The sequence below is a fragment of the Oryctolagus cuniculus genome, chromosome 6 (assembly GCF_051225735.1).
Source record: "Oryctolagus cuniculus isolate XC-2025 breed Fujian yellow rabbit chromosome 6, ASM5122573v1, whole genome shotgun sequence".
Classification (NCBI taxonomy): Eukaryota; Metazoa; Chordata; class Mammalia; order Lagomorpha; family Leporidae; genus Oryctolagus; species Oryctolagus cuniculus.
In genome coordinates, this window is record NC_142872.1 from 111,506,642 (window position 1) to 111,578,730 (window position 72,089).

At 40.0% G+C, this 72,089-nt stretch overlaps 1 protein-coding gene across 1 annotated transcript; it reads left to right on the forward strand.

Moving 5' to 3' along the window:
• The first annotated feature begins 4,500 nt into the window (after nucleotides 1-4,500).
• On the forward strand, nucleotides 4,501-21,279 carry CA2 (carbonic anhydrase 2). Its single transcript, NM_001195708.1, is given in 7 exon segments — nucleotides 4,501-4,614; nucleotides 5,696-5,893; nucleotides 14,143-14,261; nucleotides 14,734-14,826; nucleotides 16,428-16,490; nucleotides 17,702-17,857; nucleotides 20,865-21,279. Coding segments are annotated over 7 exon segments (783 nt in total). The 5' UTR covers nucleotides 4,501-4,580; the 3' UTR covers nucleotides 20,985-21,279.
• Nucleotides 21,280-72,089: the final 50,810 nt, after the last annotated feature.

A 72,089-nucleotide genomic window follows, 5' to 3' on the forward strand; every position in this document is an offset into this window, starting at 1 on the left:
CAGGGAGCAGAAATGAAAAAGGAACATCTGGGACTCAAACTGGTGACCATAAAGGATGCTGGCATTGCAGGTGGTAGCTTAACCTGCTACACCACAATGCAAGCCCCAGATGTTTTTCTAAGTGGCCTTAGTAGATGTATAAAAGCAAGGAAGTAGGGCACAGTATGACACTTGAACCAGTTTCCTCATCTATAAAATAGATCAGAAAACCTCTACACTTCTGTTAATTCTGAGGTACTGTATTGTTGCAATTCGTATTATTTCCTTTACAACCTCCCACTGGCATCCTGGTACAATTATAAAATCCTTCCCTGCCTGCCTCTGACTTCGCAACTTGTCATCTCTTCCTCTCTCACAATGCTCCAGCCACAAGAGTTGCTGATTTAGAAAGTTCCTTGCTCAGATTTTTACATTTGCTGTTTCCTCTGCCCTTCTGGTTCCTCAAATGGCATTCCTTCAGTGGACTTATGGAGTCCACCCTGGCATTTAAAGCAGCATTTCTTCCTTCATTAGAATCTACTTCCTTCCTGTTTTATTTTCTCCAAACTAATGTCAGAAATTCATTTTTGGTTGTTGCTCGGTTGTTCGTTTATTATGTACCACCCCATCCATTTCCATGTAAGCTCCATGAAGACGAGGCTCTTGCTGATCTGATGTATGACTGATGCCCTTGATAAGATATTCTACATGAGTGAATGGATGATTCATCGTGAGGAGTCCATATTGTGCATAAAAAATAGTAAGCACATGATAGGAGCTCTCAAAAAACATGAAGCAGTAATGATGCTAACAAATATTCATTACACTCCAATTACCGGCCTTATGCCAGATCCTTTACATACATTATATCATTTAGCCTTCATCATCACTCTCTGAAGTAGGTGGTATTATTATTATTATTATTATTGTCCTGGTTTTTCAGAGGAGGAAATTGAATCTTTAGCAAGATCAATCAATTTGTCTGTGGTGCTACTGAGTTCACCTGGATTCAAAGCCCATCTAATTTCATCCCAATGTCATTTATTAAATGGCTGGCTTCTGTATAGTGAAATTGCTGTTACCTCCGTTTGGATTGTTAAGACTTCATAATCCCAAAGAGTAGCTACTACATGTGTCCTGGGGCTCAGGCTAGGTAAAGGGTGCTAGGTGCCTAGGAGACAGAGGTAAACAACGCGCTACAGCTCCCAACCTCAGGTGACTCAATTTAATAAGGAAAATGAAATATGCAAATGTGGTAGAATGGACGTTTCCAAGGCACAAATACTTCGCCTTCTTCTGGTGCCCTGGCTCAAACATATAAACACATGTCATGTTGCTGGAGGCGCATGCCTCTGAAATTCTCCCCTTGCACCTCACCTCACCCAGGTGTTTAATTTTGCAATCATTTCATTGTCGTCTGTTTAGCACTGTGTAGGAGGAACTGAACAGCCATCCCTTATTGAGGGCCCAGAGGTGGCAGGTGATTTATATGTATCACTAGGTCAATTCTTACAACAACCCTGAGGTGGGTGTCATTATTTCTACTTTACCAATGAGCAGCCAACAGCTTACTGGGGCCAGTGGATTACAATCAGATGATTACAATGCAGTGTCTGATCAGAATGCAGTATCACAAATACTAGAATAAAGGAATTCATTCAAGGAGATAAGGGAGCTTCCAAAAGCCAGTAGCTCTTAGTTTTAATTGATCTTTAATACTACCATTGTTAGAAATATGAGACAAACCGAGCTTTTATTAGGCTTTTAGTTAAATATTTAATATGTCATGCACATTTCCCTTTGTAAAAAATCTAGTATTCGCAAAATCTTCACTGTTTTGGAGAAAGCAATTACATTTACTTTCATATTTTTAATTTTCACCAGGATTAACAGGTTGGAAGCATTTCATCATAATAATTGGATCACAGATGTCAGGATTTTTTAAAGCCCTATTTTTTATTTTTCTGTAATAGTTCACCCCACCCTGCCTCCTGCCCTGGGGCGGAGAAAGTGTCTTTCTTCAGGTTCTATGTAGTTTCTGAAATGGGCCAATCTTTCCCTCTAGGAGAAATGCAGATATAGGGTAAGGATTATTTTTAAAAATCCAATAAGAGAGTAGTGTCTTGAAGCCAGTGAATACCGACAGCCTGCTAAGAATGCCTTCAGCAGAACCAAGTTAGATTGAAGCTGATTAGTATGAAGGCAAAAGTCATGTCTATTACAAAAAAAGATGTCCAGAAAAAAAAAAAAAAAAGACAACCACTGTAACACCAACAAAAATGGATAAGAGAACATTTGTATCTCCTCTGATTTACCCAAATGTAAGCCCTTTCTGACATGTGGGGAGCCAAGGATTCTCTCTCTTTCTTTCTCTTTGTCTCAGAGCTGGGGTCAGGGGCCAGCTGCCCCTGAGAGTTAACTTTCCAGAAGGGAGAGATAAGAGAACAATCCCCTGGAGTAAGAATGCATTCACTGAACACCGTTTGGTGGTGTTTGAAGTTTAGCTATTTAATAATCAGAACATGCTCCTAGTTCCTCCAGGTTGGTAAAGCCACAATTCAGGTCAGAGGAAATGAAAGACAAGGATTCCTGCTGATCTAATCGCCTGGCTACCTTCTCAGTTGCTTCACAGCCCACTCGACATTCAAAGATTTTGTACCCAACTCTTAGCATTTCTCAGTGCCATATCCACAGGGCCAACAGCAGACGTTTGCTTGGAAGATCCTGCCTTCCTAATTAAGTAATATTCTAAAATTATGCAAAGAATCACAATTATTTCACTATCAACTGAGAGACTATGCAGCTATAGAGGCATAAATAGCTACAAAGTGCACTTTATAATGTCTAGAAATTTAGAAATACATTGCTGCTCTTTTGCCTATGAATGCCCTGTGACATCTACCAAAAGCCCCAATACACAGAAATACACAGTTTTCTAGAGCCTTAGAACAAATACACCTCAATGTCAGTCATATTTGTGTTGAATTGACTGAAATAAACAGTAAATAATGATTTCCGGACCAATACTGCAGAAACTTACTCTAACATGGCATCCTTTTATTTAGCTATGGGTTGTTAAATATAAGTAATGTGATATCAAGGCTGTAAACTGATTCCCACCTTCCCAATTTTAACCCTAATAACATACCCTCAGAGATCCCGAGGACTACAGTCCAGAGGCCCCTGCTGCCCCTATGATTAATTAATTTTTTTTTTCTCTTGTAGCAAAGTCCCTTGTAGGAAATGCATTTTCTCTCCCTCTGAAAACAGGTTGACATCCCTTAAGCACAGGTAAGCAGCATGCGGTGCCTCCAGTCCATCGCGCTGTGAGGTGTCCACCAGAAGGTTTTCTTTGAAAATCAGAATAGAAAAAATAGGCTTTAGGTCAAAGAAAACGTTTCAATACACATTAAGCTATTAATCTTTTTCCTAATGCTGTCGGAAACGTGCTGTTTATGAAGAAAGAAACGACTAAAGGCAGAATGCCCAGGGCCCACAGCAGTCATAATGCTGCCTGGCCTTTCTGTGGAATTATTTGGAATGATTTCCCACTATGCCAGATGCACATTGCCTTCGCCAAACAGCCAAGGTTCTCTCCTCTTTGGAAGAAATACTCTGACCCGATTTTTCTAAGAAAAGTGATTTCTATTTTAGAAGTTTTGGTTAAGTCCATAGGTACTTAAGTAGGAAGTCTCCTGTCTCCACGTTAATTCTGCATGATAGGAAGGCAGACAGAGGAGGGAGATGAGCACTTCAGGCAAGGCCCTGCCAGCCTAAAAGGAAATGCAATTTCTCAGGTTTGCCTCGGTGCCGGCTGCAGGAGACACAGCAGGGAGTATTTCTCGCCTTCTTCCACGGCTGTCCAGCAGAGGGCGCATAGCTCCCAGCACCCAGGGCTGCTCGCTCCCCAGCGCCTCAAGGACCGTATCCCTATTTGCCCCAAGGTCATAGCTCCTAACCTAGCTTGCCAGCCCCAGGCCGGGGACACGGGAGAGCGAGGCCTCCGACTTGGAGACCTCAGCGCGAGTGTGGCCGATGGAGTGGGGCCGGATGGCTCCGAGGCCACCAATGCGATCATAAAGTGGACAGGAGATGAACGGCGCCGGGGGCCCGGGTCCCGAGCAGTCAGCGGCCGCCGCCAGCGCCCCGGAGGGGGATGGGTGCGCGTAAACGCTCCGCAGCCCGGGTCGGACGGAGGAGCCCGGGAGCCTCCGCTGCCGCCGCCGCTGCAGCCAACGCGCGCCGGAGCTGCGAACCTCGCTGCCCGCCCAGGGCCCCGGCCCCTGGGCCGAGGGGGAGCTGGGCGGCGGGAGAGGAGCTCCCAAGCCTGACCGACGCCTGCAGGGAGAGCATTTTCCCCGCCCTCGGCTCCTGGCCAGTCTGGCCCGCCCCAGCGCAGGGAGATCACCTCCGCCCGTCACCTCCCCCGTCGCTCAGGTCCACCCGGGGTTCCCTCCCCTGGGCCGCCCCCGAGCACGAAGTTGGCGGGAGCCTATAAAAGCCGATGACGGTGCGACCCGCGGACACAGAGCGCAAGAGGAACCCGAACGGCCGCTGCTAGACCGGCCCAACTCCGCCCTGCCCCGACCGCCGGCTCGATCATGTCCCATCACTGGGGGTACGGGAAGCACAATGGTGAGTGAGGCCGGCGTCCGGCGTCCTGGGCCCAGACCCTTGCCCACTCCGGTGGCCGGCCCGGGTCCCGCAGCGCCTGCACCTGCTGTTGGCAGCGGCCGCGGGCCGCGCGGGAGGTGCAGGTGCGCCGGCGATGCCCCCTTCGCCCGGCTCCAAGCCACTGTCGAGGAATCCGCGCGTGTGCAGGCGGAGCGCAGGGCCCTAGGGACGGGGCGCAGCTCGTTCCTCTCTGGGTTTCTGGAGCCAGGGCCCTCCTAAAGCCGGCTGCCAGAGAGCGGGCAGGGTTGTAACGGTGCAGTTTAGTTGTTGACCGCTGAAAAATTAAGGGACCCCCCCTCCTAACCCCAGACATCCCCGTCCGCTTCAGCAGCACCACCTGTGGCCAAGGCTCTCCGCACGACCTGTCCCGGGGCGTTTTGCTGAGCTGAGTTTTCCCTTCGTTTCTCAACCTAGAATGTTAGGGGTATCGGGCACCCGGACCCAGGCTTCATGAACCCCACGGGTCTGGGATCTCCCGGGAAGCGGAGCCAAGAACAAGATGCGCCTGGGGACCTCTTGCGCATCTTTGAAGAGTGCAGGGCTTCCCGGGTAGTTGGGACCTGACCACTAATGGAGCGAGTTCCCCGAGCCTGGGCGGCAGCTCTGTCCTTCCGTCCCGAGCGACGACACGAGGAAGGAGGAATCGGACCTGCTAGAATGGCTTAGTGAGCTTGCACATCCCAAATTCCAACCAGAAGCCTTGATGATATGAGTGTCTGCCCAACTTTAATTGCTTAATTTCAGTAAAAGGACCCTGCAAATAACTAGTATTTATATGACACTAAATATTGGTCTAAGAGCTTTACATGCGTGGATTCTAATTCTTACAACAACGTGTATGAGGTAAGGGCATAGTATTATATGACCCCATATTATAAATGAAGAAACTGAGGCACAGTGTTTTCCCAAAGATATTCTGCTTTTCGATGGTGCTGCCAAAATTGGAGCCGAGCAGATGGCTACAGAGTCATTGCCCTGTTTTAGGGGTCTGGGTGTACCGTTCTCCACACTGTGGGATTCATACTCTTGGTCTCATCCCCAGGACCTGAGCACTGGCATAAGGATTTTCCCATTGCCAATGGCGAGCGCCAGTCTCCTATTGACATCGACACTAACGCGGCCAAGCACGACCCTTCCCTGAAGCCTCTGCGTGTTTGCTATGAGCACCCCATTTCTCGGAGGATCATCAACAATGGTCACTCTTTCAACGTGGAGTTTGATGACTCTCACGACAAAACAGGTCAGTGTCTTGTAGCTTACGGCTGTTTTCCCAGCTTGATGGAGGAAATCAGGAGTGGTGGAAATCCTTTAACCACTACAGTCTGTCTCCATACTCTCAAAGGCTGCTCTGATCATCTTCATTAGGTCAAGAGGCTCCTGAGAAGTAGGCTAATTGCTCTGAAATGCCCCTGGGCTGTTTCTCCCTGGTAAAACTCCTGACTTCTATGTAGGGCGTGAAATAACTGTGACATGCTTGTGAAAAGTAGCAAAGGCAAGATTTCTCCCCCCACCAAGGTCAGCAGTGGCAATGATGAGACTCGCAAGGTATGGATTTTTAAAGATTCTTTATTTCTCTTTCAGGGTCCATACCTAAACATTAAAAATTACGTACCAATGAGTGTTATCTAGAAGGTAGCAGTGAGAAGGATGATGAAAACCTGACAATTTAAAATATTGAAATTCTCGGAAGACCTTGTATCTGTAAATAGTTCTTTATATTGGTCTAGTGTGATGAAGGTGTTGGAGTGTCTTGGGATCTATCCAGAAATTTGTCCTGGAAACTAAGATATGTTAGAGTTGGTGGACATACATGGCCTGTTACTGACAAAACCAATTACTATAACTGATTTATAATAGAGCTGTTTACAGGATACCAACTGAATGCTTCTTCTGTTTTTTTTTTTTTTTTTTCCTTATTTAGACGCCAGAGAACAATCCCATTCTAACATAGTAGCTGCCTTCCTCCCTCATTACTTGGTTTAATTGCTGGTGCCCTATTTTCCCGAGCACTTTTCTCTGAATGTCATTGAATGAAATGGTGCTACAATCAGATGATGTTTGGTTTGGTGTGGGCGTGGGGAGGTGTTGGACAAACAATGAGAAAAGATAGAGGAAACATTCAGTAAGGTTTCCCAAGTTTTGCAATAGTGACCCGCAGTATTAATATATTATACAATGTGTAATTATTACCATTAGGTCAAGTTGAGTTTTTTTCAGCAGCGATCTATATATTCAGTCCAGTTTTTGGAAAAATTCTTCTTTCCACTTTCCTTAATTCTTGGGCCACTTGCCTGTCTGAAAGAGCGTCTCTGGAAGTCAGTGAAGTGGGGCAGACAGTGGAGATCCCTGGAGAAGTGTTTTCTAGATCCCTGTGCCTGTGTGCCCCCCTCCCGAGGATGATACAAACACGTTGTGGTGCAGGCCCCTAGCGTGTCGGGGTCCAGTGGAATATGTGCACTCAAGCAGGCCTTCAGAGACGCTGCCATTTATTCTTCATGGGGACTCCTCCCACCCTAAGAAGCAATGTTAAAGTCATTAAACAGAAGGAAAATGATTTGATTTTTTTTGCTTGCGAGAAATACCATTTATTTATAATATGGCAAGGCTGAAGGTCTCTTGGTATTGCACATGCAGAATGGATGCTATAAAATTTCACATTTAGTCATTCAAAAGCCAACAGAAGTAAGATGCTTTAGTCTGTAGCTGTTAATTTTTTTTAAAGAGTCACAGGAAAATCATTATTTTCAAAGGATGAACTATCCACAAAATTATATACCTCACTGGATGCTACATAGAAACTTGGAAACATGAGGAAACAAATGTCTAACAAATGCAACCAGATGAAGTAATTCCCTTACAAAACTGATGAAAGAAATTATTCTAGTCCCATATTACTGGGAAGTAGAATTCAGCAGATAGGCTGGTGCCTGGGAGGTTTAACTGATGCCAGACAGACCTGGATTCAGGGATGATGGTAACTGAACCTTTTTAAGAGTTTGTGATTTTTGTTTTGTTTTGTTTTGTTGCTGTAAACAAAATTGGGGTGAGAGTGATACCTGCCACAGGGGAAGAATGAAAGCACCCAGCCCAGTGCCTGGCCATCCCTCGGTAGATGATCTCTGTGGTTGTCACTTAAAAATTTTATTTTGATATAGTCCAAGACATCCTGCTGATGCTATTAAATACGTACTGATTCTATAAATGAAGTTATTATACGTGCATAATAAAAACTCATGTGTTTTACCATGAGTATACTATGCTGTTAGACTTAAGTTTCTTTAATACACAAAAGTATAGCAGGTTTTTAAAATATTTTGTGTTATGTTCAAGCCACATATTATCTATCTATGGTTATCATTCAGAGAATTTTATTCTAATTCTATAAGAGCAGTAACCAATTAGAGCTAATCGCCGGGGCGCGGGATTCTGTCCCGGTTGCCCCTCTTCCAGGCCAGCTCTCTGCTATGGCCGGGAGTGCAGTGGAGGATGGCCCAAGTGCTTGGGCCCTGCACCCACATGGGAGACCAGGAAAAGCACCTGGCTCCTGGCTTCGGATCAGCGCGATGCGCCGGCTGCGGTGGCCATTGGAGGGTGAACCAACAGCAAAAAAAGGAAGACCTTTCTCTCTGTCTCTCTCTCTCACTGTCCACTCTGCCTGTAAAAAAAAAAAAAAAAAAACTAATCGCATTCTTTCAATTATTTGTTAAGAAGTTGGCAATGTTTGGATTGTGAGACAGAATAAAATCAGCTGGTTTGGAAAGGACTGCCAACCCAAGTCTGTAAAGACACATGTATTTGTTACCTATCTAGTTCCAATACAAAAATATCATTACTCACATCGGTTAGATGTGTGATAATCTAAGCATCATGAGGGCAAGGAGGCCTGGTCCCTCTCCTGCATTCCCAGAGCCCATACTGGGGGATACCCAAGTAAAAAGATACAGAAATAATAAGACACTGACAGTCACTTAGATAAGGACAAGGAGGAAGTACTCTAAGAACTATGGAAACATAAAGGAGGCTTAGGAATTGAGCTGTGTAAGACAGGAAAGACTTTCTAGGGTGAATAAGGCTTCTGTGGATGCATGAATATTGATCCCTTTGCTAAGACTGCAAACAAAGGAAAGTAGGAAACAGGAGTTCACCAGATGTGCTCTAGAAAGAAAGAAGATATGAAGGGTCTTCAGAAAGTTCACAGAAAATGCATATTATGAAAAAATGTGAGATAGAATTAAACATGTTAGTCTGTTAATTCTGTTTTTCCATGAACTTTCTGAAGCCCTGTCCTTTAGTAAAAAACAGGGTCAAGAATGGATATGAGAAAAACTTGTGAATGAAAGATTTCTTTGTAGCTTTGCCCATATCTCTTCCACATTTTCAGTAACTTTGGTCAAAGATGTGGACATATTTTTGTCTTAAAATGTGAATTCTAAGGGCAAATGCATCTGCAAAATAAATTTTCATAAATCATACCATGTGGAAAAAATAGCCTTTGGAACATTTTTTTTTCTTTAAGAATCGTAGACTCTCAAAGCTGGAACAAATGATAGAGATACTGTAGGCAAGCCCACTTAAAATAAACATGAGGAAACAGAAAGCTAAAGAGTTTAAATAACTTGCTAAGTTGCTTCCCTCCTAGTTTGCTAGAGAGTCTAAATGGCAATCACTTAAAAATAGAATTAGAATAAAATTCTTTGGCTGATAACCACAGTCAACATTCAGCTTGAACATAGCAAGTATTAAAAAACTGACACTTTTCTGTACAGTTACATCTAAAAATGACTTATTCATTTTGGTCACTTAATTTTTTTTATATTAGCAATTTAGCACCCTTTATTTGGATCTCTTTTGATGATATACTTAATGTGTTTAGAAACCCTCTACCTCTAACTTTTCTGCATTTAAAGGCATTGGTTCTGACTTTTTGTGCCTCTCAATGATATTGTAATCTTTTAGGACTTCTCTGGATTCAGATTTTCCAGTTATGTCCTAACTGTTGTCTTATATCCAAATTTAGGAATTTAGGTATCAGGAACTGAGCTGATCAAGTTTATTGCTATGTTAAGCTTGTGCAAATTCTTTTAAAATATGGAGTTAAGAGGCTTGGGTTAAAGCTGTTACCAATCTTCTAAATTCCTTTACATATAAGCCACCTTAAACTAATGAAGAATTGCTAATCCTGTTAGTTTATTTTTAATTATTAAAAAGTAACTTTCCCTGCTTTTTGTATATGTGAGAGAAAAGAATAGTAGTCAAATTATTAATTCCTGCTAGCTTATTAACTTCAAGAACTCAGTTTAAAATGCTCCTGTTTTATTGAAAATTTAGGGAAAAATATTAAAAGCTAACATCTGAACTATTGGGCCAACTCATATGCAATTCTCAAGTCATTTCTGTGTTTTAGAAATTGAAATACTCATATCAGTAAATGTTAGTTTAAGAAGAAAAAAAAAAGGAAGCTGAATGAGTTGTGCTCGTTTCAAGCATCATTGTCAGTGTGACACAATGGATCTTCACACAAGGGCCCTGCTTGATGTTTAGGGACTTGCTTTTTGGACTCTAGAATTTTCCCTCCACAAGCAGTCATAACAACAAATGAAAGGATTTGTCATGCACATGATAAATGGTCTCAGAAGACCTCTAAATGTCTAGAAAATGGACACAATCATTCTAGACACTGTAGTTACTGATGTTCGCATCACAAGAGCTTCTTTTTTTACTCCTGTATAATTGTTTTCCAGTTTAAACTGAAACTTCTGTTCTCTTGAATTTTGACTCTATTTGCTCTAATGAGAATGACAGCTAAACATCATGCTGTTATAATGGAAGTGGAATATGGATGTCTTTCTCAGATTTGTCTATATTGGCAAATCTAGGTTATTTGTTATGGCCAGCAAGCAAAACAGTAATACATGATTTAAAATTTTTCAGGTTATTCCAGATTGGTCAGCTTCTGAAAAATGCCATGTTTCCTGTAGGATTATACATTTGAATGAATGAGATTTTAATGAGAATGATTTTAATTAATTGCAATCATTCATTAATGGGAAAAAATTCAGGTTTTAGTTTAAAGATTAATGGGAATAGTTTATTTGTATTTTGGATTTAAGGTAGATATAGACATTTACTAGTGTCTTTAGTTTGTTATTTGAATGCATCTTAATTAAGAAGTAATAATAACATTAGAAAATATTTAAAAATGTTAAATTTTCAATGTGTATGAATAGTCTGATTTATTTCAATGTTACTAATTGTTATTTATTTTGCAAAATGCTATTTGATAATTTTCCCAAACAATGTACTTAGGAAGAAGTATTTTTCTATAATATTATACTTAATTGATGTTTACATATGTGTGTTTCTCTCTCTCTTTCTCTCTCTCTCTCTGTGTATAACTGATGACAGATGAAAACTAAAACTGGGGGATGCTCTTGATGTTGAGATTTATATTGAAATTAAATTTTGGGAGTCTTAAGAAAACATTAGCATAGAAAACCCCACTTACAGATCTCTGTCCCTCAGACAGCATGTCACTGTGGACAATGAGTCATTGTCTCACTGACCCACTAAGATGGTTGGTTTTTGCAGAGGAAACAAGTAAGCAATAAGCAGTTTCCGCTGTTTTAAAGAGAGATTATTTTTTCAGTACAAGAACAAGTTTCATTTTCACTTTAGAAATGGCATGTAATAATCACAATAAATACATATATAAGAAGTTCTGGAAAATAGCATTAAGCGTCTTATCTTTAACTGAAGTATTGTCTTCTCTGTTTTTCAAATAAGAAGACATGTGCTACTTTTAGTAGAGTTTATTACAGTTTATTATTATAACAAAGTTTCTGAGGGACTTCACAGCTTAAATTCCTTGTTAAGAATTGATAGAGAAATAACCAACTAGTTAAAGACTAGAATTATTGTTTTCTATTGCTATTAGACTTTAAAGATTCAGTAACCTTTCCTAATTACAGTGAGTTTCTAATCTTTACAGAAATAAGTTTTATCTAAGGTATGTGGTGATAATAGATTAGTATGGAATGTGTTTAATCATTGAACCCAAAACACTTTTTTTTTTTTCACGTTTTTTTAATAAAAGCTCATATATAATTTTGACTAATTCTAAATGCTCTCTAAAGCCAGTAAGCTGGGACATAGTTTTCAGGTCTGCAAGAGAGAGAATAAGAATAAGAAATAGCAGTAAGCCTTATTATCCTTAAAATTTAAGATCCCGGGCCAGAGTAGTGACATAGTAGGTTAAAGTTGCTGATGTTGAAGCCAGCATCCTTTATCCGAAGGCTCCTGCAAGTCCTGGTTGCTTCCAGCTCCCTACTAATGCACTTGGGAAGGGAGCGGATAATGGCCCAAGTACATAGACCTCTGCCACTCATGTAGGAGACCTGGATGGTGTTTCTAGCTCCTGCCTTCAGCCTGAGCCAGCCAGGTTGTTGCAGCCATTTGGGGAGTGAACTACTGGATGGAAGATCTCTTTCTCTATCTCTCTATCAGTATGCCTTTCAAATAAATAAATCTTTAAAAAAATAAAATTTAAGGTTTTGATATGATTCCTTGTAGAATACATTTAGAAAACCAGTTCTCTAAGATGCTTAGTTTTATATAATTAGACTTGCTACTGGATAGAATTAATAATGTTACAAGTGGCATTTGCTTTTTTTGATCAACCAATTGGTTATTGACTTTAAAGATTTAAGGGAATTTTTTTATATTTTATATCATAAACATATTCACTTTTAAGGGTGTATTACGAAAGCTAAAAATTACTTCATTTTTGCAAAAACCTAGTATTGGAGAAAACATCAATTCTTTTCTTACAGAATTATCAGATAAACATAGTCTTTATTTTTAATTGTTTTAATATTTATTTATTTATTTGAAAGTCGGAGTTACATAGAGAGAGAAGGAGAGGCAGAGAGAGAGGGAGAGAGGTCTTCCATCTGCTGGTTCACTTCCCAGTTGGCTGCAATGGCTGGAGCTTTACTGAACCGAAGCCAGGAGCCAGGAGTTTCCTACAGGTCTCCCACACGGGGACAGGGATCCAAGGACTTGGGCCATTGTCTACAGCTTTCCCAGGCCGTAGCAGAGAGCTGGATTGGAAGAGGAGCAGCCGAGACTAGAACCGATGCCCATATGGGATACCATGCATTCTTTTTTTTTTTTTTTTTCTTTCTCCTAGCAAGGCTGAGCTGACAGTCTTGGTATAGAGAAGCTCCACTGCTTAAAAATCCTCCAGCCAGTTTTATCTTTTAATTTGAATACATGAGTGAGTAGTACTACCATCCAACTTACTTAGGTGAAGTTAAGCAAACAAACTTTGTTATACAGACCCTGTCTTTTTGTTTTGTAAAAACAAAGTTTGAGACCATTATTTTATGAATTATAAAAATGAACTAATAATATAGTGATGGATGATTTAAATCCAATACTAGGAAAAAAATTAAAGTAGTAGAATTTAGCTACTTCTAAAAGCTTTGAAATATATCAACTTATTCTCATTAATTACATATAAGTTAGGTTAAAAGTTTTGGAAGCATGATGGGGGAAACAGTGATTTCCCAATGTTTTAATCCTCTATCAAGACCCAAACTGTAAATTATTTACGGATAGTTTGCAGTCTGAGAATGTGTTTTATAGTATTGATTTTGCTGAATAAAGTTGCATTGATATCAGAATCATAGAAGCATGGGAAAGTTATTACCATTCGAATTTAAAGTTTTTGGAGATAATGAGTACATTATTATACTGTATACAGAAGACAATAAATAAATAATGAATTAATAATTGAATATCCATTTTATAGGGGAGAAAATTAAGGTTAAAGAGGTATAATTAAAATATTTAAGAGGACAAAAAGCTAGTTAGCAGTAGTATAAAGACAATTAAATTTCATGTGTTAAGATCCACGGGAATGCTTATTATTTCACAATTTCTGATATGTCAGAACTGTGCCAGAGGTTAAAAAAGAGGCAGTAGGGCAGTCACTGGGCCTCGGCAGAAGAGAGGTTCCCACGCGTATGTGTGCAGCAGACCAGCACTTTGGCAAGCATCTGCACGGGCACTTCCTAAATGAGCCACAGAGAAATTCTTAGTGCAGCTTACAGTTTCCTCTCTCTGGACCTGAGCCTATGACTCCTGAGCAAACTCAGAAGAGCGGTGTCACTGTGATCAGAAAACAAGGATGAACCACGCATGGCCTCTTCATCCAACATAGGAGGATAAAAACCAGTTGAAGTGATTGTGTCAGTAGTGTAGACCCAACCTCAGTCTGGATTTAATTTTCACAGGGTGAAAATGTGGCTACCAGCAGACATTTAGTACTATAGAACAAGATTAGGATGCTAATACTTATAAGGTGTGGGTATTTAATGTGTGTATCTATGTGTGAGTGTGTGTGTGTGTGTGTGTTTACATACAAATACATGTGTATGCATACACATATGTACCCGGATATGTAACATATTGCTTTTTCAATTTTAGTGCTGAAAGAAGGGCCTCTTGAAGGCACTTACAGGTTGATTCAGTTTCACTTTCACTGGGGCTCATCCGATGGACAAGGCTCTGAACACACTGTGAATAAGAAGAAGTATGCTGCAGAGGTAAGGGGTGCTTTGTTTTTTCTTCCAGGGGAAAATATCTGTAAATTGCTATCTAGCTTTAATTTTGAAAGCTTAATATTATAAACTCAATTCACACTAAGTGAACCCCTTCTTTTGAAAAGGATCTTCACATTTGCATCTTCTCTTGAATTATATCACAATTAAGGCTACAAAACATTATCTAGCATTTGCAAAGTGTAAGTAAATTCAGAGGGGAGGCTCCTGTTTTAACACGAATCTGGAAATGAAATGGTGCCTCTCCTCATATACATTTCTTTGTTTTAGAGTCATTGATGAGGTCACTTACTTTCATGTCAAATCACGGATAATGAGAATTAAAATAAAAGTTTTTTATTTAAAATGATCTACATTTTCATTTTCTCTAGTAACCATTAGTAAAGAGCATTGAATAAAATCTGTAGGCTTTTATTGTGTCAGTCATTCACTGTGGTTTTTTCTCTTTTGGCCTTAGCTTCATTTGGTTCACTGGAACACCAAGTACGGGGATTTTGGAAAAGCTGTACAACATCCTGATGGATTGGCTGTTTTGGGTATCTTTTTGAAGGTTAGTTGATGGCCCAGGTCTTTTTTTTTCCTTGTTTTCAAGAAAGGTTGACCAGACAGAACATTTTTTTTTTAACTTTTATTTAATGAATATGAATTTCCAAAGTACGATTTATGGATTACAATGGCTTCCCCCCCATACCGTCCCTCCCACCCACAACCCTCCCCTTTCCCACTCCCTCTCCCCTTCCATTCACATCAAGATTCATTTTCGATTATCTTAATATACAGAAGATCAGCTTAGTATACATTAAGTAAGGATTTCAACAGTTTGCTCCCACACAGAAACATAAAGTGAAAAATAATAGATGATTTTTTTTAAATGATGATGAAATCAGATCAGACCTATTGTCATGTTTAATCCCAGTGAGAGTCAAGTTGGGAGTTGTTAATTTCTTTTTTTTTTTTTAACAGAGGATCAGTTTAGTATACATTAAGTAAAGATTTCAACAGTTTGCACCCCCATAGAAACACAAAGTGAAATATATTGTTTGAGTACTCGTTATAGCATTAAATCTCAATGCACAGCACATTAAGGACAGAGATCCTACATGAGGAGTAAGTGCACAGTGACTCCTGTTGTTGACTTTACCAATTGACACTCCTCAGACAGAACATTCATAACAAACAGGACAGTCTACAAAAGAGCCTAGGAAATGCTTTGACTCTGAAATATTTTCAGATTTACTTGCCCCTCCACAACTGTTGATTGTAGTGGAGATGGAGGACAAAGACCCAATTTGAGAGGTATCATTAGATACTATCTAAATACCAATGTGGAGGACATAAAGTGGTAAACTTTAAAGGACTAGTAGGTGTTTTGTGGGTTTTTTGTTTTTTTCCAGTTAACCTTATACTAGATAGAGCTATTTGGTGACAGGCAATGCTAAATTAAGATTAAGCTGTGGAGGGATGAAGGGCAGTGACTCAGTATTGGAGAGTCGCAGGTAACAGTGGGACATAACAGGTAGAGCTGCCTTTTAGACAGTTGGAATGTGGAATGGAGAAAGGTTGGGGCTGGAGCTTTAGGAGCCCTGACCTCATATATTGAGGTGGAAATGACATATTTTTATGAAATCATCCGAGGATAGCATGGACAGGGAGATGAGAAAGTTGCTTAAAATGAAACCCTGATAACCTGCAAATGCAATATCTTTAAGATAGTGAGAATGATGCCAATTAAATGACAATATTGGAATAAAAGAGTCCAGGGAAATACAGGAGGATGGTGAGCACAGAGAAAGTCAAAGGAGAAGAGAATTTTTAAAAAGAAGAGAAGACAATATTGTAAAAATCATGCAAGGAAGTTAAGTAAGGTAAACAATTGAAGAGTATTTCTTGGCATTGGGAGTTACTGGAGACATCTGCGAGGGTAGTTTTAGGGAGAAAACATGGAAAGAAGCCAGAGACAGACTGAGAATTTGGTGAAAGTGGGGATATCTATAATGTGACTGTCATCAAGTTATGGATGATGGGCAGGAATGCACAGAATGGTGGATTTTGTTTCATTATTTGGAGAAATGTTATGATAGAGCCACCTAAATCAAAAGCAGCCTGTTAGTAACCGGGTTACAAAAGCTTATCATTTTTGTTTTTCTATAGATTGGCAGTGCTACACCAGGCCTTCAGAAAGTTGTTGATACACTGAGTTCTATCAAAACAAAGGTAAGATGAATTTTTGCTGTGTAATTACAGAAAGTACTTACTTTCTGTGCTTCAGTGGTTACAGAAATTTCTTTGGATCAAACCGAATAGTCTTATTGACATGTAGTTTTTGGATCAATGGTTGATACAGATAAAATATTGCTTTTATATTGAATCAACTTGTTCCAAAAGTTGATTTTAATTCTAGAATAATTGTGGGGCTTGTATTTAGTTTTGCTTCCTATCGTTTGAACATCCATACATGAGTCAGAGAATTTCATGATTTCAAGGAGGCTGAAAGGGCATCTGATCACATTAGTCAATCATTCATGCAGCAGATATTTGTTGAGTGCTTACTACTTTACTAATCCACAGCTACAATAGTGAACTAGATGAACAAAGCCCTGCTTCATGGAGATTTACATTCTGTGACCTCTTTGAATCCAGCCATTCAGTGCTTACGTCTTTTCTACAACCTTGCTGTAGAGGTCATTGAGCAACTGCTTAAACACTACAGTTACTTAAAATGAGGGGACTTTTGGGGTCATAGTGACAGCTCTGGCTTTATGAAGCTCATCCTCAAATTGAAGCAGCATAAATCTCCTGAAATGCTCACCCTTTACACCTCATTTAATTGCTTTGAATTGTATGGAATAAACCTAACCCCTCTTCATGCTTCTGCTTTCTCTTTTACCTACTCCTAGGCCAATTCTTTTCAGTTCCTTTTAATTGATTTCATATGACGTAGTTTCTTTCTTTGCAACCAGCTTGTCACTTTTTCAGTAGCTTATAACTTTTAGCATCTGTTGCTTTAAATGCATTGTGTCCAGAATTGAATGCACTCCTTTAGTTCTGATCTAGCTATCAAATAAGATAGCAAGGTCATCACCTCTTCATTAGGACACTGCATTTCTGTTACTGCAAGCACTTGAAGTACTAGATTTGATTAGTTAATGATTTAAAAGTTCAAAGTAAGGAATTGTTTCAGAGACACGATGAGAAATGGACTAAGAAATATAGCTGCCAGTTCCTTTGCTAACACTTGCAAGTCTGTATTTCCAAGTTAAACATCATCTGTTAATTTATTTTCATTTTGTTCACTAGGGAATTTGTCACTTCTCTTTATAAAACGTTCTGGCTATCAGAGGGGTATAAGCCAATTCAGGTTCTATGCAGCCCCTTCCTCTTTCTGGGAGCCTGTGACGCTTTTAACTTGCCTCCCCCCATTTCAGGGTAAGAGCGTTGACTTCACTGACTTTGATCCTCGTGGCCTCCTTCCTGAAAGCCTGGACTACTGGACCTACCCAGGCTCACTGACCACCCCTCCTCTTCTGGAATGTGTGACATGGATTGTGCTCAAGGAACCCATCACTGTCAGCAGTGAGCAGGTCTGTTTTCTAATGAGAAGTTGATTTCGAGAGATGAAGTAGTTAGTCTGGCCAGAAAAGCTATGGGGTCAGACAAACCTGGGATTTGATCCTCCTCCTGCTTGTTCTAGCCATGGAACAGCATTCAGTAAACTGTTTTCAGTAACCATAATCCTAGACAGTTTATTTAGTGTGTAAAATAGATAGTGATGTGAGAATTAAATGAAAAAGGTGGCTGTCAACTTCTTTTTTTTTTTTTTTTTTTGGTCAATAATGAAGAAACAGAAATGCAGAAAAATGAGAGTTCATCTTCAAGTTTACTTAGTTATCAGTGATAATTCCCTGCCCACTCTTCACTGAACTGCAGGTTTGTTTATATGAGAATGCATCTCTGAATGCTGACGGAAGGGAGAGTCATCCCTTGGAGAACAAGTATCAGAACTCTTGTGATGTTCAAGTGACTAATGTGGCATCTAAGTCACTGATGAGTGTTCACAAAAGTGGATGCAAATGAATTTTTCCAAGATTGTCTCCTAACAAACAGTTGCAGTGGAGAATATGGATATTTCTTAGTGGGTTCCACACGAGCTTGGATCCTGGGTAATTTAAAGACCGAGTAAGCTGCCAACAGTGTTAAAAATGGTGGTATTTTGAGTAGTTGTAATGTGCTTATCAGAGAAATGTAGAGCTTCAATGAGAAACAGATCACATTGTCCAACTTTCTCATTTCCCTGGCTATTCTTGTGTTGCTAAACTGTGAGGTACAGGAAAATTAACGTGCTTTCCACTCAGCAACCTCAGCAGAATCAGGTCTGGGAGCAAGGATTCTGCTGCTGCATTTTCCTTTAGTGTATTAACTTACAAGTACTGTGTGTGTGTGTGTGTGTGTTTTAACATCTTTTAAAGTAAATCCATATCTAACTGGAAATTGACTTGTAGTACATCCAAGTGGGTCAAAAATAGTATGCTAGACTGGTATGTGACTTGAAAATTGCCTCATAATCATAACATTTGTGCAAGCTTCCTGAAGTAGTAACATAAGGAAAGATTATAACACCATTTCTTGCTTGTGTACGTAATAATTGAGTCATAATTTAAACCTTAATTTCTTCCCTTACTGGGAGCTATCCAGATTGAGATCCAAAGTCTTCCATTGAGAGCTGTTATAACAAATGGATATATTGTGTACACTCACACCCATACACACAAATACACCTGTAGGTAAGGGCAATTGAACCTACTCTGTTAGTCTTTGTGCTGTGTATTTGCCTTTAAGGTACAAAGTGTTACTAAACTAGAACTACTAATTGAATATATTGGCAAAATGCCAATGTTAGGGATATTTTTCATATAACATGGAATCTTGAGGTAGGGACATGCTTAGCTCTGAAAGTCAGAGCTCTGGTCCCTCTGCTTTGGGATTCCCTTGACTTTGCCTTGCCCTTTAAGGATTTTATCCTCAAGGTGGTTGCAAAAGCAGTTTGGGCACCGTGTGCAGCTACAACCTCTGCTTGAGGAAGAAAGGAATAGAATTTCCATTGCTTCCCTATGAGCAGAGAAGTCTTTCCCTGAAGACCCCTAGGAAACCTTTCCCATCTTCACTGATCAGAGATCACTTGATTGCTTCTAACCCAGTTTTCAGCAGGGGAAAATGATCACCTACAGATTTATCCTTTTGAGTTTCAAGAAGGGGAGTGCTAGTGCAAGAGAAAATATAGGAGAGATGAATGTTAGGTAAGCAACATAAATGGGTCTGTCATATTCTGCTACCTTTATCTTCTCTAGTCAGGCTTTGACTCTGATACTACAATAATGAGTCAGGTTGACCAATTTGAGAATAATTTAATTGGTGGAGTGTGGTGTAGAAGTCACTTACATTGTTTGACCAAAACATTTGATCTGATTGCACTTTATAAACAGATTCTAATTCTTTCAGGTTCCTGAGATTCTGTTGTAATTAATCACCCCTAGGTATTTTTAGAGTCCCCTTGGATGGACTGCAGCAATAGTCATGCGCATTACAGTAGTAAACCTAAATCAAAGCTGGCGTGTGAGTGATTGGAAGACTATTACTTGTCAAAAGATATCAGCTAGGGGTTATTGGCTCTTGGCCTTCTTCTTCTTCTTTTTTTTTTTTTTTTTTATTGCCCCAAACCACCCTTCTTCATTTAGATCAAGTCTTGTTTAGGAAAAGAGAAGTACTGCTTTTTGAGCATAACCTCAAAGAAACAGGAAATTGTTTGAGGGCTGCCTGTGTCTGACTATTGAACTGGGAAACTGAAACAAGTTTAAAAGAAAATAAAAATCAACCAATGTCAAGAGTTTGAGATCTCAGATGGGCACATGGGTTCCTGTGTTTCTGTGTGCTTAGGCAGACTCAGCTCACAGAGCTTGCAGATCCTGGACTACTTTATCTAATAGAACAGATGCTATAGTTTGTCTTCCCTGGGAGTAGAAAACAAAATTTAATTTAGATCTAGAATTGTTATTGTTGTTTTAAATTTCAGAGGTATGAGTTTGTGGATTTTGATGTTTCATTTAAATTTAAAAGAAAAAAATCTCACTGAAAATCTCCTTCAAAATAATTCCAATGTTTTGTATATTTTATATAAATTGTTATGTGAAAGAACATAACAATCTACACAAGGGTACTTCAAAAAGTTCATGGCAAATGGAGGTAAAGCAAGTTTATTTTGATCCAAAAAATTCTAGAATTTATATATACAAAGAACCTTTAAAAGTTTCATGGAAAATATGTATTCTGAAAAAACTATGTGTGGGTATAAAAAATTTTGCAACAAAATAAACTTTTCTTTTAATTTTATCTCCCATAATTTCATCTCCCATGAGCTTTTTTGAAGTTCTCCCATATGTGATTATATATATGTATCAGGAATTAAATTGAATTTTGGCCACTGATGCATGGTACTGTGAATATTGGGGAATACATGTCAAAATACGTAACATAAGCGCATGAGCAAATACTACTGTGAAAGTTTAGGTTTCAAATTTTTATTGTGTCTTTTAGATGTTGAAATTCCGTAACCTTAACTTCAACAAGGAGGCGGAACCTGAGGAGCCAATGGTGGACAACTGGCGCCCTACTCAGCCACTGAAGGGCAGACAAGTCAAAGCTTCCTTTGTTTAAGTGGTCCCAGAGCCAGTGTCCAAATGATGAACTTCTGATGTTTCCCTTTAGCTAAGCACAAATCTACCTTGGTGATTTGGGCCCTGGTTGCTTTGTGTCTGGTTATTTAGATCCTCATCTCTTACTTGATGTGCTTTCCAATAAAATGTGAAGAGCTACACTAAATGTCTCACTTGACAGAATAGCTGTGACTGGTTGGTGCTTTGCTTATGGTATAGGCTGTCTGTAGCAGAGACTATAATACGAGGAACAGGCATAAAGTACCTTGACTTTGTTCACAGCACATGGAGTGCTGAGCACTCCTAATTGTTCACTGAAAGCTATTTTTAAAACATAGGAAAGTAGAATGGATGAATGCAAATCCAAATCATGAGATAAATCAAACAAGTTAAGGCAAATGAGGTAAAAAAGTCATGATTATATGTGATGTCAATCAGAGAAGATACACATTCATAATTCCAAGATGTTATGTTAAAGAAAATCTTTAAAAATTCTTATATATTTGTAGCAAAGTTATCTTAAATATGAATTATGTTATAATTTAGTGACTTTTGAATTAGAGATGTAAATGAAGTATTATCTGTAAAAATTGTTATAGTTGTGATACAGAGTATATTTCCATTCAAATAATATATCAACAATAAATATTGTATTTTAGATATATTCTCTAATAAAATTCAGAATTCTATTATGGCTTTTTTTTTTTTTTTGCATGCTGGGCAGTGGGTAATAATGGAGGAAAAATGTCTACTTTTACAATCCCTATTTATTCATTATTAATATCAAGTCATAAATGGCTTACTCATCATTGAAGGAGTTGCCATGAAAGGAAAAACCCTGGAAATCATTTACTTTTTGGCCAAGCACTACATTAAGTGCTTTATGAGCACTTACTCATGCAGTCCTCATGACAATCCTGTGAGGATTAATTTTGCAAGGGAAAGGGAACTTCTTGAAGTAGCAAAGCAGAGGCTAGGGAGGGAAGGTGGTATGCACTGAATCAATACAAATGCATTGGAAATGAAAGTTCATTTTATTCTGAAAGAGAACTCAGGTGTCCTCAGAAGGCAAAGGTTAATTTGAATCTTAGAAAGGTGAATGATAGGAATTACAGACAGATGTAAGAAAAGCGAATAAGTGAAATAAAATGTCCTACTATTATGCTTGTCCTGGATATAGCTCTATGCCATGAACTGGGAATGTTTGGCTGATGAATGATGCTGGATAGTTAACACATAGCTTAAGGTTATGCAGTTCAGGAAATAAAAACTCTTTGTTACTCTAGGAGAAAAATTTCAAACTTACAGTTTTACTTGCTTTTGAAAACAATCATACTGAGTTTTACATGGGATGTGATGATATGTTTTGAATCCTAACTCTTCCCAACCTCTTTAGTCCTGGGTACAAAAAAATGACTAGTGGTAGCTCTTGGTTTCCTACAGCTCAGCTCATCCTCCTTAGGGTTCCCACCCTCATCTCTGGGCCTGCACTTAGTGGTGGCATGGAACTCATGATGTGGTCTGGGTGACTGGTGAGAGGGCCTGGATCTGCAAGGAGTCCCCAGATCCTTGTTGGCCTCTGTGATAGAGCAGCTGGCCCAGAGTGGCCCAGGCCCTGATCTGCACTGGCTGATATAGGGTCTTGTCTTTACAGACACCTACAGTGGAAAGCTTCTCCCTGCCCTTGTCTCTAGTAGCAAAGTTCTGAACTCCCTGATTATGGCCTCTGGGAAGGGATAGGTGAATGCTGTTTCCAGAAAGACACAGTAAAAACCTTGGTCACACGAGAAGGATCATACAGGGATGGTCACCTTTGTATGACCTAGAAGTTGATGTTCTTGCATTTCCTCCACACCTAGATTTGATGAAAGAATGGGGAGGGGCTGCAGAGGGATGAGAACATTGGTACCCAACATCTTTGTTTAATTTCCTCCCAGTCTTCTTCTTACATGGTGTCAGAAGAGAGTGACTGTCCATTCTTGAGTGACAGCAGTTTCCCTTATAACTGTTTCCTTCTGAAAGCAATATTGAGCAGGACCTTCTCCCAGGGCCATAATAGCAGCTGAAATGTGAAAGTTGGTTTTGCAAGAAGGAAACCTCCGTCAGAAAGTACACCAAAGTCAGTATCCACTTTAAACCTAGCAATGTGCCGCCACCAAAGACTTTAGGAGATTTATTTACCTTATTTGGTATAACTTACAGAAATCTAACTCATTTCTCCTCTTTTCATCCCTTGGCTGTCCCTTACCCCTGTCTTCATTATAAGTGACGTATGGTAGCTTTGGGATCCGCAAGGAGGGAAGGCCTACACTTCCGGGAATGGAGAGTCCCTACCTGTACTTCCGGGGAAGAAAAGTCCTTGTCAAGATCCTCGTGGGTGCCTAAAAGTCAACCAATGAGGATTAGACCTGCCTCAACCTTTAACCCCCATGGCCTGTATCTATAAAAGGAGCCCTCCCAGCCTCTGACACGTGACTTCCCAGGCCCCCACTCTGTTGGGACCGGAGAACCTTCCCTGGGAGCGGAATCCCAATAAAAGCTTGTGAATTAATTGATTTGTCTGCCTGGGAAGATTTGTTATGCGCCGGACACCTTGCAACATACTCATATAGCTCTTCAATGTGTTTAACAAAAGGTATTATCATAGGTGGCAAGTCAATTAATAGTTGCTTTACACAGTGATCTGCCATCAATGAGACCCAACAGGTGAGTCCACTGCATTGGTTTTCCATATGGAAATTCAGGGCTTCAGCAGAAGTCAGCTTATGAAAAGCCCTGACAGCTCTGCCAGCCAAGAGTTGGGTCACTGGAAACGAATCTGCCCTGGAGTCAAAGGGCTCCAAGTCAGAGCCACAGGCCTTGCTCACTCTGAGCTGAAAAGCCAAGCCGTTCACTAGCCCCAGCTTCCAAAGTAACCACATGACCAAGTAGGGTCAACAACATTGCAGACAGAACTGTATATTAACTAATAAATGCTTTCCTTTTAGAAATGCCACCTATCTTCTCTTCAAGCCAGTTCTCCTCCCAGGCCAGCTAGGTAATGGAAGTCAACAGAATGCCTCCCTTATCATGTACCACATGTAAAGAGATGTAGATAGGTCTGAGCCTCCTAACTGACAAGGCCTTAAGCCCACCTGATTATTTTCAAGCCCTTTCTGTCAGTTTGTATTTGCCTCTCCATGAAAAAACTTGCTCATGGTTTAGACACTTTTCTTAGGGTCTCTAATAATGACTCTGCCCTCAGTTCTAGATCTTGTGATTTTAGATCCTGTGAGTTTAAACTGCTTGCTAGATTTTGTTTTCTCTGTACTTAGAAAAAATTCTAGGTGGTCATGTACATGAAACCTCTGAAGGAAGTAGTTTCTGCAAGCTGGCACTGTGTCCCCCTGGAGAAGCCACCTCCTGCTGGGAAGCCACCTCCTGCTGCAACCCTGTCTCCACAGTCCTTCCCAACAATTCCCCTTTTCAGCAGGAAGCAGCCAGAGCCTTCATTGCCCAATTCCCCCTAACGGATGTTAGGGCTTCCATCTCCGGAAGGAGGGGATGTGAGGAGTCAGTATGAGTTAATAGATAATCAGGGGATCCCAATGGAATTTAGGGTGTAAAATATTTGCTTCCTGCCCCAAAACTTTATCTTTGGCTGGAACAAACAGGCTGCCCTCCTTCCTTGGAATCTCCAAATTTACCATGAGAATAGCAAGGAAGCTCCTCCAGGGCTCACAGCTTATTGTGAAAACAAGTTATCTACCCCCTCCCTTAGCAGGCCAGACAGGATGGAGAATTGCAAATGGAGTCTTTTGATGTCCCATCCCCGCCCCCCAACTGAATGTCAATCAAATTGTCAAGTTTTTTTTTTTTTTTTCCCTTTGAAATTGTACTTAAAGCCCAGTGCCACCAGTCCCCTTTGGGTTCTCCTCTCTTGGAAGCCCCCCTCCACACCACTCTAGCTAGAGGTCCTTGATTCTAATAAATACTTTTAAATCTCAAACAAACAAACAAATGGTAGTATCATGACCTGTTCTTTTAGTATTTTTATTTGTTTATTTATTTGAAAGAGTTAGAGAGGCGAAGAGAGACACACAGAGATTTTCCATGTGCTTGTTCACTCCTCAGATGGCCTGAATGAAACCAGGAACAAGGAACTTCTTCCAGGTTTGTCACATGAGCTGCAATTTCACAGGGGCCCGAGCTGTTAGGAAACTGGGTCAGTTGTAGCCAGGTGGCCCCATGGCCCAGCTACCTGAGCCAGGCTCCACCCCCATCCTAATGGGATTCGCTGCTCCTGCTTCCCTGCCCGCCCTCGGGCGAAGTTTTAAAAGGGCCTGTTCCTGAACACGTGCTCTCTTGGCCCTTCTCCCTTGGTTCTGCTCTCCTGTTCTCTTGGCCTCTTCCTCTGGTCTCTTAGCTCTCCTCTCCTCCTCTCTTCTCTGCTCTATCTTCCCTCCTTACCAGCTCCTCTCCTCTGGCTCTCTCTCTTATACTTTCTCTCCCTTTCCCTTTGCCGCCCCTTCACTCCGGTCTGTTGGGTGTTCCCCAATAAACCCTTCCCCTTACTCTGGTGTTCGGTGTGTTTTGCGACGGCTAACATTAATATATAACACGAGCACTTGGGCCATCTTCTGCTGCCTTTCCCAGGCCATTGGCAGGGTGCTGGATTGGAAGTGGAACAGCAGGGACATGGAACCCCTGCCCATACGGGATACTGGAGTTGCAGGAGGCAGCTTTAGCCACTACCACACAATGCTGGCTCTCTTCTAATATTTTTAGCAATTGGTTGTGGAATGAAGCAAAAGAGAACTCTGAAGGTTCTGATACTGAATAGTTCATATTCCACAAATAGACAGTTACACAATTTTCTTTATACTAGGGATCTTCAAAAAGTTTATGGAAAATGGGTATCATGAAAAAAAACACATAGATTTCAAAATTTTTGCACCAAAATAATCCTATGTTTCAATTCCATTTTCCACAACTTTTTTGATATATTTGTGCATGTGTGTACAGAACCCTGTGGACAGAGATGGTCCTTCAATAGGTATTGGGGGTAGAATCCCACCATTTTGTCTGGAGGCTTCATCCAGCACTTGTAGAATTACATTCTGTAGAGCAGACTGGTATTTCCACCACCAAGCACTTGTCTTACAGGCGCAGATACCTAGAAAGAGGTTTAGGAACAGCAAGGGCTCTCAGTCAACAGGGACCAGCATTTGAACGAGCCAAACGAGTTTTCCCATTTGCTTCAGTCTAGAAAGTCCCTTTGCAATCAGAGAGGAAAAATCAGTTGCTTCCCTATAGCATTTTCTTCTGAAAAATATATTCAGGGACATGTACATAAGTGTGTTATGTGCATATAATACATATGTGTCATTATATATAATTATTACACATCTGCATATTATATGCATATTATATATGTATATACAAAGTTTATAAATTATTTGATAGAGACAGAGAGCTCCCATCTGTTGTTCCACTCAAGTATTTACAATGGCCAGGGCTGAACTGAGACTGAAGTGGTAGCTGGAACTCAATTCAGGTTGCTCTTGCAGAACTCAATTCTTGCGCCATGATCACGCCTCCTGGGGTCTGCATTTCTGGAAAGTTGGAATCAGGAGGCAGATCCAAGAAACTAACCCAAGCCCTCCAAAGTGGGATGCAGGTGCCTTAACCACTAGACTAAAACCTGCTCCCCAAAATATCTATCTATCTACATATCTATATCTATCTATATCATTATATTAATATAAAATATTTATTTATTTACTTGAAATGCTGAGTTGCAGAGAGAGAGGGATGGAAAGAGAGAGATAAATTTTCCAGCTGCTGGTTCACTTCCCAAATGACCTCAATGGCTGGGCTGGGCCAGGTGGAAGCCAGGAGCCTGGAACTCCATTTGGGTCTCCCACATGGGTGGTAGGGATCCAAGCACTTGTTCCATCTTTCACTTCTTTCCTAGGCACACTAACAGGAAGCAGGATTGGAAATGGAGCTACAAGACTCAAACCAGCCTCAGAATATATTTTTAAAATATTTTTTATTGGTTAAGCAAACCATACTTGAGTGACTCCCAATGGAACCTGTCAAATTATTCCACTGACCCCGGGCCAGGTGGTATTGGCTATAAACTCCTCATTCCCAAGATTCGCCACCCCCCCCACCTTATTTCCCCTTTTTTATTTTTTACAAGGGAGATGATTAAGTTATTTCAGATCAGCATTTTTACTTGTTTAACTCACTGCCTGTTCTGATGAAATTGACTGAGAGCACTTTTATATTTAGCATATTTTAGTCTAATGTGAAGTGGAAACAAAAATATCAGTTTTGAGGAAAAGATCTTTTATATGTAGTATTATTAATCAGTGATTACCAGGTAAGATATTAGAATTTTTTGAGTGAAAAAAGGAAGTTAGAGCAGGAAGTACAGCGTTTGTGGTATAACTGAGAGGCCTGTATTCCAACTGCATGATCATAAATATGTAAAATGGGGATAGTAATGCATTTTGAAAAGTTGAAAGAAAAAGTAAATGGGGTTATATAAAAGAGCACCAGGGTAGTCTGGCTTATAGTAAGTTCTCAATAAATGGTTGCTTTTACAAACATACTCAAAATAGCTTCTATTTTAGAAACAAATAAACCTGAGGCCAATATCTGACTTGAGGGTCCCATTAGCTGCTCTCTGGCATGTCAGTAGTAGTGACAGAGAGCAGAGTGATAAGGCTTTATTGGGGATGGGGCATCCATCAGAACGGAAGGGACAGAGAGAGAGCGCAGCGCCCAGTTGCTCGGACTAGGGGGAACTAGGTTACATGGTTGAGTGGAGAGAATACACCTGGGCAGGCCAGGCTGGTGGCTCAGCAGAGAGCTGAGCACATCATCCTTTGGAGTCCCTAGGTTTTCAAGGGAGTTTGTTTACCCACCTCTCCCTCTCCTCCAGGACAAAGGAAGTCCTGGTGGAAGGGTTTGTTGGGTGAAAATTAGCAAATTCCTCCCCAGATTTGCTGGTGTCCAGGCAGAGTAGGGGGCTTCCCTTAGGGCCTCTGAGACAGTTTTATTGACTCATGTTATCAGGTAACCCCTTTGGTCCTGAGGAGAGAATTCTCCTGGAAGCTTTCCTTGGGGGAAGGGCTGGGACCATCTGGGAGATTATCAGGGTCTGGGCAGGACTTTGAAGGGCAAGATGCTGGGCTTTTGGAGCTTCCTCAGTAGGTGCTGGTCTCCAGGCCTTTCTCATACAATCATAGGCTCAATTTCTGACTTGCTACCTAACAGTATAAGATGGTGGACAAAACAAGGTTGGTCAGGTAGCTGATGTGTGAACACTGGCTCTGCTATTGCTCATCATGTGGTGACAGAGAAAGTATTCATTTTCCCAGGACTTCAGTTTCTTCATTTATTCATTGGAGCTAATAGAGGTATCTAATTGTTGCGTTTGTTTTGAGGATTTCAACAGACAATCTAGATAAAAAATATTTTTAAAGATTTATTTATTTATTTGAGAGGCAGAGTTACAGTCAGAGAGAGGGAGAGACAGGGAGAGGTCTTTCATCCACTGGTTTACTCCTTGAATGGCTGCAATGGTCACCACCTGGCCAAACTGAAGTCAGGAGCCAGGAGCTTCTTCTGGGTCTCCCACATGGGTGCAGGTGCCCAAGCATTTGGGCCAACTTCCATTGCTTTCCCAGGCCTTAGCAGAGAGCTGGACAGGAAGAAGAGCCCCTGGGACACAAACCAGTGCCCATAAAGGATGCTGGCACTGCAGGCAGAGGGTTAACCTACTTTGCTACAGCACTGGCCCTGGTAAAATTCTTAACATCATATGTAGCTCATAGCAAGTGCTCAATGAATGTTATCTAAGGTTATAAAAAATTCATTGATCAGCCATATACGTCTATTTAATGATGCAGTAATTTAATTTTTTCTAGTCCTATGGAACTGTGTAACCAAATAAGTGAATATGTAGCTGTTCTGAGGCCTTTTATTCCATAACAAACTTCAGTCATGTGGCAAACCTTGTGGAATGCCTGATTCCTCAGGGTGTAACTCAAGGAACACCCACAGTGACCTCTCCAAAAATGGATGCCATCCAGCAGATAAATGGTCCATTAAGTGTGGAGTGACAGGCCCTGAAATGAGTTTCTGAAGATATAAGTACCTGATGCCTTCCCTTGTCTACAGATAGAGCTGTCCATTATATTTTTCCAGCTGATTTTGTAGAGTTCAAGAGGTGCTTTTCTTGGGACACTCCCAAGCATTTTCTTAGCCTTGTTCATTGTACGAATAAGCCAGCACTTGCATGTATTCACTTAGTTTTCCTTTTCCTTCCTTTCAGGTAAGCTTACTGAGTACCTGCAAAACAGCTGCTATAGCCATAGATTTACAGTATGTATATTTTAAAAATCACTGTCCATTAAATAATTAATTTTATATTTACATAGAAGACAAAAATTGCCATTATATGTACACTAACACTCGTCTATCAAAATTTGTACACAAATTAGAAAATGTTTACATTGAGGTTTCCATTTTTGATGCACCAATTTTACTTATGGAGTCACAGAAAATTTGTTCTGCAAAATATTCTTTCTCTCCAAATATTTCTTCATATCTGAGAGGTGCATATATTTACTCAAAAAACATTCCATGGGCATAATTCACTATTGCCTGCTGATAAAAAAGGAAACCAAAGACATTCCATCACTCCATAGGTGATGGACTGCTGAAAGATCCTGCTACCAGCGATGGAATGGGTGATGTGCCTTGCAGTCAGCACCAGGGTCACAGTCACATCTGGCAGCACGTTCAATCTCCTAAGGCTTCCCAAATGAGCCTTGAACATCTTGTAGCCTATAATTCATGTCTCCTTTAATGCACAAAGGTTGGATGCTCTTGTAAAATAGAGAGTGATCTCACTTCCTCTCTGTATGTTTTATACTGACTTGAAACTCTATGCACTGAAAACACACACACATCATTGTCTTGCAGTTCCAGAGGCTGGAGGTCTAAGAGCAAGGTGTCTGTGGAACTTCTGGAGGTGTTATGAAAGAATGTGCTCCAGAAATGGCTCCTAGCTCTGGTAGCATCTTGATTGATGGCATCAGAATACCTTCCTGGGTGTTCTCCTTAGGTTTCTGTGTCCAGTGTTTCTCTTTCATCAGGAGTACTGTCATTTGTCATACTGAATTTGGAATCCAACCTAATCCAGAATGAATTTATGTTAACAAATTACATCTGCAATGACCTTATGTCCAGATAAGGTAACACTTGGGGGTACTGGTGTTAGGACTTTTGCAATATCTTTTTTTGAGTGAAAGTGAAACAGTTCAACCTGCAACACAATCTAAAATACCTTTTCACTTAAGATTTGTGTTATATGACAAAATGGAACTATGTTCTTCCCCAATTCTGAAACATTCCCTATTTGGGCCTATGATTTATATATTACTTCCTGCTAAAATATTGTATTACAATATTGCAAATTCTAACCACTGCAACAGAAATTCAATTTAAATTTTCAAAGGAGGGGAAAATGCCATTGAGGACCACATTAGTTTGTATGACATGCATTTATATATTTCACAATAGGCAGAAATTTTAACAGAATATTTGTATAGGTGCCAAAATGGAAATAATAACCACTTATCAAGTCAATCTTACGTCACTGATATCTTCAAATGTATTTACTCATAAATATTCATTTATCAGGAAGCAGTGTGTCTCTTGCCCATATGCTGTGTCTCACTAGTGTGTATTTTATACCAGAGTTATAACCACAGTCTTTTAATGAGGTCAAAGCTATTTCTTTACACACCAGAATGTGGCTTATTCTTACCAGGATATCATATTTCTAAGATATTTAAATAAATAAAGATCAAACCATTTTGTTAGTTGATAAAAATTCTTTTCGTATGAAATAAGAATAAATTTGGGGTTTTTTAAACATAAGAGGAGAAACGATTCACTCTCAAACTACTTTCTTTACTGCCTAACATTCTGGTAATTTGTACTTCAAATGTCAGGTCCCTTTACAAAACAATTCTGTTAATAACAAGTACTTTACCTTTGTTCTTCAAGGACAAGAATGAGATCATTAGACTTGTATTGAAAAGCCTCTGAGCAGAGAAACAGCCAATCTCCATGCTGTTGATACAAAGTAAATCAGATCATAGGTTAGAGAACATGGGAAATACTGCATTGGCACCATTACCCTGGCAGGCTTCCTTCTGGATGAAGCTGCCTCTTCACAGCTCCCTAATGTAGGGAACTGACCCTCTGTGGTCCTCACAACACCACTGACTACTTATTGGACTATTGAGACAACCTAAGTCAAATTTGCACCATAAAATGTTTTGGAATAATGATTTCTGCCCAAAAGGGATGACAGGGAATAGGTGGTCCTGTTAAGCAGGCTTCCTTACCAGTAAGAGCAGAGACCACAAAGAAGATTGCCTAATAGAGTAAGGAGAAGGAACCAGCACCCATGATCTATTACTCAGAGACAGGAAGGCCACAGGAGAAGAGGGAGAAGCTGGTCGCAGAACTGCTTGGGACTCTCTGACAGCTCTCCACGTCTGTCTGTATGTCTCGATGTGACTTCTTAGTCTCCTGTATGTCAAGGTGGCCCGAATTATTCCTTCCTTATATACAAAGTGTCTATACATACATATTATTTTATTTTGTTTCCATGAGAAATTTATTCCTATGAATAAATTTATATCCTATGAAGTGCTGGGCTCTGTGTTGGAGATATCTAGACTTTTAAGAAGGCATAGGAGAAATAGTTTATGAAGTGAAAAAGCTGAAATCTAAAAAACAGATCACTTAAATGTGTTTATAGAGTATCCAAACTACATTCAGATTTTATTTCTGTGTTCTTGAAAGACTTTGTCAATGAATTATAACCCACGATAGCCAGGGGTTCAGGGATTTCTCCCCTCACGTGTCATGCCCCTGTGAATGTCACTTGAGGAGCAATTACAGGTACAGTGGAATAGAACACTGGTTAGTAGAAACCCAAAAATTGTTACAAGCCATTATTTTTCTTCTCCAAAATTAACTTGAAGAAGAAATAAAGCCATGTCATAGTCCAGTGATAAAGTTTTTCCTAGCATGGATGATGATACTTTATTTAACTGTTGGAGTTGGAATTTATTTAGGCTGTGCTTTGGCTCTGTAATTCACCTCTGCTATTTTAGGGAACTTCTCTGAGCCTCAATTTTACCATCTTGAAAAATGTAGATAATAAGCTTAAAAATATTATGAGAGAATCAGAAAATAGCATGTACCTTGAAAAAAGGACTTACTATGACGCTGGAATATAACTGATCAGTAATTGCTTGTTTTGTTCTTTTCTTTCCTATCTTTACTTCCTTTTGATCCTTTTTATCAATAAAATAACATATTCTTAAAGTCCAATTTTAAGTTTTACATTAAGAATCACATTTTTCATCTGAAATAACAATGTATTTTATTATTCTAAGTCATTCCTGTTTCATCTTACTTGCTTTCTGTATCACATATACTGGCTGACCTTAAACACAAACCCAAGAGAAATGATTTTCCTGGTATGTCATACAAGAACTTCCAGATGAAGTATTGGTATTGTGCAACCACTTTCAGTTCTACTTTTTCTTTTCTTTTCTTTCCTTTTTAAAGATGCATTTATTTATTTGAAAGGCAGAGTTACAGAGAGGCAGAGGCAGAGAGAGAGAAAGAAAGGGAGAGAGAGAGAGAGACAGAGAGAGAGACAGAGAGAGAGAGGTCATTCCCCAAATGGCTGCAATGGCTGGAGCCAGGAGCCAGGAGCCAGGAGCTTCTTCTGGGTTCCAATGCAGGTGCAGGGGCCCAAGGACTTGGGCCATCTTCTACTGCTTTTCCAGGCCATAGCAGAGAGCTGGGTAGGAAGTGGAACAGCCGGACTAGAACAAGCACCAATATGGGATGCCGACACTGCAGGCTGTGGCTTTAGCCACTATGCCACAGCGCCAACCCCAGGTCTACTTTTTCTATAATAAGGTATGTGGTTGGGAAATAGAAAATATTTCTCTGCTGGAGAGGGAACCTAAAAAGGTATAAAATATAAAGTTAATTCTTCCTATGACAGAGATGAATCCCTTCAATGATGGTCTGTGCTGCACTTCAGCATTCTTTGGTGTCTTCCAGCTCTGGTATTATCAAGCCTCTTAATCCGAGAGCTGGCTTACACAGCATCTCAGTGTCAAGCAACTGTCTATAAGGAATATTGGTTTCTGAAAACTAAAGAAACAATGTTAAGGAAATACTTAGAAAGATGCTTTAGATTAAAATTAAAACCTAGTGCATTTGGTTAAGAGCTTTTCAGAACGTTTGAGATTGAAGTGTGAATCTGTAGCCTTGCTGTCTGTGCTCAGCTGGGCAATTTATAGCAAACCCATGTCTTTGTTCACAGAAAAATCTCAGGAGAGTTGTCCATACTTTCTCTTTCCACATCCTCATTCCTTTTCTGCTGGGGTCACTTCTGTCAGCACTTTGTCTCCACCAGACCTTTGAAATAACACTATTTCAGATCACAGAGACCTAAACACAAAGACCACAGGATCTAAATGAAGTGAACTCTCCTTTCCTTGTCCTCATGTTACTTGACCTCGATACAGTTGATACTCATGCACTTGATACCATTGATCACTGTCCTTTTAGTCATTTATTTAACACTTCCTTCAGCTGACTTCAAAGACTATTCCACTCCCCCCCCCCCCCCAAGTTTGCTGCCTATTTCCTACTAGCCTTCTTTTGCTGGCTTCTCTTTCTTTACCAGATCTTCTATTAATGAAATTCTTCATGGATCTGTTTTGTCTGTTTCTTTCTCCTCTAAATATATTTCCCCCTAGATTATCCAAGATTTTATCTTTAAATGCTGCATTTATGTTGAAAACTCCTTAATTTTTATCTCCACTCCAGATTTTCCCTTGAACCATACCATCTCATGTCCAATTGTCTATTGAACTTCACCTCTAGGATATCTAAGAGACATTCTAAGCTTTAATATGAACAAAAAGACCACTTAGACTCATCTCCGAGAGATTCTCCATTATAAGAATTCTCTAGATCCCTAAATGGCATCACCTTTCATCTTGTGACTTCAGCCAAAATCTTAGAAATCATGTCTGATTCCTTTCTTGCAACCCTTGTCCAAACAAGCAATTATTGTGACTGCTGTGAACTTGTACCACAATGTCTCAGCATGTCTTCTTTTCCTCTATAGAGTCTTTTCTTTAAGGTATACAAACTTCCTGTATTTCATAAATACAACTTTAGGAACACAGTGATTCTTCTCACTGTACCTGCCCTCCTACCCACTCTCCCACACTTCATCCTCCTCCCTTTCCTATTCCCAATCTTATTTTTTTTTTTTGACAGGCAGAGTGGATAGTGAGAGAGAGAGAGAGACAGAGAGAAAGGTCTTCCTTTGCCATTGGGTTCACCTTCCAATGAACGCCGCGGCCGGCGGGCTGCGGCCGGTGCACTGCGCTGATCGGATGGCAGGAGCCAGGTGCTTCTGGTCTCCCATGGGGTGCAGGGCCCAAGCACTTGGCCCATCCTCCACTGCACTCCCTGGCCACAGCAGAGAGCTGCCCTGGAAGAGGGGCAACCGGGACAGAATCCGGCACCCCGACCAGAACTAGAACCCGGTGTGCCGGTGCTGCAAGGCGGAGGATTAACCGACTGAGCCATGGCGCCAGCCTCCCAATCTTATTTTTTACTAAAATCTATTTTCAATTAAGTTTATACACAGAAGATTAACTCTGTACTAAGAATTCAACAAATAGTATGAAGAAAAAAAACCTGTTCCTTGACAGTTTTTTGATTTCTTTGATGATCTACTGTTCATTCAGGAGCATGTTATTCAGTCTCCATGTGTTCACACATGTTCTAGATCTTGAGTTGTTGATATCCAGTTTCATTCCATTGTGGTCAGATAAGATGCATGGTATGATTTCGAGTGTTTTGAATTTGCAGAGATTTGCTTTATAGCCTAGCCACTGGTCTATCCAAGAGAAAGTTCCAGGCACTGGTGAGAAGAATGTGTATCTGCAACTGTAGGATGAAAAGTTCTGTAGATATCCAGTTCTGTTTGTTCTATAGTGTTGATTAACTGTTGTTTCCTTGCTGATTTTTTATCTGGTTGATCTGTCCATTGCTGAAAGTTGGGTATTGAAGTCCCCCATTACTATTGTTTTGGAATCTATGTTTCCCTTTAGATCCATTAACATTTCTTTTAAATAGCCAGGTGCCCTGTAATTAGGGGCATCTACATTTATTGTAGTCATATCTTCCTGCTGAATTGATCCCTTAATCATTGCATAGTGCCTTTCTTTGTCTCTTTTAACAGTTTTTGTGTTAAAGTCTTTTTTTTTTTCTGATTTTAGGATGACTACACTAACTCTTTTTTTGGTTTCTGTTAACATAGCATATCTTTTTCCATCCTTTCCCTTTCAGTATGCATGTATCTTGATTGGTGAAATGTGTTTCTTATAAGCAACAATTAGATGAGTTTTGTTTTTCAATACATTCAGCCAGTCTGTGGCTTTTAAGTGGACAGTTGAGGCCATTTACATTTAAGTTGACTATCAATAAATAACGACTTGGCCCTGCCATTTTCCCATAAATATTCTTATTGTTTACTTTGGATTTCCTTTTACTTTTACTGAGAGATTTTTTTGCCTTCAACTTCTTTCATAGTGATGACCATGTTCCTGTGTTTTTTGTGCAGCACATTCTTAAGCATCTTTTCTAAGGCTGGATGAGTGGTAACAAATTCTTTCAATTTCTGTTTGTTATGGAAAGTCTTTATTTCACCTTCATTCATAAATGAGAGCTTTGCAGGGTACAGTATTCTGGTTTGCCAGTTTTTTTTCTCCTAAGACTTGGAAAATATCTCGCCATTCTCTCCTAGCTTATAGCATTTCTAATGAGAAGCCAGCGTGAGTCTAATTGGAGATCCTCTCAAAGTAATCTGGCATTTCTTTCATGCACATTTTAGAATCTTTTCTTTATGTTTTACTGTGGACAGTTTGACTACAATATGTTGTAGTGAGGATCTTTTCTGGCCATGTCTATTAGGAGTTCTATGTACTTCCTTTACTTGGACATCCCTTTCTTCCTCCAAATTAGCGAAGTTTTCCATAATTATTTCACTAAAAAGCCCTTCTAATCCATTCTTTCTTTCCATACCTTCACGAACTTCTAAGACCCATATGTTGAGTCATTTGATAGTATCCCATAAATCTCTGACACTGTTTGTAGTTTTCTAATTTCCTCTTCTTCTTTTTTTTTTTTTTTGTTTGTTTGGTCTTACTGTAAAATTTCCAGAGATTTGTCTTCTAACTAGGATTTTCTTTCTTCTGTCTCACTGAGTCTGTTGTTAAGGCTTCCCACCACATTTTTTATTTGATCTATTGAATTATTTATTTCCAATATTTTATTTTGATTTTGTCTTAAAATCTCAGTTTCATGGGAGAAATTTTCATCTTATCATGTATGCATTTCTTTAATTTGTGAATTTACTTCTGATTATTTTTAAGTAATCTTATGATCAATTTCTTTTGAATTCCACACCTGGCATTTCTGCATTTCTTCCTTTTCACTTTCTTGTACTGAAATGTGGTTGTGTTCCTTTGGAGGCATCATGTTGTCTTCCTTTTTCTTGTTTCTTGAAATGCTGGGTTTATTTTTAGGCATTTGTGGAGATACTTATTGTTTTTTTTTTTCCCTGTGATGGCTTTTATCTTTGGACTTTGCCTCTGTGTATTAAAGGAATATCTGCTCTTTCAATGAATACCCTGAGGCGTGAGCTAGGGAGGTTTGTTCAGTGCCCCAGGGTGAAGGGAGTGTCCAAGGTGACACCTAAAATGGGTCTTCTTCTCTTTCTTACTCTCCCTCTTCTTCTCCCTCTCCTCTTCCTCCTCCTCCTCCTCTTTCTTTTTTCCATCAAAGGGTAGGTTTTTTTCTGTTCTGTGGATATAGTCTCATGCTTACCTCGTCTCCTCCAAGGAGATCAATGTTTGGTCACTAGCTCCAGTGGGTATAATATTTGCACAGCAAAAAGATCCACATGAAGGATCCATGCAGTCCTTGGTGTGAGCACACATCCTGCAGTAATGAGCCCCAAGCATATGGAGCCATCCACAGTGATTGTCCAAAGACTCAGCCACACCCTGCACCCTCACACAGAGCCACAGTATTTGCAGTCTCAGTACACAGGACTCCCACAGTCAGGAGCTCCCAGCCCCCTATTAATTCTCCCAGCCAGACTCAGGCATCTTCTCTTGACTGGTTGCTGGGCAGGTGGACACAAGCTGGAGCAGCTGTTGCATATGTCCAAAATGGTGCCTACTCCCTCCTTGCTAGTAATTGGATGCTGGTGCCAGGTAGTTGAAGAGAGAAAAACATGCCTCCTTTTTTGCCCTCTAGGTTGGCAACTATACTGTCCCTCCAGGGCTCCAAGTTGAACTCATGCCAGGCTCTTTTCTCAGATTTATTGCCAGTGGCTTGGGCTGATGCAGTCTGATCTCACCAAAAGCTGGTGCTGAGGCTATTGGCTACTGGGGTACTGAGCTGTGCATGTCTGCACCCTCCAAATAGATCCACAGTGTCCTTCAAATTGGTGTGGAATTTCCTCTGCTGTCTTCTCCTTCTTTCCTGAGATTGCACTCTCTCTACAGAGATACAGAGAGAGAAGAGACAGACCTACAGAGAGAGATTGATCTTCTATCTACTGGTTCAGTCCCCAAATGGCCACAATGACTAGGGTAGGGCCAGACTGAAGCCAAGAATTTCATTCAGGTCTCCTACGTGGGTGCAAGAGCCCAAACATTGGGGCCATCTTCCACTACTTTCCCAGGTGCATTAGCAGGTAGCTGGATTAGAAGTGGAACATCTGGAACTTGAACTGGCACCCATATGGGATGCTGACACTGCAGGAGGAAGATTAACACACTATGGCACAACACCGACCCTCAGTTTTTTATTTAAGCCCTCTTTTTTCTGATATGAGTATGGTTATTCCCACTGTTGGTGGGAATGTAAATTAGTGCTGTCACTCTGGAAAACAGTACGAAGATTTCTTAACAAACTGTAAATGGAACTGCCATATGATCGACAATCCCACTACTGTGTATATACCCAAAACACATGAACTCATTGTATCAAATAGATTCTTGCTCCACCATGTTTATAGCAGTACTGCTCACATCTGCCAAAATATGGAACCAACAAAAGTGCCATCATCAGATGAATGGATAAAGAATAATTGTGTATATATTACAATATATATACATACATACAATGTATTAGTATTCAGCTATAAGAAAAAAATTATGAAATCCCTGTCATCTGAGGCAAAATGGATGAGACTGGAGGACACCATGTTGAGGGAAATAAGCCAGACACAGACAGACAAATACCACATGTTGTCCTTTATATGTGAGAGCTAAAATTTGGAAAAAAAAAATAAAGCCAACTAAATCTGAATACAGAATAGTTATTACAAGAGGCTGGGAGAGGGGGCCATGCTATGGCGCAGTGGGTTAATCCTCTGCCTGTGGCACCGGAACCCCACATGGGCACCGGTTCTAGTCCTGGCTGCTCCCCTTCCAATCCAGCTCTCTGCTGTGGCCTGGGAAAGCAGTAGAAGATGGCCCAGGTCCTTGGGCCCCTGCACCTGTGTGGGAGACCAAGAGGAAGCTCCTGGCTCTTGGCTTCAGATCGATGCAGCTCCGGCCATTGTGGCCATTTGGGGAGTGAAGCAACGGAAGGAAGACCTTTCTCTGTCTCTTCCTCTCACTGTCTGTAACTCTACCTCTCAAGTAAATAAATAAAATCTTAAAAAAAAATAGGCTAGGAGGGATGAGAAGGATGAAAGGAAATTGGATGAAAAATAGGGGAAGCTGAATGTGGTTCATTAATTGTGATAAAGAATCTTATATAGAGATACATATATATATATGTATATGTATATATGTATTTGTGTCAGAGAGAGAGAGAGAGAGAGAGAGATCTTCCATCTGGTGATACAGTCCTCAGATAGATGCAACAGCAAGGGTTGGGCCAGGCTAAAGCCAGTATCTAGTAGCTTCATTTGGGTCTCCCATGTGGGTGGTAGGAAACCAAACTCTTGGGCTCTTCTCTGCTTCATTAGCAGGTAGCTGGATGGGAAGTTTAGCAGGACACAAACTGGCACCCGTCTAGGATCCTGGCATCACAAGCAGCATTTTACCCACTATATTACAATGAGGGCCCCTGACAAAGATTCTAATAGGAGATATTAGCAGGGGAAATGGGATGTATATATGGAAATTTCTTGTATTGGTAACACACAATTTTTGTTTTGTAAATTTAAAAATATTTTGAAACAAAATGTTTAAACCATGTCTAAATTAAAAAAAAAGAAAAGTAAATTCTTTTGGACAGCAATAGGAATCTATGGAGCAAGATTTTAAAATTGTTAGGAAGGACCTCAGTAATTTTCATAAGCTTTGATTCATAAAATCCTATGAAAATATATCTATATTTTCCAGATACGGTGAAATATAATATGATTATAAAAGTTATATAATAATGTAGAAATTTAAGTAAATAAAATCTTAAACTATTACACAAACTTCTACTATGTTAAGTTCCTCCCTCTAAAATAAAATCCATTAAAAAATGAGAATAGAAATACATAAACAGTGGTAGTTATATGATGGTGTTTTGGCAAAGTCTTTTCTTTTTCTCTAATATCCAACTTTCTTCAATAATTTATGAATATGTAACAAGGGAGGAAGTATTTATTCATAATAATTTTGATTAAGGCGGCTTATTTTAGTTTAATTTTACCTCTAGTAATCTAGCTTTAATTTTTCAGTTATTAGGCCGGCGCCGTGGCTCAATAGGTTAATCCTCCACCTTGCGGTGCCGGCACACCGGGTTCTAGTCCCGGTCAGGGCGCCGGATTCTGTCCCGGTTGCCCCTCTTCCAGGCCAGCTCTCTGCTATGGCCAGGGAGTGCAGTGGAGGATGGCCCAGGTGCTTGGGCCCTGCACCCCATGGGAGACCAGGAAAAGCACCTGGATCCTGGCTCCTGCCATCGGATCAGCGCGGTGCGCCGGCTGCAGCGGCGGCCATTGGAGGGTGAACCAACGGCAAGGGAAGACCTTTCTCTCTCTGTCTCTCTCTCTCACTGTCCACTCTGCCTGTCAAAAAAAAAAAATAATAATAATTTTTCAGTTATTTAAAAAGTTTTAAAATAATTTAAAAATAATAAAAATAGATGAAAATATCCCAAATATTTTATTATTATAATGTTAAAAACCTACTATTTTATCTTTTTTGCTGTGTCCTCTATCTTCAGTTATCAATTTGAAAAAATATTAACAGTAATATCTGTAAATATGAAAGTCAATTTTTTTGCTTGATTACTAGCAATAATAAAACCACTCACTTTGTCTTTATAACCTCTCAACCCAATATCTTCAGGAACTGGGAATAAATTAGTCCTTCAAGGTCCTTGATCTTCATAGGAACTTTTTACATCATTTAATTGATACTCTTTCTCATCCATTACCACAATTACTTTTGAACATTTACTTCTAAAACTCTCAGTTATGCCCCAGCTCTTCCCTTTTGCCAGAAAGCCTTCTCTTCTACTTCAGTGAGTCACGAATATAAACTTTCCTCTATAGTACAAAGAACCAATATGCACTGGATGTGCATCAACATCTTTATGTGAATGTTTGTTTGCATCAGTTTGTTCCATATGATTAATTCCCACATCAAACAGATTAATCAATATTTTAAATATCATGGCTGTCACTACCTCAAAATTTATCAGTGTTCATGTTCTTACTCATCTTTATCTCTGTCTCTTATCAAACAAGAAGCAAGTTTCATTTTCGGTTAAAAGCTAACCTCTGTATTCTACCTCTTCATCATTTTGCAACAATAATTATTCTACCCTCCCTTCTCTCTCCACTTTTTCCTTGTCGTTATGTCCTCCACCCCCAACATACTCAAGCTCTTCTCATCACTTAAAATAAGCAAATGAAAGTCACTCATGAAAGCTTTAGAGCTAACTTACTTCTATTAAAGCTATGTGAACAGAGGAACTGACTGGTATTACCAAGAAATCTAAAGCATGAAAATAAATACATAAAAATAAAACTGAAGGGACTGTTTTTGGTTTTAAGAAACTTGAGACATGACAATGAAAGCATCACATTTGAAACTTGTCTGGATCTTGATTTAAATTAGTCAGTTGTAAAAAGACATTTTCCTGACACAGGGGAAGAATTTTGAAGATAAATTTAAAATCAAATATAATAAAGTTATTGTTAATTTTGCAGTATATAATGATGGCATTATATATGTGAAAGAAAAATTTGAATTTTTAAGGAAAAATATGGGATTAAAAACCATGATACATGGATGGCATTGTCCATAAAAATAATTCAGGAAAGAGGACCAAGGGAAAGAATAAATGTGGTCAATGAAGCAATATGATTGTTGATAATTGTTCAATTTGATTATACTGTGATGGTTCATTTTTACTATTTTTTCTTCTTTTGTAGATGTCTGATTTTTTCTTTCTAAACACTGCTTTTTTTTTTTTTTTTTTTTTTTTTTGACAGGCAGAGTGGACAGTGAGAAAGAGAGAGATAGAGAGGAAGGTCTTCCTTTACCATTGGTTCACCCTCCAATGGCTGCTGTGGCCGGCACATCGCGCTGATCCGAAGCCAGGAGCCAGGTGCTTCTTCCAGGTCTCCCATGTGGGTGCAGGGCCCAAGCACTGGGGCCATCCTCCACTGCCTTCTCGGGCCACAGCAGAGAACTGGCCTGGAAGAGGGGCAACCGGGACAGAATCCAAGTCCCCAACCGGGACTAGAACCCGGGGTGCCGGTGCCGCAGGCAGAGGATTAGCTAAGTGAGCAGCGGTGCTGGCCTAAACACTGCTTTAAAAAAAGCATATGAATGAGTATATTTCCTTTAATCTCATTTCCCTTCAAAGTTCATTCTCATCTTTCTTCCCCTCTCTTTCTCTTGACATCTTCAGAAATAGCTGCCTGGCTAACCACTTCCGCTTCCTTATTTACACACTGTAGTCTTTCTGAGACTACTCTACCAAAGGCATCTCACGTCTCTGTCATTTCTGTTTTGTTCTCTACTCCACTGCCAGAGCAGAGAGGCTGTTTTACTTATAGAAGGGAAGGAGACAGGAAACACAAGTGAGGAAACATGGCTGTACTCAAAGAACTATCATGTGATGTAACTGGCATGCTTTGTTCACAGATACAGACCTACAAAAAGGTCAGTATGATCCTATTGAATAAGTGATTATTGATTATGAGGAACAAAGCATGGCTTCGCATGAAGACCTAACTCTAACAAATGACCTCTATGGCCTTCTATGATTGGCTCTAACTCCTTGCTCTATTGTACAAGCTCACTGTACTCTGTTCCACCATCTCACCTAGCATTCTTGAGTTGTACTATCATGGTCTTTGCACATATGTTCCTCCCACTCCCACCACCCATACCCCATTCTCCTCCCAGGCCAATAGTTCCTTTAGAGCATGTCACAGTTATTAATTTCTCTTCTGAAAGTACTTCAATGTGTCTTTTTTTTTTTTTTTTTTTTTGACAGGCAGAGTTAGAGAGTGAGAGAGAGAGAAGCAAAGAGAAAGGTCTTCCTTTTCCGTTGGTTCACCCCTCAAATGGCTGCTACTGCCAGCGTGCTGCACCGATCCAAAGGCAGGAGCCAGGTGCTCCCTCCTGGTGTCCCATGCGGGTGCAGGGCCCAAGCACTTGGGCCATCCTCCACTGCACTGCCGGGCCACAGCAGTGAGCTGGACTGGAAGAGGAGCAATCGGGACAAAATCCAGCACCCCAACCGGGACTAGAACCCAGAGTGCCGACGCCACAGGCGGATGATTAGCCAAGTGAGCCGCGGCACTGGCCCCTTCAATGCTTCTTATAACCTGCTCTCCCCTTCCATGTACTGCTCCTTCTTATCCCTTAATGGCCATAACTTTACATGGTTTGCATTTTTATAAAATTGGTCCCTATTATAGCATAGATTTAATGATGGGGAGCATGTTTTAACTTTTGTCCTCATTAATCCTTCCTGCTTATGTGTAGTAATCTCTTAATTGGTCCTTGATCAATCTCCCAACATATAAGTATCATGAGTCATTTGGTTTCTCTCTTACCTCAACCTACCCTTCTCTGAACCTCTTATTTATGACCCACTTTTCACCTGTTCCTCTTCCATCCAGTTCTGAGTCTAAATACCATGGGAGCCTCATGAACTTTGAGATTAAAAAGTGAAGTTAATATTCTCCTAAATCCCAGTTGCTGTGTCCAAACTCAGTCACCTCTCCTTCCCTTTGTAAAATCTCATTATTTTTTAGTTCTCCAACTGGTCTCCTGCTCACTTCCCAGCCATCAATGATTTTTTGGTTCCTCATGTACTGCCAACTTACCAGTGACTTCAGTCACTTGCATTAGTGACCTCATAGTCCCTTGACTTCTTCATTGCTAAAGATCTTTACATCTGGTCATACTCCTAACCTGAATCTTGTCACTAAACCAGAATAATTCATATAATAAATCTTTAAACTCAGAATCCTACCATGACAATAATCTTCTATGTGTGTCCAATCCTTATTCTTGCTGAAATTTGTGGGTTATTTTCAGTCCTCTTACCTGACTAGTTCATAGCATTTGACAATGTTGCCAAGTTTTTTTCCAAGAAAAACTCTTTTTTTTTAAAAGATTTATTTATTTATTTGAAAGTCAGAGTTACACATAGAGAGGAGAGGCAGAGAGAGAGAGGTCTTCCATCTGCTGGTTCACTCCCCAAATGGCTGCAAAGGCCGGAGCTGCTGCGCCCATCCGAAGCCAGGAGCCAAGAGCCAGGAGCCTCCTCTGGGTCTCCCACAAGGGTGCAGGGACCCAAGGACTCGGACCGTCTTCTACTGCTTTCTCAAGCCACAGCAGAGATCTGGATCAGAAGAGGAGCAGCTGGAACTAGAACCAACGCCCATAAGGGATGCTGGCGCTTCAGGCCAGTGAGTTAACCTGCTGAGCCACAGCGCCAGCCCCAAGAAAAACTCTTAACTGTTCTCTCTATCATGAAAATCATCTTTCTTGGCTGTCCTTCTCACGCTTCTCATTTCTTCTTACTCCATATGTGCCCTGCATCTGAAATGGTGGCTTTTCTGGTTTCTGTCCTTACTGTACTTCTCACTCAACATGTCTTTCTGGGAGAGTCACATAGTTTAATCAACTCCCATATAAAGATGACTCTATCAATTATCTATCCATCCATTCATCTGTCTGTTTTTGAAGTCTTGATGTTATAACTTGGATGTACACTTGGATAGCTAAATGCTTTTTGACCATCCTCATTTGTACGTACAATAGACTCCTTGGGACTTTGTATATCTCACCCTCAGCCCCACTACCTTCTCCTACTCCATTCTGCTCTCCCTGCTAATTTTCCTGCTTATCAAAGGGCACAGTTATTCCAGTCAGACAATTTTGAGTCACCCTGAGACCCTCTTACTCCCCCCTTCTATACATTAATCAGTCAGTAAATATTCTACTTCTTAAGTAGTTTGAGTCAATGTTCTGTTATATATCAGATATGACACATTTCTTTAATTTACTGATCATTTCTCTCACCTGGAATATTACAACAGCCTCCTACCTTTGCTTACCTCCCACTGATCTCATTATTTCTCATGGTAATATTACAATATCCTTTACTTTCCTCTTGGGGAGCTTTCAAGTTCATCTTCTATACTGTTACTAGAATGGTCTGTCTACATTACAATTAAACTGTTACTCCAAAGTTTTTGTTTTCCAAAAGATAATGTTTAAAGCTTGAAGCAACACACACAAGACCTACATGACCTACCACTGCCACCTTAGCCAAATTAGCTTTTTATTAGTAGAAATATCAAGCTGCTTGTCATTCCCATTTAAACCACTCCATTTCCCATCTCTCATCACCATTGGCCCAAACTATTGTTCTCAGTATTTTTAATATTGTGCTGTTGCAAACTGGTTATTACCTCCTTGCTTGTATCTTCCCTCCTGGCTAATTCACTTACCAAATGGTTGCCCAATTGTTTTCTCTGATATAACCATGTTATTCTTTGGCTCCACACCTTTGTTAACCAATCAGTGTTTCAAAATATATTCAATTGCTCACCCATTTAGTCAACAAATTGATGTGCATCCAGCATGATTCAGGCATTGTGTTGAAGTTTCCAGCAGCATGACATCTGCATTTGGGGATGGAATTAGACTTTTAGCTCCAGATCCCTTCTGTTGGTCCCTCTGATTGGAATTCTTTTCCCTGGCTTAGTGTAGTTCGTTCATTGCCTCCTGTCAGCTAAAATATCCTTTACTTAGGATGGTATTCCAACATGTGTTATCTAAATCCTTTTGATTTTCTCTGAAGGACACCATAGAAACCTCTTCATTTATCCCACAGAAGTTTGCATTTTATCAGTGCTTATCTCTGTCATTGATCTTTTTGCCTCTCATGAACTGTAAGTTCCATGAGGACTGAGAACTGGCACAGCACTTGGCACACAGAAGTTATTTGTGGTGAGATTAAGTGAAGTTTTCATATATGGAATAATACAAACCATGATTCTTTGTAGTTTCTCCTAATTTAAACGTTTGAAATTTCCAACAAAACGGATATGCTACATTTAAGTAGTCTAGGCCCTGCCCCAGTATTCTAGTTATATACCACTGATGTTGAGAGTTCCCCAAGTATTTCCCATCTCCATCCCCCTTCCATACTGTGTACACTGCCAGGAATTGTCTACTCTCTTTCCTTACCTAATGTCTCTTCATTATTGTCCATCAATTATTCCCTTTTTCATTAGGAACACTGGATTTTACCCTTGTGTGCTCATATATTTAGCATACATTGTACTTCAGCATTTACAAGATAGTACATATATTCTTACTGAACTATGAGTTACTGAAGACTAAGGCTGTCTCCAGATCTAGGCCATACAAATGCTTCTTGTGCTAAGTAACTGGATATAAGATATCTTACTTAATATTTCATCCATTACACAAAACTTTCACAAAGTAGATAATATTGTCTATTTTTGCAGGTAAGTGAAGTTGAAAGTGAAAGGGATTAAAATAGTTTGCTCAAGCTTGATGATAAATTAATAAGTTAATAATAGCTACTAATAAGTTAATTGATGGTAAGGCTGGGATTCAAAATATGGTAAGACTGATTTCAAGAAAAAGTTTTTATGCTTTCTTCTTTTTTTCACCTTTGTATCCTCAGCACTTAGTTCAGTGTCTTCTACAGAATATACAGTAAATAAAATATAAATTTAATCAAATTGAAAGAAGATGGGCACTAATCTGCTTTGAAGTTCATTGTGTTGAATAAATTCTTATGCCTATTAATTTTGTTCATAAACTGTAATATACACACACAAAATATATATTATCATCCTCTCTTTTGCCAGCTGATAACAATTTCTTCCTTTCTTTACTCCCAAAGAAACACAAATAATGTTTTGTAAGGGATATTGTGATATCCCATCATTCATTTCTTCTGTGTTACCTTAAAAGGAAGCTACAGCCGGCGCCTTGGCTCAATAGGCTAATCCTCCGCCTTGCGGCACCAGCACACCGGGTTCTAGTCCTGGTCGGGGCACCGGATTCTGTCCCGGTTGCCCCTCTTCCAGGACAGCTCTCTGCTGTGGCCCGGGAGTGCAGTGGAGGATGGCCCAAGTGCTTGGGCCCTGCACCCCATGGGAGACCAGGAGAAGCACCTGGCTCCTGCCATCGTATCAGCGCGGTGCAAAGGCCGCAGTGCGCCGGCCACGGCGGCCATTGGAGGGTGAACCAACGGCAAAAAAAAGGAAGACCTTTCTCTCTGTCTCTCTCTCACTGTCCACTCTGCTTGTCAAAAAAAAAAAAAAAGGAAGCAAGCTACAGCAGATTTTATCGATTATCATGATTCAGTCTATTCTACCATTCTTCAAACTTGTTGCTTTGTGAGTATATGGATTAAGAGTACAGATATATAACACCGTAGAAAATTCTAGATTGGTCAAAATGATAAAATGCTAACCATCTCTTCTAAAATAGTAGCCTCATGTAAAATTACTACATAAAGTAGTTATAATCCAATTTCCTGAGTAGTTTTAGATTCCAAAGAAAGATTAAAAGTAGTTGTAGTGGGACACATTTTTTATTTGTACTAACGTATTCCAGCTTCACTTTTGTTTAAATTGCAATAGTTTTTTGGTTTATTTCATAGCCTTAGAAAAGCATGATTTTATTTGTGCAGGATTCAGTAATATGCTTTTTCAATGGTACTAAAATGACCTCATCTCTTAGGGAAATATAGTGGTAGACCATTATGGAAGCAGTTCCAGCTGCATAATCTAGAACGCTGGCCTCCAAATCATTTGGTCAGTACAGTCTTCACTGGAAAAGCCCAAAAAGTCTCCTACAGCAAAACTGAAGCCAAGTTTTCATTGTTTTTGCCTCAATGTATTTAACATACAGCTTTCTGGAAGGTAGCCAGGGAAGGAGTTTCCATAACTAACAATACATTTCCTTTAAATTGGAATGTGGGTGTGATTTCAGCAATTGTTATTTGAGGTGATCCATATTGTTGCTTAATAAATTTGTCACATAGAATTGGAGGAATTTTCTGACATGATCTCATTAAGTCCCAGTTGCATACTTTTGTCACCAACTAAATAAGGATTTAAAGCTACAATACATTCTAGTTTAAAATATATTTCTTTGATACTAGTTACCTCATGTACTAGTATGTGTTAGTTCATATGTGATTTTCCACAGCAGGTTAATGTTTTGAAATGAACAGGGGTTGACTTTCTCTCATAAAGCCTTAGCCATTTGTGAAGAGGTCAGGAAGAACTTTGAACATTCACAGAATTGTACGTATAGACTAGTTTAGTGGCTACAGGTATTATGCATTCTACTATATCAAGCTTCCTGGGGAAAGTGTATGGAAGAAGTTGCAAAGACATTTCTCTTGTATTAAAATGGAAAAAAGCTAAAAAATTACATTCTGAATTAAGTTTGTAATTTTCATTAAATGATCTGCTTGAAGAAAGTGTGACCTCAAGGATTGAACACCGATGCCAAGAGAGATCTGATTGTGCTGGTATTTCCATTAGGATTGTTAATCGTTCTCATTAGTGCTCTGACTACAAAGTTCCAAAGCTTCTGAATGATTTTCTCTGATTCTATTCTTGCTATAAGCACTCTTATTTTTAGTTTGCAATTTTGTAGAATGTGAATATGCATTATAGTAGAAATCTATTCCATTTTATAAATAAGAGAAAATCTAAATGTGTGAGGAATTAAAACTGTTACAATCTAATGTAGAAATCAAATTAATATTAGGATTTATGATTTGTAATTCTAATATTCTGTTTTAAGAATATGTTTGTTTCTACCACTGAAGATATATTGTTGCATAATATATATAGATGTCAGAATATCATATTGTACTCGTGAATATATAATTATTATTTTTCAATTAAATACAAGTTGTTAAATAAAAACAAATTAAAACTTTTCTTTTTTTAAAAGATTTATTTATTTATTTGAAAGTCAGAGTTACACAGAGAGAGGAGAGGTGCAGAGAGAGAGAGAGAGAGAAAGGTCTTCCAACCACTGGTTCACTCTCCAGATGGCCGCAACGGCCGGAGCTGCACCGTTCTGAAGCCAGGAGCCAGGAGCTTCTTCCAGGTCTCCCACATGGGTGGAGGGGGTCCAAGGACTTGGGTCATCTTCTACTGCTTTCCCAGGCCATAGCAGAGAGCTGGCTCAGAAGAGGAGCAGCTGGAACTAGACCCGGCACCCATATGGGATACACGCTTCAGGCCAGGGCGTTAATCCGCTGAGCCACAGTGCCGGCCCCAAATTAAAGCTTTTCAATGGACTTCACTTTCCTTTGATTTTGAATATGTATATATATTACACAGTGATTAATATATCACTACAGAGGGGCCCAATGCTTTATGACTGTTTCAGGGCCTCCTTGTGAAACATTTTGAGATATGGTTGAAGTTGAAGAGTTGTAGAGTTGAAAAATACCATATAGTAATTTTTCAAAATATCAATGCACTATTCCAAAGATGAACGTATTGAGTGATGAAGGGCAGAGATGTGCTAAATGCCCTGATGGCAAGCTGAGCTGGTAGTAGGTGGTACCTTTGTGGTGGATAAAGATATGGAAGGTAGTGATGGAAGTTACTGTCCTCTAGGACCCAATGAGATGTAGCCAGGCAAAAGGTGCATATATGAATTGCCTTTTCATCAAACGAAATACCTTAACTAGGTTATATTGTTAAGAGGTTTATTTTGGCTCACAGCTCTTCAATTAAAAATCCAAACAAAATTCTCCAAGTGTTTTTCTGGCTTGTATCGCATACTAGTAGGAGCACTTATGTCTTTTTATGTCTGCATGTCTCTCTCCCTCTCCTTAAAAAGCACCAGAATTCCACCATGGGGCTCCATCTTAACATTCAAATCTAATCTAGTTACTTTTCAAAGCACTCCCCCCACCACCTCTAAACACCATAATCAGATATTGTTAATATAAGACTTTGGGGATTAGAGTTCTCGTGAGTTTGGGGATGAGGGGGGGCAAATAATATGCAAACTATAGGAATGTGATACCAAAAATTAGCCTTTGGTATTTTCCATACATGTAAAGGTTACTGGATATCTCTGCATATGACATTTTCTCTACATTAATTAATTATTCATTTGATCCAAGAAATGTATATTGCACATCTGCTTTATTCCAAATGCTGTGCTCAACATGAGGGTGAGAGATGAAAAGCATGCAGTATTTGAGGAAGCAGAGGGGGCACTTCTAACAGACTGTGATCAGAAAAGGCTTGGAAATGTAAAGACAATACTTCAGTTTAGAATCCCCCAAAACTGTGAGCCTGCAGGTCAATACAGGCCAAAAAATGGAGATAAGGGACTTTCAGGAAAAGAGAATGCAATGTGCAAAGGCATGAGACAATGGGAGTGGTGGGAAATACAAGTGAATATGACCATGGCATAGCCTCTGTGTATGTGTGGTGTGTGGTTTGGTGTGTGTGTGCCCCCAATATCTAGCCATAGGGAGTGAAGGAGAATGAATTGGAGGTTGAAGGTTGAAAATGAAGTCATAAGTAAGTAAAATCCAAATATAAAGCCCTGTTAATGAAGTGGTGGTCCCTCTTCACTCAACTGTCTTAAATCCATACCCAATACCAACCCAAATTCCTGGAGATTTCTGAGACTTCTGAGTACTGGATCTACCCAGATAGGATTCTAGTCCTAAGTGGAAGCACATGTTCTGGCCTGCAGGCAGCCTGGAGGAGCTGTTTAGCAGGAGCCTAAGTGCTAATTAGGCTGAAGAAAACCATACTAGTGACTTACTGTTGACCAGAGTGGGCCTTAGGTATTTTTGAGATGGAAGAAATTCGGCTTACATTCAGCTTGGAATTTGGGGAGATGTGTTTGGTGAGTTAGAAGCTTATCTGTGACAAAGCAAGGGTGATATTTCTTGTGCTAATATTTCTTGTGACTGGGCATGCATTGGGTTTAAATGGATTTTTCCTTTTTTGGAACTAAAGAGATCAATGCCTTGGAAGATGGCTTTTAAGATTTATTTTATTTATTTAAAGCAGAATTACAGAGAGAGGGAGAGAGAGAGGGAGACACCCACGTACACAGAGGTCTTGTATCTGATGGTTCACTCCCCAAATGGCCACAACAGCCAGGGCTAGATCAGGCTGAAGCCAGGGGCCAGGAGCTTCCCCTGCATGTACCACATGGGTGAAGGGGCCCAAGCACTTGGGCCATCTCTGCTGCTTTTGCAAGCACATTAGTAGGGAACTGGATCAGGAGTGGAGTGCCTGGGACTCGAATTGGTGCCTATATGAGATGCTGGTGCTGCATAACCTTGGATACATACTGTTCCAGTGTCTAATTACATTTGAGTACTTTTCCATAAGGTTTGACTCCCAGGTTATCTGGATGAACTTCCCACAGGGAGAAGTACGCACCCTTTAGGACTTCCAAGATCAACACAATGTCCTTGTAGGAATAGTCATCAGTCACTGTCTGGGATTAGACTATCTCCTTACTGAACAAGAGGTATTTGCTGTGCATCTGTGAAAGGAGACAGGGGAGCTAGAAACCAACATCTGGAACATCTGTGAACATGCAGAGTAGTTGCATTAGAGCAACCAACAGTTCAATGGCCAACTCAGTTTGGACAATCAAAAAGGCAGCTCTTCCTTCTCTCACCAGTTCTTACCTCATGCAAGACCTTGACAGTCATTTCACAGCTGCTAATATTAAGGTCCTGCTTGTTTAATCTCTCTGTGAAGTTTGTGTCTTTTAGGCTTCAACAGTTTCATGTAAAATAATGGCTAAGCAAGGGTTTAAGCCAGTGACTGCTGCTGATGGGCATAGCTGGCCATGGAAGACTCTTAGATAGGTCTATGAGAGAATTTGATTCTTTCTATGATAGGGCAGTACCTATACCCATTATAAATAGTAACCAACTACAGAAGATGAACTCTCCATCCAAGTTCTCTTAAGAATCAGGAGGAATAAATGTCTCTTGAGAGATTGAAATAGCATGTGGCAAACTTCAGCTCCACTCACCAGGAAGCAAGGTAAACAACAACAACAACAACAACAAAGACAAGATCCAGGCAAATGACTGGTTTAAATCAGTTGGATCCAATATAGCATTCAGATAAATCACTACCAGACCTCAAACTTCGTTACATTGAGGTACAGTAAAGTTCACTCTTCCTTTTGCCATGACATTTTATGATTCCTATGACAACCTATGAAAGAGATCATACAAGGGGAGAAAATGTGGGTCCCTAAGTTCCTGGAAGGTGACCTTACCTTTCTCAGAAGTAAAATGCAAATTTTGCTGAGGAATTAACATACATTTCTTGGACCCTGTAAATACAGAACTCCTACTGTAGAGTGGCCTGCTCTTCACTGCTTTCTTTAATGAAATTCTCTTGCTTTTACTTAAAAAACAGAAACAAAAATAAAAGCTGTTCATCAACAGTTTGAATTCTGTTGTTTGACAATCAGTGTATTCCCGTCGATCTGTTCCTATCATTGCCTACTCTCCACATGAGCAGCATCTTCAGCCCTTTCAGTGCCGTGACTAGCTTACCAGTGGGTAACACAATTCACAGTTGCTGACACATGGAACTTGTTCAAAAATTATGGTAGAGTGATGGAAGAGATGTATCTCTCTTCTTACGCTTTCAGCTCTATGCCAGCTCCTGTCTCACAGACCTTGCAGCTGGAAGTCCGAGATTGAAGAACATTGCTTCCTTCTCAGGGCTATGAGGCAGGCTCCCTTCTGTGCCCACCCCATAGCCTTTGGTGGTTTGCTGCAATCTTTTGCTTCCGTGATTTGCAGAAGCATCGCTGCAGTGTCTGTCTTATCTTCATAAGGTGTTCTCCTTCTGTGTGTCTGTGTCTAACTCTTCCCTTTTTATAAGGACACCATGCCTGTTGGGGTTAGGGCCCATTACAATAACCTGATTTTGCCTTCTTTACCTCTGTAAAGACTCCATCACTGAATAAGGTCCCATTTTGAGGTAGTAGAGGTTAGCATTTCAACACATGAATTTATATTTTTGGAAGAAGGCGGAATTCAACTCATAAGAGACACAAACTTCTAGAACTGCCTTCAATCAACTTTAATAATTTACCCTAAATAGAGTTTTTTGTTCCCATTTGAAAAGGATAAGACAGATGCGTAGGTTCATTATATGATTTCATTAAGTTCCCCAAACAAGCAAACAGTAGAATTTGAACATTGTATCCAATTACCCAGATTGAACCTGGCCAGAAGAAACCTTTGAGGAAGGAATTACTTGTTTTCTAGTTGTGTGACATTCAATATAGCAGTTGTTCCTCCACCATTTCATGTATCTGACATTTACCGAGTACCTATGATGTATTGGGCACTGTGCCAGCTGCTGGGAGAAACGAGATTAGCAAAACAAGGTTGACCTTAAAGCAATTTGCCATTTACTCATCCAAACTTCAATATTAGAACATATGAGAACTGATTAAATATAGGGAATGGTTTTTCTTTTTTTTTTTTTTAAGATTTATTTATTTGAAAGTCAGAGTTACACAGAGAGAAGGAGAGAGAGAAAGAAAGAGGGGTCTTCATTCCACTGGTTTGCTTCCCAACTGGCCTCAATGGCAGAGCTAAGCCAATCGGAAGTCAGGAGCCAGGAGCTTCTTCCAGGTCTCCCAAGCGAGTGCGTCTTCCATTGATTTCCCAGGCCACAGCAGAGAGCTGGATTGGAAGTGGAGCCATCAGAACTTGAACTGGCATGCATATGGGATGCCAGCACTGAAGGTGGTGGCTTTGCCCACTACACCACAGCGCTGGCCCCGGTTTTTCTACATTGATTAGAAAATCTCAAGCTACTTGTTCTCCCAAAATTTCTCTTAGATACCTTAATTAAAAAACACAGGACCCTTTACTATGAAACTTAAAAACAACATTACTGGTCCAACAATACGCTATACCTTGTGCGATTGTGTGAGGGCAGCCTGTTGAAATCCTTGCTTAGTATATACTAAGTTGATCTTCTGTGTATGAAGGTAATTGAAAATGAAACTTGATGAAGGGCAGGATGGGAGAGGGAGTGGGAGAGGGGAGGGCTGTGGGAGGGAGGAAGGTTGGGGGGGAGAGCCACAACAATGCAAAAGTTGCACTTTATAAATTCACAATTATTAAATAAAAAGAAGGATTCACTTTAAAAAAACAGGATTTGACTTTAAGCCATTTTTCTTTCAACAGTTTATGCACATGAATAATTTTATGCATACTGAAATACAAATAATCATACATTTCATTTTTTGTACTCTATTAGTTACCACAGATCAGGGAAAACATGGTATTTGTCTTTTTGGGACTGGCGTATTTGGCTTAAAGTCTAAATGAACTTTATTGTTTTGTACCCACACAAGAAATATTTAGGTGTTACATTTCTTTTCTGTTTCTATTTCATTGGAAGAATTATGAATGACTAATTTTCAAAAAAAACCTGTATATGGGTGAAATGGTCATTTTTCCATTCAATTATTGTTTATAGCCATTGTCTATATTCCCATTAAACTATGTTTTTTTAGCTTTTTACTTGTTAAACTTCTTATTCAGTGAAGTATTAAACCTTTTTACTGCAATGTAAATCATAATATGTTATCTCAAAAACTAAAAAAAATCAAAGGTAGAAGGAAGGAGGGTGGTTAAGGAGGGAAGAAGGGAATATCATTGTGTTGTTAGACTTGTATCTACAAATCATTGAATCTGTTAAACATAATTAAAATTAAAATAAAAAAGAAATAAAAATATAGGAGAAAATATAGTGTTAATTAAATAATATAATCTGAATACATTGGTTTCAAACATGTTTAAGGAGTATAAGGACATTTGGCAATGTTTAATAATTTGCTTAGATAAAAATAACAGAACAATTATAAAAAGGAATACCTAACTAAGCCAGAATGGTTGCTGAGCTATCTTTACTCATTTACTGTGGTGGGATCTAAGAATTAAAAAGGAGAACATTCGGTAAGCATTTACTGAATGCCTCTCCCATGTCATACTGTTTCACAGGCATTTTCTACTCTACTTGTGTGTTGGTAAGTGACTTATTTATCTGCATCAATCCCAGTTCCCAATCCATAAACTAGAGGTGGTAATAATACCTTCCTCACCATGTTATTATAAAGACCAAATGAAACATGAGGAAGCACTTGGTACAGTGGCTGGCATGCAGTAGCTTTTCAATAAATGTTGAATCAGAATCATAACTTTTCCTCATTATTTTTAGAATAGGACTGGAGAGTTTTTACAAAATCTTATATGCTGTACATTGGAAAGTTTTCTCATAGCTTTATTAAAATACATATCATCAAAACAAACACAAACATTTCTTGCTGAAGAACTGACTATAATAATGAAAATTATAAAACTCTGAAAATAAACAAGAACTGTAGATTGAATTATAACATTTGAGGCTTAAAACTACTCTTACAAGTATTTGAAAAACTGCATTCTCCCAGGATCTTAAAAATAAACATTTTTTTCAATTCTTTTCCTCTGCTATTCAGTGAATTGGGTTAAAATCAAAGCTATCTAAATGAAGCAGTCACAGTCTCTATTAAAAATAATAATGTTTAAATCTTTTATAAAGTAAAGCAAAGAAGTGAATTAAAATATGTCAGTATAAAATAGATCAATTCAACTTTATAAATATACATCAAATATATTACATGGCATGTCTTGACAACACTGTAGTTATTTATAGATTAAATTATAGCTTTATTTGTTTTAGATTAATGCTCTATTTTTTTTTCTGAAAGGAGTGGTGGCAATGTACTATATACATATGGTTTAAATTTACAATAAGATAAAAAATACAAATAAATCCCATCATAAAACCTAGGCAATCTGTGCTTATCATTTTGTGGGAAACATCTGTGTGTTTTCTTGAGAGAAAATTAGACTCAGCGTCCTTTCATCCATTCTCATTTCCTTGGAGATGTACCCTATTTGCAGCAGTTAAGTGTATTAGGCCAAGAGAGGTGAAAGGGCAGAAGACTGGCCTTTTATTTAGCTTACACCTGCTATTGAAACCCTGCTGAAGCACATTATTAAATTGGATCTGATGTCAATGGATAAATTTAAGATTACAGATCTGGAATAGATCTACTTAAAAAACAGACCTAGAGGAGCCAAGATGGCGGAATAGTGAGGGCGCGCACTGATAGTCCGGGAAAAGATAGTTTAATAAAAGTGGAGTTACTGTAGTCTCAGGAAAAGGCTTGGGAAAAAATTGCAGAGGAAACTCTCCCAGATCTAGTGGATGTGACACAGAGGACCTATGGGGAGAGCAAGGACGCCCACGGTGTGGAGGACAGCCGCGGAGTCTGTGCGCCAGCGCTGGAAGGGGAAGTGAGACAAAAACCTCGGTAACCCGAGACATTGGTGGGGAAAGACAGAACGAGCATAGAGGGAACGAAAGCCCCACTGGGGAAAGCTCACCAGGCTGACTGGAGGAGAGAAAAAAAAACTAATAAATAAGGGGAACCGGCACGGACACTAGACTCTCTGTCCACTCACCTTACAAAGCTGAGCAAGACAAAGAGCAGGTGCCATTTTGAACATAGGTAAAGCGGTGCCTGCCATCAGCCAAGCAGAAAAACCTGACTCTTGTGGGGAGAAATAACAGGAGGTTAGGACCTAGTGAAAGTGTGGAGCTAACGAACTGAGATTGTGAAAATCTGAGGGTGGGAGAGAGAACTCACCAAGTACACAAACTCGGTAACCTTGGCAACCTGGTGAGAGAATGTGGAGAAATTTGAGACCACACTGAGGGCTGCATAAACCCTTTGTGCAGTTCCTGGGGTGGAGAGAGCAGACGAATACACACAGGGGTCAGATTTCATACATCAACTCCCCTTAATTCCACTCAGCTGTGTGGAATTACTTCCCTTCTGAGTCAAAAAAAAAAAAAAAGAGAGAGAGAGAGAACAACCTGGGTGAGACACCTTTGACACACCCTAAACCCTGAAGAACCAAACAGAGCTCTCTGGCCACACCTATCACAGCCTCTAAGGATCCATCAAAAGCAGACAGTCCACTTAATCTAGAGTTATGGTATAACAAGAAAAAACACCACAGCGAAGAAACCAAAGAATATCTCCAATATGCCAAACAACAAACGCAAAAACCGAGGTAACAAGAACAAGGAAGACACTATGCCGCCCCCAAATGAAAAAGACACCCCAATTCAAGATTATGAAGATGATGAGATAGAAGAAATGCAAGAAGTGGATCTCAAAAAATTGATAAGAACATTAAGAAGTTCTCAAAAACAAATTCTTGAACTACAGAAATGCTTAATGGACAAGATAGAAAATCTCTCTTACTAAAATGAAATATTAAGGAGGAATCAAAATGAAATGAAACAACTAGTAGAACATGAAACTGTGATAGTGACGAGAAATCATAATGAAATGAAGAACTCAATAGATCAAATGACAAACACATTAGAGAGCCTTAAAAACAGAATGGGTGAAGCAGAAGAGAGAATATTAGATTTAGAAGACAGAGAACAGGAAAGTATACAGTCAAACCAAAGAAAAGAAGAGGAAATTAGAAATCTAAATATATTGTTGGGAATCTACAGGATACTATTAAAAAACCCAACATTTGGGTTCTAGGAGTTCCTGAAGGCATGGAGAGGGAGAAAGGCTTAGAAGGCTTTTTTAGTGAGACACTAGCAGAAACTTTCCCAGGTTTGGAGAAGGACAGAGAAATCCTAGTACAGGAAGCTCATAGAACCCCTAATAAACATGACCAAAAGAGATCCTCACCATGAAACATCGTAATTAAACTCACCACAGTGAAACATAAAGAAAAGATCCTAAAATGTGCAAGAGAGAAACGTCAGATTACCCTCAGAGAATCTCCAATTAGACTCACAGCAGACTTCTCATCAGAAACCCTACAAGCTAGGAGGGAATGGCGAGATATAGCCCAGGTATTAAGAGAGAAAAACTGCCAGCCCAGAATATTATATCTTGCAAAGCTCTCATTTGTGAATGAAGGTGAAATAAAGACTTCATAGCAAACAGAAATTGAAAGAATTTGTTGCCACTTGTCCAGCCCTGCAAAAGATGCTTAAAGATGTGTTACACACATAAACACAGAAACACGGTCATCAATATGAAAGAAGGTAAAGGAAGGAAAGCTCACAGCAAAAGATCACAGGAAGTTCAAAGCATATATCAGAAAATATCTTTGGCAAATGGCAGGACAAAGCTACTACTTGTCAATAGTCACATTGAACGTTAATGGCCTGAACTGTCCAGTTAAAAGACACAGATTGGCTGATTGGGTTAAGGAACAAACCCCATCTATTTGCTGCTTACAAGAAACACATCTTTCCAACAAAGATCCATACAGACTGAAAGTGAAAGGCTGGAAAAAGATATACCATGCCAACAGAAATGAAAAAAGAGCAGGCGTAGCCATCTTAATATCAGACAACATAAACTTTACCACAAAAACTGTTAAGAGAGACAAAGAGGGACACTATATAATGATTAAGGGATCAATTCAACAGGAAGATATAACGATTATCAATGTATATGCACCTAATTACAGGGCACTGGTTTATTCAAAAGATTTGTTAAGGGACTTAAAGGGAGACTTAGACCCCAATACAATAGTACTGGGGAACTTCAATACCCCACTCTCAGAAATAGACAGATCAACAGGACAGAGGATCAACAAGGAGATAGTAGATTTCAACGACACTATAGCCCAAATGGATCTAACAGATATCTACAGAACTTTTCATCCTACACATAAAGCATTTACATTCTTCTCAGCAGTACATGGAACCTTCTCTAGGATTGACCACATACTAGGCCATAAAGCAAGTCTCAGCAAATTCAAAAGAATTAGAATCATACGATGTAGCTTCTCAGACCATAAAGGAATGAAGTTGGAAATTAGCAACTCAGGAATCCCTAGAGCATATGCAAACATATGGAGATTGAACAACATGCTCCTGAATGAACAATGGGTCATAGAAGAAATCAAAAGAGAAATCAAAAATTTTCTGGAAGTAAATGAGGATAACAGCACAACATACCAAAACTTATGGGATACAGCAAAAGCAGTGTTCAGAGGAAAGTTCATATCAATAGGTGCCTACATCAAGAAATTGGAAAGGCACCAAATAGACGAGTTTTCAATTCATCTCAAGGATCTAGAAAATCTGCAGCAAACCAGACCCAAATCTAGTAGGAGAAGAGAAATAATTAAAATCATAGAAGAAATCAACAAGATTGAATCCAAAAAATAATTACAAAAAATCAGCCAAACGAGGAACTGGTTTTTTGAAAAAGTAAACAAAATTGACACCCCATTGGCCCAACTAACTAAAAAAAGAAGAGAAAAGACCCAAATCAATAAAATCAGAGATGAAAAAGGAAACATAACAACAGACACCACAGAAATAAAAAGAATCATCAGAAATTACTACAAGGACTTGTATGCCGGCAAACAGGGAAACCTATCAGAAATGGATAGATTCCTGGACACATGCAACCTCCCTAAATTGAACCAGGAAGACATTGAAAACCTAAACAGACCCATAACTGAGACAGCAATTGAAACAGTAATAAAGGCCCTCCCAACAAAGAAAAGCCCAGGACCAGATGGATTCACTGCTGAATTCTACCAGACATTTAAAGAAGAACTAACTCCAATTCTTCTCAAACTATTCAGAACAATTGAAATAGAGAGAGTCCTCCCAAATTCTTTCTATGAAGCCAGCATCACCTTAATTCCTAAGCAGGAAAAAGATGCATCATTGAAAGAGAATTACAGACCAATATCCCTGATGAACATAGATGCAAAATCCTCAATAAAATTCTGGCCAATGGAATGCAACAACACATCAGAAAGATCATCCACCCAGACCAAGTGGGATTTATCCCTGGTATGCAGGGATGGTTCAACATTCACAAATCAGTCAATGTGATACACCACATTAACAGAGTGCAGAAGAAAAACCATATGATTATCTCAATAGACGTCGAGAAAGCATTTGATAAAATACAGCACGCTTTCATGATGAAAACTCTAAGCAAACTGGGTATGGAAGGAACATTCCTCAATACAATCAAAGCAATTTTTGAAAAACTCATGGCCAACATCCTATTGAATGGGGAAAAGTTGGAAGCATTTCCACTGAGATGGGGTACCAGACAGGGATGCCCACTCTCACCACTGCTATTCAGTATAGTTCTCGAAGTTTTAGCCAGAGCTATTAGGCAAGAAAAAGAAATTAAAGGGATACAAATTGGGAAGGAAGAAGTCAAACTATCCCTCTTTGCAGATGATATGATTATTTAGGGGACCCAAAGATCCATGCTCATGGATTGGAAGAATCAATATCATCAAAACGTCCATTTTCCCAAAAGCAATTTATACATTCAATGCAATACCAATCAAGATACCGAAGACCTTCTTCTCAGATCTGGAAAAAATGATTCTGAAATTCATATGGAGACACAGGAGACCTCGAATAGATAAAGCAATCTTGTACAACAAAAACAGAGCTGGAGGCATCACAATACAAGACTTCACGACATACTACAGGGCAGTTGTTATCAAAACAGCATGGTTCTGGTACAGAAACAGATGGATAGACCAATGGAACAGAATAGAAACACCAGAAATCAATCCAAACATCTACAGCCAACTCATATTTGATCAAGGTTCTAAAACCAATCCCTGGAGTAAGGACAGTCTATTCAATAAATGGTGCTGGGAAAATTGGATTTCCATGTGCAGAAGCATGAAGCAAGACCCCAACTTTCACCTTACACAAAAATTCTCTCAACATGGATTAAAGACTTAAATCTACGAAACGACACCATCAAATTATTAGAGAGCATTGGAGAAACCCTGCAAGATATAGGTACCGGCAAAGACTTCTTGGAAAAGACCCCAGGAGCACAGGCAGTCAAAGCCAAAATTAACATTTGGGATTGCATCAAATTGAGAAGTTTCTGTACTTCAAAAGATACAGTCAGGAAAGTGAAGAGGCAACTGACATAATGGGAAAAAATATTTGCAAACTCTGCAACAGATAAAGGGTTGATAACCAGCATCTACAAAGAAATCAAGAAACTCCACAACATCAAAACATACAACCCACTTAAGAGATGGGCCAAGGACCTCAATAGACATTTTTCAAAAGAGGAAATCCAAATGGCCAACAGACACATGAAAAAATGTTCAAGATCCCTAGCAATCAGGGAAATGTAAATCAAAACCACAATGAGGTTTCACCTCACCCTGGTTAGAATGGCTCACATTCAGAAATCTACCAACAACAGATGCTGGCGAGGATGTGGGGAAAAAGGGACACTAACCCACTGTTGGTGGGAATGCAAACTGGTTAAGCCACTATGGAAGTCAGTCTGGAGATTCCTCAGAAACCTGAAGATAACCCTACCATACAACCCAGCCATCCCACTCCTTGGAATTTACCCAAAGAAAATTAAATTGGCAAACACAAAAGCTGTCTGCACCTTAATGTTCATTGCAGCTCAATTCACAATAGCTAAGACCTGGAACCAACCTAAATGCCCATCAACAGTAGACCGGATAAAGAAATTATGGGACATGTACTCTATAGGATACTATACAGCAGTCAAAAACAATGAAACCCGGTTATTTGCAACAAGATGGAGGACTCTGGAAAATATTATGCTGAGTGAATTAAGCCAGTCCCAAAGGGACAAATATCATATGTTCTCCCTGATTGGTGACAACTAACTGAGCACCAAAGGGAAACCTGTTGAAGTTAAATGGACACTATGAGAAACAGTGACTGATCAGCCCTTGTCCTGACTGTTGATGTACAATGTAATACTTTATCCATTTCAGTATTTTTTTTGTTCTAGTACTATTGGTTGAACTCTGTAATTAACACACAATTATTCTTAGGTGTTTAAATTTTAAATGAAAAGTGATACCTGTTAAATATAAGAGTGGGAATAAGAGAGGGAGGAGATGTACAATTTGGGACATGCTCAATCGGACTTGCCCCAAATGGTGGAGTTAGAAATGTGCCAGGGGATTCCAATGCAATCCCATCAAGGTGGCATGTACCAATGCCATCTCACTAGTCCAAGTGATCAATTTCAGTTCACAATTGATCACACTGATAGGTCTAAGAGTCAAAGGGATCACACAAACAGGACTAGTGTCTGCTAATACTAACTGATAGAATCAAAAAGGGAGAGAACGATCCAACATGGGAAGTGAGATACACAGCAGACTCATAGAATGGCAGATGTCCTAAATAGCACTCTGGCCTCAGAATCAGCCCTTAAGGCATTCGGATCTGGCTGAAGAGCCCATGAGAGTATTTAGGCATGGAAAGCCAAGACACTCTGGCAAAAAGAAAAAGAAAGAAAGAAAGAAAGAAAGAAAGAAAGAAAGAAAGAAAGAAAGAAAGAAAGAAAGAAAGAAAGAAAGAAAGAAAGAAAGCGAGTGGAGACCTAAATGAAAGATCTCTGCTAGTGAGATACCAGTGGAAAGAACGGGGCCATCAAAGAAGGAGGTACCTTTCTCTGAAGGGACAGGGATCTTCCTCTTTGACTAAGACCCTGTCTGAATAAGATCGAAGTCAGTGAACTCAAAAGGCTTCCATAGCCTTGGCAACTCATGACTAGAGCGTAGGGAGATTACTGACGCTGTAAACAAGAGTGTCAAATTGTTAAGTCAACAACAAGAGTCACTGTGTACTTACTCCTCATGTGGGATCTGTCCTTAATGTGTTGTCCAGTGTGAAGTAATGCTATAACTAGTACTGAAACAGTATTTTACACTTTATTTTTCTGTGTGGGTGCGAACTGATGAAATCTTTACTTAATATATACTGAATCAATCTTCTGTATATAAAGATAATTGAAAATGAATCTCGATGTGAATGGAATGGGAGAGGGAGTGGGAGATGAGAGGGTTGCGGGTGGGAGGAAGTTATCGGGGGGGGGGGGAGACATTGTAAAAAAAAAAACAGACCTAGAATCCTATTCTTGATTGGATTAGAAATAAGTTACTATCATAACTTTTTAAAAAAATATTTATTTTCATTTTATTTGAAAAGCAGGGAGACATATGGAGAAAGATCTTCCATCTGCTAGTGCATTCCCCAAATGCCCTCAAAAGCCAGGGCTGTTCCAGGCTTAAGCCAGGAACTGGGAATTCAATAGGGGTCTCCCATGTGGGTAGCAGGGATGGAAGTTCTTGACCCATCACCTGCTGTCTCCCAGGTGCACAGTAACCAGAAGCTGGAATTCAACTTAGAGTCAGGACTCAAACACAGATACTCTGATTTGAGAAAGCAGGTTTCCTGACTGGCATCTTAACTGCTATGCCAAACTGCAACTTTTACTGTCACAAATGACACTCCAAATGATGATTCCTTCATTTTCCTTTTGGCAAAATTCTTTTAATGAAGAGTAGAATTGTGTAACTTTTGTTCAATACCTTTTCATTGCCTTTGTCTTTTATTCAACACACATTGACACTAAGTATATGCTGAGCAATTGTAAACACACCCAAGAGGCAAAGATGACTAAAACACAGACCCTGCCAACAGACATGTGAAAAACTGCTCAGGTTCACTAGCCATCAGGGAAATTTAAATAAAAACCACAGTGAGGTTTTACTTCACTCCAGTTAGAATGACTCTCATGGAAAAATAAAAAACAAAATTGGTGACGATGTGAGGAAAGAAATACATTGTTGGTGGAAATGCAAACCATTATGGAAGATAGTATGGAAATTCCTCAGAAATCTGAATACATCTACCATATGACCCAGCCATCCCACTCCTGGAAATTTACCTAAATGAAATAAATCAGTATATGAAAGAGTTATCCATACCCTCATATTCAGTTCAGCTCAATTCACAATAGCTAAGATATGGAATCCACCCAGATGTCCATCAACTGATGACTGGATCAAGAAAATGTGGTATATATACACAATGGAATACTACTCAACCATAAAAAAATCATAGTTTTGCAACAAAATGGATGCAACAAAATGGAAACCATTATGCTTAATGAAGCCAGTTTCAAAAGGTCACATACCATATGCTTTCTCTGATATATGGCAGTTAATATAGAACACAAAAATGTATAGGAATGAAATAGACATCTTATGATATGATTGTCCTTTTCAGCTCTTGTTTAGTGGAACTTTGATCTTCTTACTTGTTACTTGTTGAATATTATGGTTAGTGGTGATTAAAATTGTGTCTTTGTGGGGCTGGCATTGTGGTGTAGGGTAAAGCCGCTGCTTGCTGTGCGGGCATCCCGTATGGGTGCTGATTCAAGACCCAGCTGCTCCACTTCCAATTCAGCTCTCTGCTATGGCCTGGGAAAGCAGTAGAAGATGGCTCAAGTCTGTGGGCCCTTGCACCTGCGTGGGAGACCTGGAAGAAGCTCCTGGCCCCTGGTTTCAGATTGGCACAGCTCTGGCCATTGTGGTCAACTGAACTGGGGAGTGGGGAGTGAACCAGTGAATGGAAAACCTCTCTCTCTCTCTCTCTGCCTCTCCTTTCTCTGTGTAACTCTGACTTTCAAGTAAATAAATAAATCTCTAAAATAATTATGTCTTTGCAAAAATTAATGAAAAGAAGGGAGGGATGGAGGAGGACTGGGGGAGAAAAGAGGGAAGAGAGAATTACAGTTATTTTCTTAGAACTGTACCTACAAAATACATAAAATTTGTTCTCTTTATATTAATAAAAATAAGAAATTAAAAAGGTCCTCCTGTCAGTAAAAGGCTAAACTCAGGTTTAGATTTAGATTTTCTGAGTCCATGTCCAGGGTCTTCCATCTTCTTCACTGACCAGGAGGGGGCAATTTTTCTATTCTGCAGTTAAAAATACATTCTACTAGATTTTCTTCTAATGTATTACCCATTTATTACATTTCTGGCAACTCCTCTTTTTAAAGACAGCTAAGCTCTTCTGTTGTAGAAGCCCCAGACAGCCCCACAGTAACTGGGAAGTGAAAATTGGCAGCTCAGGCAGGAGTCTGATTTAGTCGAACTTCAATCCACTTGTAAAACTCCTTGGAAAATAAAACAAAACAAAATGTCTTTAACACTTTGCCAAATGGTAGAGAGGAGTCAGGCTGAAGAGTTCTAAGAGCTTTCTTCCCACAGTTCAGAACATTCTCCTTCATAGCTTCACACGTCGTTGCATTTTTTTTTCTTCTTGTTTGGTCACTTCTCCCACACTTGGGAATGAATTTTTTCTTGAGGAGACACATAAAACTGTTGAGGAGCACACCAGGTAACCCACAGCTGCATTGGGGTTTGGTGCCTTCCTCAACTGCCTGCTGCTGCAGCCATCAGAACAGGGACATTTGCATTCACAGACCTGGCAGCTTCTCTCTAGGACAGGCCTCTGCTCCCGACTCCTGCTCCAGCCCCTTTGTCCCTCCTCATTTGAGCTTTCCCTGCAGTCTCTAGGCTGAGTAAGACTGGGAAAATCTCCTCAAAACTTATGACTAAGCATTTCTAACCCACTTTTGAAAAGACCTAGATAGGGATAAGGTGCCTAGTGACTGGAGCCATTTTCTAGCTTTATTCCATATTCATTCATTCACACATTCGTTTTTTTCAGGGGTGCACATTTCAAGCTCTACTTTGAGCACTGGGGCGATTACTGTCTGTCTTCAAAAGCTGACAAAGAGGCGACTTATAAAAGCAGTCCAGGGGTCCATGCTGTGGCAAATCGGGGAAAGCGGCCACCTGCAGTGCCAGCATCCCATATGGGCGCCAGTTCGAGTCCTGGCTGCTCCACTTCTGATCCAGCTCTCTGCTGTGGCCTGAGAAAGCAGTAGAGGATGGCCCAAGTCTTTGGGCCCTGCACCCATGTGGGAGACCCAGAAGAAGCTCCTGGCTCCTGGCTTCAGATTGGCTCAGCTCCAGCTGTTGTGGCCAGCTGGGGAATGAAGCAGGGATGGAAGACCTCTCTCTCTCTGCCTCTGCCTCTCTGAAACTCTAACTTTCAAGTAAACAAATAAAATATGTGAAACAAAGCAGCAGTCCAAAACATATGAGAGGGTCTTCAAGAGTTCGTGGAAAATTTGCATTCTCTTTTAATTTCATTTTTCCACAAATTGAAGCTCTTGGGTACACTGATAGACACACATACAGAGCATTGTGGGGGCACAGAGAAGGTTCATCTATCCTAGTTGTGCTGGGGGGAGGAGTGGGGAGACAGCTTGGAGGTGGAGAGGGTGAGGGAAAGCTTCCTGGAGAGGTCACCCCTTAGTTCATTATCATAGGATGAAGTCGAGGAATTAGGTCAAAGTGGGAAAAGGTAATGGATTAGGAGATGATGAGGGGCATCCTATACAATAAGGACGTCATGGGCCAAGACATAGAAGAAGAAAAATTCCGTGTGTGAGGGGATAAGTGTCATCCAACATCTCCATAACTGCCCCTTAACAACCATGTGCTGAATAAAAAAAATAGTATGGAATGAAGCCAGAAAACAACCCTATTATAAGACATCATACCTAGATCTTTAAAAGTGGACTGACATGTTTAGGTATAGATTCTCGGGAGATTTTCCCAGTCTTGCTTGGTCACGTGTGTGTTGGGGAGGAGGGGGCCCTCAGGCAGCATTGCACATTTGCTGTGGAGAGTGTGAGATGAGGAGCAAAGATGCAAAAGAGGCAGCTGGGAAGGCAGGTGGTGAGGGCCACCTTGGTGTTTCGCGCACAGTTGATGAAATCAGTTCACTGTGTCAGCAGGGAGCAAGGCAGAAGAGCACAGAACAGACTACACCCTTGGCTGCCTTTTTACTGTTCTTTGTTTACTGATCAGAATTCCTGAGGTGTGCAAAGATCTAACAACTTCCCGAAGCCTGAGAATAGAGCCCGGCACTCTCATGGATCCTTGGCCACTCCTCCTCGAAGATTTCATTGGTTTTAGTTTCTCTCAGGGCATGAAATGGAAAGCTGGAACTCTGGAGTGAAAACCCGTGAAGACTCCGAACCTGGCTACCTGGCTGCCTGCATCCTGACTATAACTGCAAGCTTTGTAAGCTGACCCCAAAGAGCAAAAGTTGTTTTTCTTTTCCAGTGTTAAAAAGATTTATTTATTTATTTGAAAGGCAGTAAAACCAAGAGATAGGGAAAGAGAGAGAGAGAGAGATTGAGAGAGATTGTCCATCAGTTGGCTCACCCCCTAAATAACCACAATTGCTGGGGCTTAGCCAGGTGGACCAGGAGCCAGAAATTCCATCTGGGTCTCCTGCATGGCTGGCAGGGGCCTAAGGACTTGGACTGTTTCTGCTGGTTTCCCAGGGACATTAGCAGATAACTGTATCAGAAGTGGAGCAGCCAAAAGTGAAATCAGTGCTCATTTGGGATGCCCACATCAACGTCGCAGACTGCTAGCTGTGCCACAACACTGACCCCAAGTTTCTTTGTTTATATAATGAAGAAGACAGTGGTTTTTGAGTTGTTGTTGCCCGGTACAAAAGAAGCACTATATCTCTAAGATATGGCTGATTAATTTTCATTGTAAAAATTGTTAGTATGTGTTTAGAGGAAACAGAAAAACAGATTGGTTGTTAGAGTATTCAAGGAAAAATCATGACCCCATTCTGTCACTAGGGTACAGTGGGTGACAATAGCTTTCAGCTTGTCACCTGTTCTCATTCCAGCACCTCTCACTCCAGCCACTCCCTCTGTTCCATTCCCTCATTTAAAACTTATTGCAATACACCTGAAACCAAGCATACCAGGAAAACACTTTCCCATCATCTTACACATGGAGGAAGGCTCCAACCCTACCAACCACAATAATGGGAACTTTTATATTTAAGTTAATACAATCTATGCAATGAATCAATAAATATTTGCTGTTTTCCAAAGTTAAGGAACTAGGATGCATGAAGTTAAAAAGAAACAACACATTTCATTGAAGTGCTGATGACATCAGTTATAAGGCACACTATTATTTTCTGTTGGATGAAAAGGCAGAAACACTTTCGTTAGCTGGACACAATGCTGTATTGATTGCTTATATGAATGCATGAGCTAGTCATACCAGTTCTCATTGCACTGCAGTTTCTTTCATCTAGTCACAGGTAATTGGCAATTTCTTTTTTTTTCAAATCACCTTACTTGGCATAAGGTAAACTGTCTTTTTGCTCATATTTTACTACAAAATATAATAAAAACTTCCATCCCTTGCAGCTCCCTTTCTTACTGGGTCATATAAAGCCCTTATCTATTGCTTTGAAAGACAACATGGAATTGTATTCATCCCCCAGTCTTTAATACCGTTACATTTATGACCTGCTTCTCTAGTCTGTACTTTTTAAAAATATTTATTTATTGATTTGAAAGAAAGAGGGACAGATAGAGACAGAGACAGAGAGAAAGGGAGAGAGAGAATCTTCCACCTGCTGATTTACTCCCCAAATGGCCAAAATGGCCTGGAGCTGGAGTGGTCTGAAGCCAAGAGAAAGGAGCTTCTTACAGGTCTCCCACATGGGTGCAGGAGCCTAAGGACTTGAGATATCTTCTGTTGCTTTTCCAGGTGCATTAGCAGGGAGCTGGATCAGAAGTGGAGCAGCCAGAACATGAATTAGTGCCCATATGGGATGCTGGTGCTACAGGTGGAGTCTTAGCTTTCTATGCCACATGGTCAGCCCCTTTCTGTACCTTTTGATGTACAAAATACCTTTTATTTTATTGTTGCAGTATAATTTACTCTTTATACAAACATTTTAATCACAATTAAAGTTAACATACGGAGTACGAACAATGCCCAGATGGGATGATATTATCAAGAGCTACAACCAGGTTCAGACATGTGCAGGCCATGACAGCTAAATCATGTTGGTGATGAGGAACAATCCATGGGTTATAAGACCTATCCCGATTTCAGAGATGTTAAAAACAGTGGGCTCAGTGGCGTGTATTTTAGAGTGGATGAAATGAAGTAATAAGATTTGACACTTGTCTTCCAAACATGCATCATAATTTGGAAATATGATGCAGACATATAAGATGATAACCAGAAGCCAGTGACTTACATAACTTTAAGAAGACTGTCACAAAGAATAAATGCTCTGTTGTTAGTGCAGAAAGATAATACTGAGACTTGTTTTACTTTCCTTCCAACGGATGGAGGCCCAACTCTCCTCAGCATTAAATCCTATGCCCCTATGGGGCTGACGCTGTGGTGCAGGGGGTTAACTCCCTGGCCTGAAGCACTGGCCTCCCAAATGGGCACCTGTTTGAGACCTGGCTGCTCCATTTCCCATCCAGCTCTCTGCTATGGCCTGGGAAAGTAGTAGAAGATGGCCCAAGTCCTTGGGCCCCTGCACCCATGTGGGAGACCCAGAGGAAGCTCCTGACTCCTGGCTCCTGGCTTCGTATTGGCTCAGCTCCGGCCATTGCGGCCAGTTGAGGAGTGAACCATCGGATGGAAGATTCTCTCTCTCTCTCTCTCTCTCTCTCTCTCTCTCTCTCTTTCACTCTCTCCTTTCTCTGTGTAACTCTGACTTTCAAATAAATAAATAAATCTTTAAAAAAAATCCTGTGGTCCTATTCCTGAATGCCAAAATACTGTACAGTAAAGCTTTATCCAAGGACAGTTGACACCTCCACCATCTTCCCTAAGCATTAAAGAATAGAGTGTTCTAATGCAATCCAGAATGCAGCCCACATTTACCATACTGGCATTAATGCTGCAAATACAGAAGCATGGGGGCGGGTGTGTCGGCAGTCCAAGCTCTTTACACTGAGTCCCTGTCTGAGCCCTGTCAGATATTCTATCTCAGCACAAAGCTCCATTCAGATATTATATCTCCCCTCTACTTACCATACATTTGAATTTGTACATATTTGCCATCAAAGTATTTTCCCCAACTCAAATATTCTCACCTAGCCTCAAAGAAGGCTTAGCTTGAGGCACATGTAGCACATCCTGCTTTGGAGTGCCTGAATTTGAGTCCCATTGTCACTTCCAATCCAGTTTACCACTAATGTGCACCTTGGGAAGCAGCAGGTGATTGCTCATGAACTTGGGTCCCTGACACCCGCATGGGAGACCTGAATGAACTTCACAGACTCATGGCTTTGGCTTAGCCCAGCCTCCCCAGTGGTGGTTGTGTCCTTTTGGGGAGGAGATATCTCTCTTGTATCTCTCTTTGTCCATCTGACTTTCAAATAAAAATAAATAAAATCTTAAAAATTAGTTGCTTTTTCTCCTATACTTACATAAAAAAGAAACAAGTCTCAGTTTAAATACTCAATAGGAATACTCAGGTTTGAGGATTGCTGGCTGACAGGAGGAGAATTAAAGGCACTGGAAGAGAACAGATCTGGAGGATGGATAGCTGACTTATAGACCATCATCAGTGTTTTCACCCAGAGGACATTTGGCATTTACTAAGACAGCCCAGCAACCATCCATCCTCTTCCTACTCATGGCTATAGCCTGCTTCAATAGTGTAAAGCATTTTGATGTTATAAACCAAAGGTTTTCATCCTTAAATCTGAGCATAGTGTCTTGTATTGCGATTATTCAGAAAGATGTGTAGATGGCTTGAGTTACAGGTTGAATTATGTCTCCAAATGGAGAGATGAAATCTTAACATTCAGTGATGCTATTTGGAAACAGAGTCTCTAACAGAGGTGATCAAATTAGCATGAAGTCATCAGGGTAGGCCCAGATCCAATATCATGGTTTTCATTATGAAAAAGTTTAATTTGGATACAGAAACAGACACACAGGAGGAAAGCTGTGAAAACACATAGACAGAGGCTATGTGAAGATGGAGGATTAGAAAACAATACTTTTACAAGTCAAGGAACACAGGATTGCTGGCAAACCACCAGAAGCTAGGATAAGGCAAGGAGGGATCTGTTCTTCAGGATTCAGAGGGAGCAGGGGAACACTGGCACCCTGACATATGGCTTCTGGCTTACAGAACTGTGAGACAATAAAGTTCTGTGGTTTTAAGCCACCCAGTTTGTGGCACTTTGGTACAGCAGCCCTAAGAAACTCGCACAACATGATAGAATGCCTTCTACTTAGTGATCCCCATGAATGATCAAATGTCAATACCTTATTATTTCCTCAAAATATTTTCACATGGAGGGGGAAAATGTGAGAAAGAAGAGTCAAAATACATCTCTTTATTTATTACAAGCTACAAGAGCTTGACATGCAATAGATAGAAACAATTATTTTTTTTCCAGCTTTTCCCAGGGAGAAAGTTGATGGGAGCTCCAATGGCTCTGGGACATCACTGACACTGTGAAAAGAAAGGGACCATCTTGGAAGTCCAAAAAGCACGCATATAGCTGCCTGTGTTTCCCCTGGGAATCAAATGCTTGTTCAATTGAAAAACTAATACTCAGCATGTAAATCCAAGGATTTTCCTGGTTAAAATAGCTGTACCTTATTATCTATTAAAACCTTTCAAAGCCTCTAAAATCAATCCAAAACTCATAAAACATTTCTGTCCTCCAAAGAAACATAAAATGAGATACTTAGCTTGCAAACCACACGATGTAAAACACATTATGAAATTATAACTATAAGCTAGTGCCGCGGCTCAATAGGCTAATCCTCCGCCTTTTGGCACTGGCAAACCGAGTTCTAGTCTCAATTGGGGCGCCAGATTCTGTCCCAGTTGCCCCTCTTCCAGGCCCGCTCTCTACTGTGGCCAGGGAGTGCAGTGGAGCCCCATGGGAGACCAGGAGAAGCACCTGGCTCCTGGCTTCGGATCCGTGCGGTGCATCAGCCGCAGTGCGCCGGCCGTGGCAGCCATTGGAGGGTGAACCAATGGCAAAGGAAGACCTTCCTCTCTCTCTCTCTCACTGTCCACTCTGCCTGTCAAAAAAAAAAAAAAAAATTATAACTATAACTTAAAACACACTCAAAATCTGAACTTTCACCTTAATCTACAGGCAGCCATTTTATCCAATGAATAAATCAAGCTATGTTGATTCGTTTACTAAGTTTTCCATGATACAAAAAGTTAAATGAACATGTTTCTTTTTAGAGGGGAAATGTCATCATTCCAGTATTTGTTAAGATGACAGTTTGATCAGACTTCCTGACAAGTGTCCCAAAGTTAGACTTTATTTACTTATTAGTCCAAGTTGGAGATGTATTTGTGTTGTATAACTAAATAGAATGGAGCTTCTATTAATAAACTCTTTTAAAAATAAGACATTATTCAATGTTTCACTAACGTAAAACAATGTAAAGAATAATTTTTTACATACTTAATAAAATGTTAAAACAAATTACATTTCCTTCTGATTAAAAACAAAATGACTGATTATCTATAAATGTTTTAATCTGAAATTTTCATTCTTTTTTTTCTGTCTACTTGAAATTT